This window comes from Nycticebus coucang, chromosome 2, assembly GCF_027406575.1.
Source record: "Nycticebus coucang isolate mNycCou1 chromosome 2, mNycCou1.pri, whole genome shotgun sequence".
NCBI classification, from domain to species: domain Eukaryota; kingdom Metazoa; phylum Chordata; class Mammalia; order Primates; family Lorisidae; genus Nycticebus; species Nycticebus coucang.
The window spans coordinates 170,237,751-170,298,698 of record NC_069781.1 but is presented as its reverse complement, the minus strand read 5'-3'; the positions used below and the strand labels follow the sequence as shown (position 1 = coordinate 170,298,698).

At 42.3% G+C, this 60,948-nt stretch overlaps 1 protein-coding gene across 1 annotated transcript; it reads right to left on the bottom strand.

Moving 5' to 3' along the window:
• Positions 1-2,897: 2,897 nt before the first annotated feature.
• PMFBP1 (polyamine modulated factor 1 binding protein 1) lies at positions 2,898-57,837 on the bottom strand. The gene is made up of 22 exons (XM_053554177.1): positions 57,822-57,837; positions 50,172-50,194; positions 49,137-49,208; positions 43,676-43,831; positions 34,503-34,751; positions 31,674-31,895; positions 23,908-24,078; positions 22,830-22,940; positions 20,460-20,586; positions 20,214-20,371; positions 18,568-18,811; positions 16,365-16,554; positions 16,067-16,220; positions 15,364-15,525; positions 14,980-15,117; positions 10,269-10,433; positions 9,518-9,685; positions 7,536-7,703; positions 6,635-6,738; positions 6,030-6,104; positions 3,606-3,844; positions 2,898-3,120 (listed from the first exon to the last, which is right to left on the bottom strand). Exons 1-22 carry the CDS (start codon positions 57,835-57,837, stop codon positions 3,104-3,106), a joined length of 3,129 nt encoding a protein of 1,042 aa, XP_053410152.1. The 3' UTR covers positions 2,898-3,103.
• Between the last annotated feature and the right edge of the window lie 3,111 nt (positions 57,838-60,948).

The window sequence follows — 60,948 nt, the reverse complement described above, 5'->3', positions numbered from 1 at the left end:
GCTAGGACTTCCAACACTATGTTAAATAGCAGTGGAGACAGTGGGCATCCTTGCCTGGTTCCAGATTTGAGTGGAAATGCTTTCAGTTTTATTCCATTCAATATGATATTGGCTATAGGTTTGCTGTAGATAGCCTTTATGAGCTTCAAGAATGTTCTTTCTAAGCCTATTTTCTTGAGTGTTTTCATCATGAACAGATGCTGGATATTGTCAAAACCCTTTTCTGGATCATTGAAAGAATCACATGGTCTTTGTTTTTGATTCTATTTATGTGGTGTATTATATTTATAGATTTGCATATGTTGAACCAACACTATGTCTCTGGGATGATACCCATTTGAGCATGGTGTATAACCTTTTTAATGTGTTGTTGTATTCTGTTTGCTAATATCTTGTTGAATATTTTTGCATCGATATTCATGAATGATATTGGTCTATAGTTTTCTTTTTTTTGTTGGGTCCTTTCCTGGTTTGGGGATCAGAAGGATATTTGCTTCATAGAATGTGTTGGGGAGGATTCCTTCTTTTTCTATGTTTTGGAAAAGTTTATGCATGATAGGAACAAGTTCCTCTTTCAAGGTTTGCTAGAATTCTGATGTGAAAGCATCTGGTCCAGGGCTTTTCTTTTTTGGGAGATTTTGTATAATTGATGCTATTTCAGTACTTGATAGTCTATTCAAGATTTCTAAATCTTTCTGGCTGAGTTTTGGAAGGTATTGTGCTTCCAGCAATTGGTCCATTTCCTCTACATTTTCATATTTCTGGGAATAGTTTTTTGTAGTAATTGTTGAGAATCTTTTGTACTTCTGTGGCATCTGTTGTTATTTCCCTTTAATCATTTCTGATTGTAGTTATTAGAGATCTTATTTTTCTGTTTCTGGTTAGTCTAGCCAAGGGTTTATCAACTTTATTAATCTTTTCAAAGAACAACCTTTTGTTTCACTGATCTTCTGGATGATTCTGGATGTATTTCTATTACTTTATGTCTTTAATTTCTTCCAGCAATGTTTTGTAGTTTTCATTGTACAAGTCTGTCACTTCCTTGGCTAATTCCTTAGTATTTAATTCTTGTTGATGCTATTGCAAATGAAGTTGTTTTTATAATTTCCTTTTCAGATTGTTTATTATCAGTATACAGAAAGACAGCTAATTTTTGTGTGTGGACTTTGTATCCTGTTACTTTGCTGAATTCATAGCTTTGTGCACGTGTGTGTGTGTGTGTGTGTGTGTAGTCTTTAAGGTTTTCCACATAGAAGACCTATGACAGAGGTAATTTTACTTCTTCCTTTCAAATTTGAATACCTGTATTTCTTTTTCTATCTAATTGCTCTCGCTAGAACTTCCAGTGCTATGTTGGATACAAGTAGCAAGCAGGCATTCTTGCTTTGTTCCTGATCTTAGAGGAAAACTTTCAGTCTTTCATATATGACTATTAGGATGATGGAGTTTTCTTCTATTCCCAATTTGTTGGTTTATTTTTTATTTTTTTTTTAGTGATGAGATTGTTGTAGCCATTTCTTTTTAATATCAGCTGTTCAAATTACCTTTTAGGAACTAACTTCTTTGGTTATTTCTTAATGAACTGTAGGCAGGCAACACTCAGCTCCCTGCTCTTTCTTCTACCTTTAGTGAAACTACATTTCCCTAAGTCCATCCTCTCTACTCAGACAGGTCTTCTGCCTGCCTGGGCTCTCAAAGCCAGATGGCTTGGTGACATGTCCATGTTTTTCTGTCTCTGCTACCCCTTTGAAGGCTCTAAGTCATTCCTGGCTTTGCTGTGTAATGACCCCACAGAAAGCCAATGACAACTTTGAAAAAATGTACAACAACATCTAAGGAATCCAGGGATTCTCATTTTGGCCTACATAGATAAACCTGGTGGTCAGTTACAGAGATAAAATGCCTTTTTAGTAGATAGGATTGGGGAATTTAATGACATTGAACTTTCATTTGAATAAATGGGGCCATGGACTAAATTGGTATGAGATTTTTTTTCAGTCTTCCCTTTAGAAAATAAACCCTCTTCTAAACTAAATGGGGGAACATAATCAAAAGAACATAAACAGATAACAACCATCACAAAAGAATCTACCCAGAGATGCCCATCTTGTCTACCTCATACTGCACTTTGGAACTTGCCCCTTCTAAGTCCTGTCAGGAACATTCTATGTACCATGTCCCTGTTAGCAGTGAGTTTTCCTGGCCTTTATTTGTTCAGGGAAGGAGAGAAGAATATTTAAGAATCATTCCCAACCAGTGGATTTTTTTCTTTCACTTTTCCTTCTCCCTTAGAAATGCAAGCTTTGTCTTCTGTCTCTCTCCCTCCCTCCCTCTCTCTCACCTTAATAGCTTTTTCTTTCCATTTCCTATAGACTAGAAATATAAATTCTAGACATGTACTCAGTTTAACAAAATCCTATCATAATAAAATAGTGTAGCTGTCCTTGGAGTTTGTTATAATGAAGTTTCACTTGTATTGAGGTGGCTGGTGAGAAAAATAAAATTGTTAAAAGGAGGAATGTAATATGGTGGCCAGGGAGAAAGCAGATGGCCATCCCTCCCTCTCCATTTGGGAATGCATTTCTTATTTCTCATCCTTTCTTTTGGGTTTCAGGTTTACTTTCCTTTTTGAGTTTTTTTAGAATTTTTTCTTCTTTTAAAATTTCAGATGGAGATGGAAAGGAAAAACAGGAGCTAATTATCTCTTATGGGTTTAAAAACGAATCCAGATAATCTGGAAGCTTACTTTGGGAATGATACAGCCCCCCTGTGTAAATGAATGCAACTGTTATATGCAGAGAAAAGAGGTGTGAACATGCTGCTGGGGGCTTGCAGGGCAATGTCCGGGACACACTGAGAGCTCACCAGGCTGCTATGCTCATGCCTTTATTTTAGAGTTTGGGCCTGGAGATGGTAGTATGGTTCCAAAGCTCACTTCATTGCAGGAAGTGGACAAAACTCAGCAAAATGTCAACATCTTGAAAAACAAGTTGGGACCTTGATATTTTCCTGTAGGGGCAGATCCAGGTCAAGAGAGAGGTACGGGAACTAGCTGTACTCAGAAAAGCAAGTGAGGAAATGAAGCGCAGGGTAAGATGCCAGTCTAAGAAAATGAGGTACCTGAGGGAACAGGGAAGAAAAGAGAGTTTTGACTTGGGGAGAAATTAAGGAGGTGATTCCTCAAGGACTGACCTCCTGGTGGGCATCTCTGCTGTAAAATGAGTTCCTCCCTCTGGGGCAACATGGAGTTCATAGGTGGCAGGGAAGGCAGCCATGAACCCAGGCTGAGTGGGTGTCTGGGGTGGTCTTGTGGGGTTTCCCTAACAGGAGAAATATACCTATTCTGCCCACTCTCCTTTTGTCTCCAAAGGGACTGGGTCAGGGAGGGACTGTGTCAGAGATACGAGGTAGGTGGTATCACCAAGTTTCTTAGATCAGAATGGGTCTTGGCTCTTCCATCTATGTCTTCTGGTCAGAGCAGCTAAGAAATGACTTTCTGAAGTCATGACACACCTGTTTCCTTCTACCTATTTGAATTCCCAATCCAGTGATTAAAAAAACAACAACACTTTTTTTTGGATATATGGGACAAATGGCAGACATACCTGTGCAGTGGGGTCCCCCAGTGTACTTGCTGATGTCCATTCTTTGGCCTGTGTCCTGGGATGCCGCCTTCCACCCTGATGTACTGCATGCTTTGCTCTTGGGCGTGGACTCTGGTCTGATCGCGCACAGAGCCTTGGTGCAGAGCCGTGTGCCCCCAGATTTCGTTTTCTTCTCTTCTATCTCATTCTTCAGCTTTTTGTTTTCCTGTTGCAGATGGACCATTACGTTGTGGAGGTGGCTGTGGGAAGAAAAGGAAGGACAGGTAGGTGTTTGGTCTTTTGATGTTCTTGGTTCCCTGTTGGGAAGGACAGATCAAGGTGTCAAGGGAAAGAGGGTTTGGACACCCAGTTCAGAGCTGTGGAAATGGAAACCTATTTGTTTTCTGCAGAAGCAACTCAGGCCTGGGCTTTGGGGGGGATGCAGGGCTAGTTCTCTTGACTGCCTCGGTCAGCCCTGGGCCTGTTTTCTTATCTGTTATATGGGAACAATCAAGCCTGCCTTGCCTGTTGGGCTTTATAGAAGGATCTGGTTTGACAGATGCTAGAATTTGATTTGAAGAGCCAGCTGTTATAGAAAAATGATCATGTGTCCCTGGGTTCTCATAGATATGGCCTGCAAAGAATCCCACCCAGTGCTGATGCCAAAGCCCAAGTTCTTTCTGTCTCCCTTTTCTGAGGAGTTGGGAGCAGAGGGCACCCTGACTCTGTTGAGAACTTGAGCAAATTACTCATGAACATTTTACAGATGAGGAAATGAAGGCTGTGATATAGGTGAGGGGAGAGATAAGGATAATTTAGCATGTTTCTGGGGCTCAAAGAGCAGCAGCTATTATTATCAAAGTTCTATTTCTCCAAACTAGTGGCCTCTGAAACCAGACTTCTCACGTTGGAATTCCGGCTTAGTCATTTACTAGTCGTGAGACCATGGGCAAGTTATTTAGCCTCTCAGTCCTTTTCCTCGTCCATGAGTGAGGATTATGACTGCACTGAACTCACGAGGTCTTAGGAAGATGAAATAAATTAATCTATGTAAAGCCTTAGAACAGCATCCCATACTTGGTAAACAATACTTTTAGTTGAGTTATTATTATGATTAAATGATGATTTTCTTTCAAATAGGCTCAAGCAAACTCAAGAATGAGTTCTTCGTGAAATAGAAACTCCTGGAATTTGGTACAAGAAAAAGCCTGAAGCTATCCAATTCTTCAGATTCTGACAACTTTTCTTTTAGATAAACACCTTTAGGAAATGTTTTTGTCCCAATGAAAAGTTTCATGGTCTTTTCTAGGGGAATTCAAGCAAGTAATTTCTCCTCAACCTCTTCTGTGAGCATATGCTTTACCCTGAAGCTCTCTAAAAACCTGGTGGACCTTGAAGATGTCTCTTGCCTATAGCCCCTCATCCCCTGTGCCACTGGGCCTGGAAGGGGGTCCTGGCAGGGGGTCCTGGCAGTGCTCTCATGCCCTGACTCCTGGATGCTCTCCCTGGACCCCTCCTGTCAGCATCCCTGAAGCCTTCCACATCCCTCTGGCCTCTTAGGTCCTTGATCTTCTTATTCCAATGGTCTTGTCCTTCCCTCTACTCAGCCAGCTGCCTCAGGTCAAAGCCTGGAAAAGAGCTTTCCAACTGGAGTGTCACGAATGGGTTCCAGTCACACTGTCACCTGCAGCCCTGGGAGCGGGGTTTGAGGCGGCTCTCCTTGGTTAGTTACCTATCAACATTTCACAGATGAGGATGTGGAGGCTGCCCATAAATGTGGTCATTTTCTAAGTGCTCCCTGAGCGACGGCCAGGAAGCACGATCCTAAGGTTTGTCAGGACCTGTTACTTTACTACCTCCCAACTCTCAGATTTGGGCATTCACCCTTTACCCTCTGTTCTCAATCTGAGAACACACTTCTCACCCCTCACTCTCAGCCCATCCAGTTCTGACTGTGTAGCAGAAGTGAAACCACGGGGGAAGGTGGAGTGGCAGGCAGAAGAGGCCCGGGTCCCAGCCAGCCAGGTGGAGCAGAGGGACCCACTCACCTGAGCTGCTCACTCAGACCCTTCCACGAGGAGCATTCCTTCTGTGTCCCTTCACAGGGGGTCTCTCTGTTATAGCTTAGCCCCCAGCCCAGTCTGTCTTTCAGTGCCTGCTTCCTCCCAGCACAGTGACCTCTGAGAATTGCAGCAGTTGAGAGCAGGAAGGAACCCAGAGACTACTAATCCCCTCTGTGTACTGCTGGTGAGGGAACCAAGGCCCAGAGGTTACGTGATGTGCCAAGGCCATGGTGAGGCAGATTCGGGACTTAGGGGAACTTTCCAAAGTACCAGGCCTTTTCGGGACCTGATCCACCTATGGAATGATAAAGCCATTCCTGGCTCCTTGCTGATCTTTCTCACTAGGTTCTGAGAAGCAGTGGGCTGGCGTGGGGTGACTTACTCCTTCTCACCAGTCAGCTTGGCGATGTATTTGACCTGCTCACGGAGCTTGTTTCCTAGTTTCTCATTAGCGATCCTGTAATAAAATGAAAGAAAAGAATGGCTATTTCCCTGCCTCCCATGAGCAAGGGCACAAGTTGGCCAAACGGGACACAGGGTGTTCACAGCAAGGCTGCTACTAAATCCTAGACCCTTCAGCATTGCCCTGTCCTTGAGACTGGGGCTGTCCTAGCACCTGGAAATTAAGTACTCTCTACTCAATTTCTATGCAAAAATCTCTGTGATCCTTGGGTGAGTCCAAGGCAACGAGTTTAAGGGGTCCACACAGTGAAGCTGGATCCTGGGACAGGGAGAGGAATGTCTGAGCCTCAGTAAAGCATTTCCTCCATCTTGGAGCTGCTCTGTTTCTAAGTCAGCAGAGCTTCCCCTACCTGCCTGAAGGGTTGGGGCTCCTCTGTCTTACTTCTACCCTCTTGGGAGTGGGCTGAGCTTCAACCAGTCTCCCAGGAGGGCAGGATGTGGTGTGTGTGTGTGTTTGTGTGACTGATCTTCGGTCCAAGCGTGGCTCCTCTCCTCAGCCGGGGCCTAGAGAACCCCTTTACTCACTTCTGCTCTTTTGCCCACTGCTCCATATTGCACATGATCTGATCATTATCGCGGTAGAGTCTGCACACGTCTTTGGTCCCACAGCGCTGGGGCAGGTAGCAGGGCTTTGGTATGAGAAGAAAGCGAGGCAGTGAGGGGTGGGAGCCCAGGCCTGTCACCCGCTCCTCCCCAGTCAAGCCTCTTCTTTCTCCCTGGGGGAAGAACTCTCCACTCTGCTGTCCAGCCTGAGGCTGGGGTTGGAGCTCCCACACCAGGAAACCCACCTCCAGGTGTGCAGCTTCCAGCCCATACAAAGGAGGCGTCTCTGAGGAGGCACCATGTATAGCATAGACACAGGGGATTTGTACTTATAGTAATGATTTTCAGGCTGAAGGCATTAAAGTGATTAGTTCTAAAAAGGCAGTGTGCTAAGCCAAATTTCCAGTAGACAGAAGAAAAATATCTGGAGGAAGAGATGGATTCTTTCTAATTCTAGCAAAGGCCCTCTGGCTACCCCAACATGTTCTGCTGCTGCCTGCCATGGATACTGCTGCTCAAGGAGACACACCTGGGCATGTCCTGAAGGTCACTAGCCAATCCTGCTGCAGGTCCGAGGTGGCTGAGAGTTTCAGGGTGTATTCTGGAATGGGACTGCTCAGTGGCTGGTCTATGTCAGGGGTGGCTGATGTACCTGGCCATCTCTTTTCCAGGATGGGGCCTTTATTCTCAATATCTATCAGCACAGGTGGGTCGAGACAGCAGCTGTGGCCCTAGAGTACTCAGACCCTGCTTTGTGCTGAGTGGAGGGGGTGTCCGTTCCTTGCTTCCAGGCCCCTCCGCCCCTACCATGTGGCATCTGTGTAGCCATAGGATGTGCTGGGAGGCCCTGAGAGGGAGCGACCAGAAGCCAAGGCATGCCCACCTCCTTGTCCTCTGCCAGGAGGCTCCGTTTCAGGGCGGCCATTTCCTCCTGGAACTCCCTGAGCTGCTCCTCTTTAGCGGCTAGCATCTTGAGGTCGTTCTGGTGCTGCTTCTGCCACTGAAGCACCTGGTTGGTCATCTCCTCTAGTTTCTTGTCGAAGGCGCACACCTGCACAGGAGGTCATAGTTGGGCAGGCCAGCTGGCCACCTCCCTCACTGCCACAGATGACTCATGACAAGGGCACAGGGCCCTCCTGCCTTGGGAGACCTGCTGGGGGTATTTTATTCCCAGTGGCCAGCAGAGGGCACCCCTGCTCTGAGCTTTGCTGTCTCTGCTTATCCGGGAGCTCTGAAAATGAAAGGAACCTATTAGCCCAAGGCAGGGGTGGGGGAACCTGGAGCCTTAAAGCCACCGTGGCCTTCCTCAGTGCAGCCTTTTGACTGAATCCACATTTTTATTTTTAATAAATACATTTTGTTCATCTTTTATATTTTTAATTTATTTTAAAAACACCAAAGAATACATTTGAATGGGATAATCCTCCCAGATTGAATCCCACAATTAGAACATTAGTAAGCCACAAAGGCTAAATTAATAGCTGCTACGCTCATGGTTTAGTTCTAACTTCCCCCACCTGACTGGTGCCACTACCGCATGAGGCTGACTGGTGAGAGTTTATAGGGAGTACGCCAGTCTGTTGTTAGCTTTTGACAACGGAGCACTGTGTTTCTATTTGAACAGCTTGACAGTATTTTTTAATTGTCTGCTTAACAGCGCATGATGTCAAAGAGGACCAAGAGAAGGCTGAAGGAATAAAACAGATTTTTTTATTTTTTTTTTTGAGACAGAGTCTTGCTCTGTCACCTTGGTTGGAGTCTAGTGGCATAATCCCTAGCTCACAGGACCCCAAACTACTGGGCTCAAGCAATCCCCCTGCTTTAGCCTCTTGAGTAAACTATAGGTGTGAGCTACCATGCCAGCCAAATTGTTTTTCTAATTTGGTAAAATTTATAAGGAGCAGAATCAGCAATGTGAATTATTGAAAGAAGATTTCCATATGAATGCAACATTTCTGTGTGACATCATGTCAAACCAAAATGACTTGAATATTTCTTTGCAAGGTAAAACTAGGTCTATACACGATATGTGGCAAAAGATCCAAGCATTTTGAAAACTGCTATTTTTTTCAAGAATACTTCTTCAAAAGGAAATTTTGGATGAACATTTTCCCTAGTTAGCAAAGGTCCCTGATGAGCAGGAAGATACATGTTAATCAGCTGAAGGACATGCAGCTGTTACAGACCCAGTAATTGGAGAATACAAGGAAAGGGTCATTGACTTTGAGACTCATGACATCACACTCAAATTAGCATTTCAGCCTCACCTAATCGATATCACCAAGGCACCTAAAGATAGACGGAATTTAGCTCTCAGGAGATGTCATTTTAAAGGTCTGATTGACATAGGGAAGAATGCAGTAGAATAATACTTATGCCCTTGGCAACATGCCCCCCAAATGCTTTCTTGCTTTTCAACCACTTATTGCTGCGAATCTACATTGTCCTACCTAACCCAAATCAAGAAGCCCTTAAGGTCACAAATGACTGACGCCCATCTAGAGGATCAACCGAAACTTCAGACCTCCATGTTGCAAATATTGAAATGCTTTCCAACAAAATGCAGACACAACAAAGTCATTAAAAGGTTAACTTAACAATTAACAAATAGTTTTCATTTTTTGAAATTATTAAGTATATAGAAGTTAGATTTTTACAAAATAATGTACATTTTGAAGTGTACCTCATTTAAGTATCTTGGATGCAGCCTTATTAGATTATAGCTAAATTATTGAGGGCTTTCCAACATGACAAGGTTCCCCACTTCCAGCCCAAGGGAATGGCAGAGCCCTAAATAATTCTGGATACAAGAGGTGACCTTGGGGACTCACAGGAAGGCAGCCCCAGCCCCCGGCTGTTCCTCACCTCTAGCTCACTCTCCTGGTGGAAGGCCTGTAGTTTTTTCAATTCTATATTGAGCCTTTTCATCCTCTCCTCATAAGCAATGATTTCGTCTTCCAACTGAGCTTTCTTCTCTTGGGTCTGTGCCAAGACTCGTTGCAGGGTCTTTGTCTCCGAGGTGGCATGATTGAGCTTCCAGTAAAGAGAAAAGGATGTGAGTGCCCCAGAGCACTTTGACCCTCACTGCTGAGTCCTGAATGGAGAAGGGTTCCAGTCCCTCCCTTCCCTCTGCTCACGGTGGCACAGACAGTAACCTTGCCTTAGTGTCCCAGAGAGAGGTGGCAAATGACAGTGGTTGGTTTTCTGTACCTCCCCTGTGTTCCCTGTCCCTCCCCTCTTCCTTCTCTCTCCAGTCACATGAGTTGATCAGACAGGTGTGATTAGCTCAGAATGGGGCATGAACATCCCTGACAATCCAGGCTTTGGGAAAACCTCTTCTGGGGACTTCTGAAACAATGTGGAGTCAGCTGGGTCTGCACAGTAAACTGAGGGGGGGTCATCAGAGAAAGCTACTCATGGGCAGAGACTTGTTAGATTTGGCCTTCATCTATGCACCCCATACAAGCTTCACTAAGAGGAAGCAGGCCCCCTCTGGACAGACATCCCAGACCATGCAAGAGTTCTAGGCAGCCCTGGGATAGCTCCTGCACCTCTCACACCACCCTGATATTTCTTTGACCTAAAAGAGTCCTGGAGTGACAGGGTGTGGCCTTACCTTCTCGAGGGCTTGTGCTAGGTCATCTTGGCAGGCAGCTGACTTCCGGGATAAGGCATCAAAGACGTCTTTACTGACCATGTTCTGGAGACATTCCTTCTCCTTCTGCAGAGCCTTGTCCAGCTGGATCTGCAGAGTCATCAAGGTCTCCTTCTGTAGGGCTATCTGAAGGGACAGAAAACATCACTATCAGGTTCCTGCTCATGGCTGTATAGGCATCCTCTGTGACAACAAGAAAGGGACAAGAAGGCAGGTGTGGTGCCTCACGCCAGTAAATCCTAGCCCTTTGGGAGACCGAGGCGGATGGATTGCTTGAGGTCAGGAGTTCAAGACCAGCCTGGCAAGAGAAAGACCCGGTCTCTACTAAAAATAGAAAAATTAGCTGAGTGTTGTGCGCGCCTGTAGTCCTAGCTACTTGCAAGGCTGAGGCAAGAGGATGGCTTGAGGCCAGGAGTTTGGGTTGCTGTGAGCTACATGCCTCCCTTTTGTTCTTTGGTATGCTGGTACCAAAGAACAGGCTAGCATGGTGTCCATACATAAAGGAATGCATTCTTTTGGGTTTTCTTGCTTTATTTCCAGTAAGTACTCAGTGCTTGAAATTTATCACTTTTTTTCAGAGGGAATTCTGTGTATTGCTGGCTCTGGACATTAGTGAGATGAAAAGTGTTGGGCTGGATTTCTGATCCTAACTTTTACATTCCCTGGCAATGAAACTTTCCTAAAGATAAAGTAATTTGGTCTTCTGGAAACAGAAGCAAATCTCTTCTGGGGACTTCTGAAACAATGTGGAGTCAGCTGGGTCTGCACAGTAAACTGAGGGGGGGTCATCAGAGAAACTGCAATTTGCTGTGAGTGGTTGATAAGTGGTGGCTAAACCTAGAAATGTCACCATCGAAGTGAGATACTAAAATAAGGATGTTGAAAAAAACACCAGCTTCCAGAAAAAACAAACAACAACAAAACCCCAGAAGCTTTATTTTACATTTCTCTAACTTAAGTGGTTTAATTTGGAGAAAGATATTGAAAATTTAGATATGTGAGGGCTGTCCAAAAAGGATCAGCCATGCACTAGGAAAATAGCATTTATGATGGGTTGGATACTTTCTGAATAGCTTAAATGTATGTAAATTACAGAATCAAGGTATTCTATTAGAAAGCTCTACCTCTCCCCTGCCAAAAGTGTTAGATTCAGACAGTTTTATAGGTGGATCCTATAAAGTCATTCTTGATTTCTTATTGTCTCTCACATTCATTCCATCAGCTTGACTGGTCAGTTCTACCAAAACAACAGTGAATTTGCACCTTGGCTCTTCGCTGATACTATGCTAGCCTGGACAGCAACAGCTTCCTAACTAGTCTCCTCACTTTCACACCTACCCTTCCCCCAATCTATTTCTACACATTAGTCAAAGTTATATTTTGAAAACTGAAATCAGATCAAGTCACCTCCTCTCTTCCTTTAAGGAATTACCATTAATGGCTTTCCATTGGACTTTGAATAAAGCCCCAAATTTCTTTTTTCTTTTCTTTCCTTCTCCTTCCTTCTCCTTCCTTCTCTTCTTCCTTCTCCTTCCTTCTCCTTCCTTCCCCTTTCTTCTCCCTTCCTTTTCCCTCCCTCCCTCCTTTCCTTCTTTCCTGCCTTCCTTCTTTTCTTCCTTCCTTCCTTCCAGAGTCTCATTATGTCACATTTGGTAGAGTCCTGTGGTGTCACAGCTCACAGCAACCTCCAACTTTTGGGCATAAGTGATTCTCTTGCCTCAGCCTCCCAAGAAGCTGGGACTACTACAGGCACCTACCACAACACCTGGCTATTTTTCAGTTGCAGTTGTCATTGTTGTTTAGCAGGCTCAGGTGGGGCTCGAACCCATCCACTTCGGTGTATGTGGCTGATGCCCTACTTACTGAGCTATGGGCGCTGAGCCAAGCTCCAAATTTCTTAATAGAGGCCATAATGTCTGTCTCTGCTTACCTTTCTAATCTCAATTTATTTCAGGATCTCCCTTGATCAATACACCAGTGCTTTTCAACCTTTTTATCTCACAACACACTTGAACCTATATAGTTAAACTTCCATGGCACACTTAAATTATGTTGATTAAAAAAATATACTTACTGTGCTTTGATCTTCTTTCAAAAATAATTTAATTAATGAGCTTTAAAAATGTTTATGGATGGGCGGTGCCTGTGGCTCAGTGAGTAGAGCGCTGGCCCCATATGCCAAGGGTGGCGGGTTCAAACCCAGCCCTGGCCAAACTGCAACCAAAAAATAGCCGGGCGTTGTGGCGGGCGCCTGTAGTCCCCGCTGCTGGGGAGGCTGAGGCAAGAGAATCGCGTAAACCCAAGAGTTAAGAGGTTGCTGTGAGCCGTGTGACGCCATAGCACTCTACCTGAGGGCGGTACAGTGAGACTCTGTCTCTACAAAAAAAAATGTTTATGGTACACCTGTTGAAAATCCCTGCTATAGTTATACTGGCCTTATTTCACCTCTTAGAATGTGCCAAGTGTTGTATTAAAGAAATGAAACATGATGCAGAATCAGGACTCATGCTAAGAATACAAAGATTAATCAATTAATTACATTTTAAAAATTATTATTTTACAGTTTCTGCCCTTGTGAATGATTAATTTTATTCACCACATTATTGGTTTAAGGAGAAACATGATATAACATCTCAGTGGTTTCCTTTAAAAAATACAATATCCATGCTGATAAAACTTAGTAACTGAGGAATTGAAGAAACTTGATAAAGGGTAGCAAGAAACCTATTGGGGAACATCATATTGGAATAGATATATTACACTAAAATTAAGTGTGAGAAAAAGATGCCTTCTAACACTTCTGTTGTTGAACATTATTTTAAAGTTACATTCCAATGCAATAAGGCAAGAAAAATAAAATAAACAAATATAAATATTGCAAAGAAATATTTAGGAAACTGTTGTTGCTTGCAAATGATATAATCTTCTACTTTAAAAATCCATGAGAAGCAGTTAAGAAATTATTACAACTTATAAATGAGTTCAATAAAATGCCCAAATACAGAATTAATATTAAAAAACATAAAAATAAATGATCTGGGTATGGTAGTATGCATGTCTAGTCCCAGCTACTTGCAAGGATGAGGCAAGAGCAATACTTGAGCCCAGGAGTTTGAGACTGCCAGGGCAACTCAACTCAGAGTCCTCAGGGAGGACTCTGTCCTCCCACCAACAAAAAGCACTTTCTTATTATTGTCAGTAATTAATTATAAAATATAAGGTGAAAATATTCTAGAATCGAAGAGATGGAAAAGCTTTCAAGATATATTGCCTTGACTTTAGATGGGAAATTAAAAATTAAAATATGGAATATTAAATAAAGAATGTATATTTTAGAAAGCAAAACTAAGCTTCTTTCTAATGGCTGTTTCAATTAATTCAATAAGTTTATCACATGTAGGATATGCTTTTAAAAATTTGAACATACTTACACATACCAAAAAAATCCCTCTAGCTTCTTGATTCCCATAAAAGGAATTCAGAAATTAGTGTTTTTACTTTCTCATTTACATGGCATTCATCTTTTGGAAAACATGACAATAAGCCCATATTAAACACTTAGGCAGAATCCCTTATATTCAGAAGATGCCTTAGGGACCTACAGGACTTAGAACTCAGATCTGGATCACATTAAAGGTGAGATTTGAATCACTGGAAGACAAAACTCCAGAAACATCAGTGCTGTATAATAAGGTAGCCATTAGCTGCATGAGGCTATTTGCATTTAAAATTATAAATTCAGTTCCCCAGTTATACTGAGCCATTTTCCAAGCACTTGATGGCTACATGTGGTCAGTGGCTGGAATACTAGTAGCTCAGATTTACCACCTCTCCATCATCACAAAAAGTTCTGTTGGGCAGTGCTATTCTTACATTTAGAATGGTTATACCATTTTAAGATTTTTAAAAAATATTATGATGGAATAATTGCTGCTCGGTCTTTCACTTATAATCCAAGAGACCACCCACCAAGGTGCTATAGTTTTTCTTGTCTAGAAAGATGGAATGTATTCAGTTGGGTAAAGTGTCACTGTTTACGATGAAGGAGAAAGGGAATAGGAGCTGGAGTTGGATGGCTCAGGTTCAAACACTGCTTCATCTCATCACTTATTGCTCAATGACTTTGGCGCTTAGCTTTTTTTTTTTTTCACCTGTGATGCATGTCTTGTTGGGAGTAAAGCAGATGGAAGGCATATAAATAGCTTAAGTGGACAACAAATGAATGATGATTAAATTCAAACATGGTGCCTGGCCTATGTGAGATGCCATCTACTCTTTTCTGTCTTTTCACTGTGTAATGAAACATGACTGTCTCTCCACCCATCCCTGTGAGTGCTTTGGGACAAGTTTAATGCAGCCTAGCAAATTGCCCCTCAAATTCAATTCACTCAACTCTGGTCTGTGACATTGTAAGACTTGATGCCAAAGCCCAAATAGTTTGGAGGCTGTACCAGGTATGAAATAAAATCTTCCACATATGGAAGAAACATTTCTTTGGCTTAGCAGCCAAGTGCTAAAGGGCTACCTTCCCGTAAAGGAAAGAAGTGGGGCTGCAGATGCCACAGGATGCGAAGCTGGCCAAGCAGCTCGCTGCACCTCTGTGGCAGAGGCGGCATAGGTGCAGATTTCAGACCAAGGGCCACAAGGTTCGAGTTCCTCCCTATCTACTTACCTCTTTATTCAGCTCTTGGACAACTTGCTGGGTGGTATTGTATTTGTTGAGAGTGGATTCCAATTGTGCAGAATAATGTATTAAGTCTGCTCGGAGATTCTCATTTTCTTCCTCCAACTTTCTTGTATTCTCCTTTGACTGTTTCCCATCAAAGAACAAAGGGCAGAAAAGAAGCATTAACCTCAGAAGACTGTAACAGCTCCTCCTCCCGCACTCCACTAGAAGCAGCTCCCTCTCCACCTGTCTTGGGCCTTCTGCCTTTCTCCCTCACCGGCCCTTCCTCTCTTTCCTCTCTTCCCTCCCTTCTCTCCCGAGGTTTGCCCAGCCAGGTTCACATCTGCCCTGGATTCATAGCGCTGACTCTGCCCAGATTTTCCTTCTCACCAACTTCTCTTTCTTTTTTGCTTCCTGATGCACGGCTTCAAGTTCTTGCTCCAGCAACTTCTCCTGTTCTTTGCTCTTTTTCCAGTGTTCTCGTTTCTCCTCCAGTAACAGTTTGACCTCCTGAAGCTCATCTTCCAACTTGTTTTTGAGACTGGTTTGCTCCTTGAGCTGAGAAAATAAAGACTGAGCTGAAAGACAGTCTTAGATTATACTATTTTTTTGGGGGAAAAAAATTTAGACAATTACACACAGGGAATAGCTGAAATAAACATGACGACAATTCTTTAATTATATAGCATATGTAATGAAAAGTTTTCCTCTGATGTTTGTAACATTTTTCATTGTGTAATTAGATATACCAATTTATTTTTAGATCTAATTCCCACAGCATTGGCCTTATCTCCTAAATTCTTGTCACATCTTTTTACACAAAAACTTCCTTGAATAAAGTTTTATAAAAATCTCAGAAAAGCACAAAAGAGAGTAATTCAGAGATCCCAGACTTTAAATTGACTGATAAGAATAGCTTTTGAGTACTTGACCCTAAAAATGTTTATATTATTGGTCATGGGAACTGGTGCTGACAAATTAGTGGACAGCTAATTTGGATGGAGTGGTGGCCACATTGTCTACCAATGTATTTAACATACTCAATCTTAAGCAGAGCAAATACTTGAGCTATCTGCCTACTTGCCCTTCCTACCTGGTGCTGGATGAGTCTGACATGATCTAGCAGTTCATTTATTTTCGCATCCTGCTCAGCCATTGTCTTCTGAAGCTGCTTCTTTTCCTTTTCTGAAATTTCAAACTTCCTCAGGGCCTCCGAGAAGTCTAATGACAGCTCCTCTATCCGTTTCCTAAAGCAAAATGATAGCAATAGGAAGATGACTTCAGTGCCTGTGTTGGTGGAGCTGGCCCCAGGGGAGTCCTTGCTGTCCCACTCCTGGTCCTGGCTGGCTCACAAGGGGCAGGACCTCTCTCTCCAGGTGAGCTTGGGGTACCTGTTGGATGCCTTTTCCTCCTCAGCCGCCACGGCCTCTTTCTGCAGCTTCTGGACTTCTCTATGTAGTTCCTGGATGGCCTCTGTCTTCTGCTTGTCCTGGAAAGTGCAGGCCTGAAGCTTCCTCTGGGATTCCTCCAGGTTGCTCGCTGCCAGCACGGCCTCTTCCTTACACTGGGCTAGCTGTTGAGCTGCAGAAGCCAGAAGATGGGGCATGTCCATGTGAGGACGGAGGGTATGTGAAGACCAGACTCTCAAATCAGACTGGTTGAAGAGTCTCTTCCTCCATCTGTGACCTACTTCCATCCCAACCTGTCCTCATTTCTCTCTATTCCATTATCCAGCCTAAGGAGCTCTATGAAATGGTCTGTCTTCATCTACCCCTCAGCTGCGGACTCTTTCTGGATTCAGATTAAACAAATTGGCAGAAATGGCTCAGTATCCCCTATGGGACTCTTCTTGTCATTAAGGACAAATCCTGACCCTCAGGAAATTTAGAATCTGACAAGGGAGCTCTAACTGGCCCACTTGTCATTGAGGACACCTCTGTGTTATATTCACACTGACTGTGAGCTCAGGAAGAGAGATCAGTGTGGGGCAGAACGTGTGGAGATGGACGTGGGGAGGAACAGGTGAGCTGGGCCTTAGAGGAAGTAGGAGGAAGGTGATTCCAGGTTGGGGGGATTGTTAGAGCAAATGCATGGGGAAGGGAACAGGGGAGGCACGTGGTGGAGGGTAGGAAGAGACCAATCCTCTGCGCATGTGACTGGAAAAGGAGATGGGGAATGGTGCATGACGGAGTTGAGCATGTGGTTAAATTAGAGGGGACTTCAGAGCACTTGGAAAGCCTGAGAGAGGTATTTAGAATTGGTATAGTATGTTCTTGAGCAAGGACCAGACAAAAAGAGAGGTGTTTTAGGAAAATTGGAAAGCATTAGAATGGAGAAAGATTTCCAGCAATATCCTTTCGCCCATGCCCTTGCTTCCACTGGGTACGAGGGGAAAAAGTGCCCCAAATAAGTTGTTCACTGGTGTTCCTTTACACCAAATATGCTCTTATATCCTCTAGTTTCTACTCTAGTTTCTATTGATACTTTAAACATCACCCTCTCATTCCCTTCAAGTTTTCTAGCCTGGGATACTAGAAGAAGGATGGTGTCACAAAGAAAATAACAACATACCTTGGAAGAAGGACGATGATTTTTTTTTTTTTAATCAGGGAAGAGAATAGGTTCAGTTTTAGAAATGTTGAATTAGAGGGTGGGTTGCCCATGGGGAGTTAGTCTCTGAAGACAAGATGGACCACAGCTGCATGGTCAGCTCTGGGGCACTAAGTTTTGGAGTCACCTGTAGGAGGAGGAGAGCTCACCAAAGAATGAGGATAGAGGGAGAGGAAAAAGGGTGGAGGCTCTTAGGGACGGATGGCTGTAGTCATAGCAGGAAGAAGAAAAGAAAACAACAGTGAAAGTTGTGTCTCCAAAGCCGAGAAAGGTTTGAGGTATGGGTAGGTAACTAGCATCATCAGGGAGCACAGCATTCAAAGAAGGAAGGAAAATAAGCTTTGGATTTTATCTTTTTAAATGATAAACAATTCATAGGAGATAAATTTTACCCTTTTAAAAGTATACAATTCAGTGGTTTTTAGTATGCTTATAAAGTTGTACCACCATCACCAACATTTTCATCACCCCCAAAGAACCCTTGTACCCAAGGCAAGATGTCACTGGAGACCTTTGAGGAAGCAGTCTCCACAGAGGGGCAAGGATACAGTCCACAGTGCAAGCTGTGCAGCAGAGAATGCATTTGGAGGCAAAAAGGAGAAAGAGAATTAAAAACCAGGGAAGGGGGCGCAGACTATGTGACAAAGGGCCTGGAGTAGATGGACAGGAATGTGGTGCAAAGAAGAAAGAACAGAGGCCTGCCTCCCTGGGGCCAGGAAGGGACAGGGGCTCCCTGCGAGCCCGAGAAAATGGCTTAGGGGTTCACTTTCTCAGACCTAGCACCTGTTCTGTGTGGAAGCTCCAGAGAGGAAGTAAGCTTGGGGAAGAGTGGAGGAATTCAAGAGGGTGACAGTTGCTGCTGTGAGGTGCAGAAGTGAGACACTGGATGGGGTGAGGGAAGTGGTCATGTGGACAGCGAGGTCAGCCACTCTAGCTCTGGGTGTTGGGGGAGTGTGGTGGGGACTGCGCCTGCTGGGGCCTCACCAGCCAGCCTCTGCTGCTTTTTGGCCTCTTCAAGACATTCCTTCAGCTTCTGGAGCTCAGTCTGCACGGTCCCGCAGCACTCCACCTTGGGCTTGCACTGCTTGGCCTCCTTGGCGTTCATCTCGAGTTCCAGCAGCATGCACTGCTGCTTCTCCATCTCCTTCTCCTTCCTCATGAGGGTGTTCTGAACCTGGGTCAGTTTCCTCTCTAGCTCGTGCAGCATCTCGTCTTTCTCTTGGAGCAGCTGAGGAGAGCAAAGTGAATGCCGAGAAAGAGGCCTTGTCTAAGCCACCGGTGTCCCCTGGCTGGGCTTTGCAATAGCCTCCCACCTGCTCCCCTGGGCTGACCTATGCAGTCAAGAGAGGGAGGCTTTCAAAGCTCAAGTCAGTCTTCTTATGTCTCTGCTAAGTTTTACTCTACTGGCTTCCAAATCTTTTAGAAAAAGGCCACAGTCCTTAGAACCACCTCCTGGGATGCTCATGGTCTGGGCTCAGGTGACCTGTCTAACTTCACCTCCAGCCATCCCACCTGTCCCTGTCTCAGCCGATCTCCTGGAACACTCCCGGCAGACTCCTGCCTTAGGACTTTTGCACAGCTATTCCCTCTTTCTGGAGTATTCTTTGAGACCTTTGTCAGGGTGGCTTCCTCACTTCATCCAAATCTCTGCCCAAATGTCATGTCTCATGAGGTTCTCCCTGACCACTCTTTGTAAAATAGCCACCAAACTGTTCATGGGATGTATTGGTTCAAGGTGATGTGAAGATATCAGTGTTATGTGTTAATTCTGCTATTTTTTTTACTGTCTCTCCACACTAGCACATGAACTCCAGGAGAGTAGGGATGTGGCGTGTTCTGTTATATTCTCAGTGTCTAAAACAGTGTTTAGCATATTGTTAAGGATAAGGGTAACAAATATTTTCTGAAAGAATACAGGAATGCCTCGAAGCCGTTTATCCAGACTTCTCCTCATCTCTCCAAACGCCCTTGTTTGGACTGGTGGATCTGCCTGGTCCACATCTTGAAACAGAAGTTGTAACAACCATCCAGCCCATCCCCTGGATTATCTTTAATAGCTCTAATAAAAGTCCAGAGTTGGAACAGTGCTTACTACACAAGCTTGGATTGCTTTCACAACCCTTCTGTCCTTGGTTCTGTTTCTAGGCTTTTCCAGGACCTTGATTTATGTTGTCAACTACAGATCTTCCAGGGCATAGCTCGGTTAATATTTTTAAACTGCCTGATTTACATATTCATAAGATATTAGTAATTAACAAAAGTGAAATTCACTTCAAAGTCTTAGTAAGGCTACATATTATTTTATAGCATTTCCTTCCATGATCAAGCATAAAACAAGTGGAAGGGAGCAATGTGAGTAAGCGTGCTTCAAACTCCCCTGCTACTTTGCAGGGCCAGGGAAGAGTTAGCACCGCTAGGATGGCCCCTGTACAATCAGAGTCATCGATTATGTGCTATGAGAGACATAGAGAAGCCTCAGGACTATGTCTGGGCCTGATGAGCCGGCACTCCCATTGTGCGGGCTCCCAAAACAATCATGGTGGGTGGAGAAGGGCAGAACGGGCTTGTGCCAAGGCAGGGCCCCTCACTTGCCCTGATGGCAGCTCCAGACCAGGGCTTCCTCACCTTACCTTGTCTTTCTTCATGGCGAGGTTCTGGTTCTCGGAGAACTGCAGCTGCTGCTCCTGCAGCTGGCATTGCAGTATGGCGGCCTCCTTATCCTTCCTCTCCAAGTGGGCAGATGTCTCCTCCCGCAGCCCGTGCAGGTCCAGCTCCAGCTTCATCATGTCTGCAGTGGGACCAGACAGCACTGGTCGCTCAGAGGAGCGCTCGGCTGCCTCCTGGCTCCCCGGCCACAGCCCACAGCCCCAGGGTACCCTTCATGATGTTCTTCTTCTGTTGCGACACAGCCTCCAGCTCCATGCGCAGGTCCTTCACCAGGTTCTGGTACTCTTCCACATGCAGGCACTGGCTGTCCTTCTGCTCCTGCAGGTGCTTCAGTATCTGGCAAGTGGAAGAAGAGCAGGGTGGGACGGGGACGTGGCGGAGGGGGAGAGCTTTCTAAGGGCCTGTGTCTAGAGCAGAAAGCAGGGAGAACAACGGGTGCCGGAGGTTGGGGGAGAGCTGGGGGGCCTGATTGCTCAGGGGTAGCGGGCTGCTTCCAGGAGATGAAAATGCTCTGGAATTAGACAGTGGTGACAATTGCCCAATCTTGAGAATATAGTAAAAACCAATGGTGAATTTTATGGTTTGTCAATTATATCTTGATTTGAAATAGTTTTTTAAAAAATAAGAGAATAAAGAAAAGGATATGGGAGACTTCTCATGCTCACAGGGAATGTTCATAAAAGAAGCCATTCCTTCCTGTCTGTGGTAGATGGTCATTTATGGAGCATTTGCTGTGTGTCCAGCACTGTCCCACGTGCTGGGGACAGTGCAGCAGAGAACATAGGCACCAATTCCTGCCCTGTGGAGCTGACGAGACCAAGAGCATAGAAAGTAGTGACTTAGAGAAAATGCTAAGAGGTGATATGTGCTATGGGGGGAACTGAAGAGCAACAGGGGAATGGGGGTGCAAAGGGCAGGGGTGGTGCAACTTTAAGTAGGAAGAGGGTTTGGCCTCCCTGAGAAGGTGGCCTCTGTACAGGGACTTGGTGAAGGTGAGGAAGCGAGCCATGGTGTAGGTACCTAAAGGAAGAGCTTTGCAGGCAGAGGGGCTTGTCAGGGACAAGGCTTTGCTGGGGGACACAGAGAAGGCCAGTGTGGTTAGAACAGAGCGTGTGATGGGGGCAGCAGGAGATAGGTGAGGGAGTTAATGGATGGGTGGTCACATCAGGTGGGGCTTATAGTCCCTCTGTGAGAATTTTGGCTTCTGCCCTGAAGGAGAGGGGATGACTTCCTAATCTAGAGAAGGCAAGGACACGTGGCTGAGGAGGAACAGTTAGTCGCCTGACCATCAAGGATGAGTGGAAGAGTCATTTGTGTGATTTCAGAGTTGCCAGGAGGGAGGGCTACAGCATGGAGCCAGCAGCTGGCAGCAGCTGGAGACACAGCGGGCAGCCACCATAGCACCCAGATGGGCACTGCGGGGACTCAAAGGCCCACCTTGTGCCATGCCAGCTGAGGGAGGAGGACTGCGGGGAGGAACTGACATCCATGCTATCATTCCTAGTAGAACTTCTGGGGAGCACCAAGGCTTTGGATAGGAAATAAAAATGGCAGAGGGAAGGTGTATTCTGTTTCCTGGGGAAAGTCTATATCATTCAAAAAAAAAAAAAAACAACTGGAGCATTATGAGATTTTGCTGTCGGTCAGGATATGAACAACATGGAACTGACCTTTCAAATAAATATTGACAGATGTCTGAGAAGGAACTACAAAGTTCAATAGCGATCCCTCATTCATCCAACTTTCCAGCATTGGAAAGTCCTAGAAAGAAGACAGTCGCCTTCTCCCTCACTAGAGGACCCCTTGAAGAGCTCACCCATGTTGCTTAGTCTCTCTGTTACACACCCCCATTTCAGCATCCCACCTTGGGGTGTGCAGGCATGCTGCCACCTACCCACAGCATGCTCTCATGTGGCTGGCCTTGCCATGTGCCTCAAGTTCAGGCATGAGCGATTTAAAACAGAACCTCACCTAGGACGACACTTGGCTGAGTTTTAACTATTGGTTCCTCAAATCTTGCTATTAGTTTACGTGGTTTAACTGCTTTCCATCATTTGAATCCATTTTTGATACTGCTTTGAATTTTACAAACAAAATTCTCAAAAAAAAAAAAGAAATGAATTTGGGTTAACAATTTTTCCTAAATTTTCTGCTTTTCCAAAAGATGCTAGAAGGCCGGATGCTCCTCTCTAATCTAGCAAGCCACAGGAGTTCTGACTTGTCTGGGCGTGCTGTTTCAAGTGGGTTAAAAGATAGGCGTGATCCCACAGTCTCAGCTGGGGCTTGGCATACCTTGTACACTGTATCCGGGTGGCAGGGCAAACCAAGATCACACAAATATAAAATAAACTATAAACTGTAACGTAAAAACAAAAAAATAAAGAGGAAAACTCAGAATCATACCCAGCTCAGCCTGATTCCCACCAAGCAAAAATAAGCAAAATTGAGGCAAGAGAATCGCTTAAGCCCAGGAGTTGGAGGTTGCTGTGAGCTGTGTGACGCCATAGCACTCTATTGAGGGCCATAAAGTAAGACTCTGTCTCTACCAAAAAAAAAAAAAATAAGCAAAATTTCCCCACCTTTTTGATTTCGTCACACTCTTCGGAGGAGCTAGGAGAATGTCTGTGGAGAGCTTTATAGGAAGCAAAATCAGCTCGTAATTTTATCAAAGTCTCTTCACGCTCCAGAACCTGCAAATGAGTGCAGGTCAGTTTGCTGAATGACCAACGTAACTTGCTTATTGCTATCAATATTATTATTATTGCAGAGCGCTCCTTTCTGCAGGGTAAGTTTGTTGCCCAATTGCGTAATTCATCATGCACTTCCTGTGGGGTTGGTGGGGAGAGGGAATTATGCTCTCCATCTTATATCAAGGTTCTTTAAGGCATAGAGAATGATTTGTCTCAAGTTTATCAATGGGCATATTTTGGACTCTCCCCTGAGCCTCGGTGTGGTATACTTCAGGAGGCAAAAGAAGTTTCTTCAGAGGTTTTGATGGAGGAATATACCTAATCTATCAGAGGATAGGATTCAAAGTTTGAGGATTAAAGAAGGAAGTTTCTTATGGAGTGGGTGAGTTTGTGTGTACTTCTTTCTGGAAAATTAGAAAACATGAAATTTTTGTTTCAATTTTATGCTTTTTTGAATTTGTTGAAAATAATTAAAACAAAACCCAAGCTCTAGGTGGGAGGACACTATTGAAAATTTACAGGCTATATTTACATATTATTGTCAGAGAGTCTAAAAAACAAAAGTGGGACCAAATTACACATAGGATTCTGCAACTTCCTCTCAATATGTCACAATCCTCCTTCCCTTTGGCTCTTAGACATCTACTTACTCTTGTTTACTAAATGCATATTATTTCAGGATATGGAAATCACTTCAATCATTTCTCTTAATCTCTTCAACCATTTCCCTACTAGTGGGCACTCAGGTGGCTGTGTGAGAGACTTTCAGCTTCTGTAGAATCTTGAACTTAACATGGCTGAGGAGATGCGCACCATGGAGAATATGAACAAGGTGGGGTGAGTACGTATCAGAGTACTGAAGAGTCTTGGTGAAAGAGATTCATTTAGGTGACTATTTTCCCTCCTTTATTTCCTCATGGCTTTATTGCAGATGTCTTAGAAAAACATTCTAGAGGAAGACACTTACCAAAGCGTTACTGCAGGCAAGCTTATTTCGAAGTTCCTGGATTAGATCGTCCTGTTCAGACACCTTTTGCCAGACTTCAGACAGTCGCTTCAGGGTCTCCTGATGCTCCTGGCTGAGGCAGGCAGAAGAGCATATTCGCACCTTTGAATGGTCACCCTTGTCCTCAGGCTCCTGGGATATTTAAAAAAAAAAAAAAGGGTTGCTTGTGGTTATAATTTGTGAGTTAACTTCAGAACTCCATGAGCATGGGAAATCTCTAGATCTATATTCTAAAAGTATATGTTCATATATGGAATTATAGTTTTCCTTAGCAAGAGAAAAAATATTAACTAGGGCATACCCATGGTAAAATAATCCAAACAGTTCATAAGAGAATATGCTGTCAAGTAAAGTTTTCTCCATCCTAATTCTTTATAACTCAGATCCCCTCCTCCTTGACAGCTCCTGTTACCGATTATTTGGGTATCTTTCCAGGGATATTTTATACATCTTTGTGTATATGCACCCCTACTTTTCCCCTTACACAAATGAGAGGCTTCTACACACTATTCTAAACAATTCCATTTTCTTTTTTTTTTTTTTTTTTTTTTGTAGAGACAGAGTCTCACTTTATGGCCCTCGGTAGAGTGCTGTGGCCTCACACAGCTCACAGCAACCTCCAACTCCTGGGCTTAAGCGATTCTCTTGCCTCAGCCTCCCAAGTAGCTGGGACTACAGGCGCCTGCCACAACACCCAGCTATTTTTTTTTTTTTTGGTTGCAGTTTGGCTGGGGCCGGGTTTGAACCCGCCACCGTCGGTATATGGGGCTGGCGCCTTATCGACTGAGCCACAGGCGCCGCCCAACAATTGCATTTTCACTTGACAATTTATTTAAGATATTTTCCGGTTGGGTGTGGTGGTTCACACCTATAATCCTAGCACTTTGGGAGATTGAGGCAGGTGGATTGCTTGAATTCAAGACTGGCCTGAGCAAGAGCATGACCCATCTATACTAAAAATAGAAAAAAAGTTCTGAATATTGTCTGAATCACATGCGCAGATGCAGGAGTTGCAAAAAAACACAAAAAAATAAAAAATAATAAAAAGCAAAACAAAATTTTAAAAAATAGGAAAAAAATAAAAAAAAGAAAACCAGCTGGGCATCATGGTGGGTGCCTGTAGTCTCAGGTGCTCAGGAGGCTGAGACCAGAGGATTGCTTGAGCCCATGAGTTTGAGGTTATTGTGAGCTGTGATACCATGCCACTCAACCCAGGGCAACAGAATGAGACTTGGTTTAAAAAAAAAAAAAAAAAATATATATATATATATATACACATATATATTTAAAATATATATATAGTTTCATATTGTTATGTGTTGATCTACCTTGCTATCTTTAGAAATTAACTTCAAATTACACAAGTAATAATGTCTATGTTATCTTTTTAAAACATTGCAACATTACAGGCAAATCTAAATTTTTCTTTGATTTTCACCTCTAATCTTACACTCTCTCTTCACTTCAGAAATGACAATCTGTGCCTATCCTTCTTGAACTTTATATTTACATGATATAAATGAACCTGCACAATACAAATGATGTTGGCTTTCTAAAACCTAAAAATAGATTTTTTTTAACTCAACAAGATGTCTTAAAGCTTTATCTATGTTAGTGTATGTGCCTCCATATTCCTCTTCTAAATTGCTTTTAAATGTGTTTATCTAGTTTTCTACTGATGAGAATATATAATAGGTGGTTTCCAGGTTTTCTCCTGTCCTGAAGCTGAAATGAATTACACATAAACCTTTGAGTACCTATTCTAGTAGGCGTGTAGATTAAATTCATAAAGTAAGATGCTGGCTCATGTTTAAAACTTGGATAGATATTTTATAATTGTCCTTTAAGAAAATTGTACTATTTGATACTCTCATCAGCACGAAGTATGACTGTTTTCCTGGGACTATGGTTTTTGTTTTTACTTTGTTTTTTTGTTTTTTTTTGTGGTTTTTGGCCGGGGCTGGGTTTGAACCCGCCACCTACGGCATATGGGACCGGCGCCCTACTCCTTGAGCCACAGGCGCGGCCCGGTTTTTGTTTTTAAATATCTGTCCCTATATCATCTGAAATTAGTGTAAAAATTACTGCCCTCTCATTGGCCTGCCCTAATAATGGGGAGAACTGATGTACATAGTGAAAAAAAGAGCAAAAAGTTCTAAACTGTCTCCCCAGCTGGGCTTTTGGGGCAAAGTTAGAGATTATACCTTGTATCTTTCTGGACCATCAAGGAATAAAAGTAGAATTCAACTCCAACAAACATCTTCATCCCCACACAAAGTCATGGAAACTAAACAACCTTATATTGAATGACAGCTGGGTCAAGGAGGAGATAAAGAAGGAAATCATTATATTTCTTGAACAAAATGACAATGAAGCCACAAGCTATCAAAACCTGTGGGATACTACAAAGGCAGTCTTCTGAAGGAAATTTATTGCATTAAATGCCCATATCCAAAAAACAGAAAAAGCACGAGTTAACAACTTAATGGACCATCTCGAGGAACTGGAAAAAGAAGAGCAATTTAATCCCAAACCTAACAGAAGAAAATAAATAACCAAATTAGATCAGAATTGATCAGTAAAACAAAAAGTTGGTTCTTTGGCTTGGCACCCATAGCACAGTAGTTGCAGCACTAGCCACATGCACCGAGGCTGGTGGGTTCAGGCCTGGATCAGGCCAGCTAAACAACAATGACAACTGCATCGAGAAAATAGCTGGGCGGGCGGCGCCTGTGGCTCAGCGAGTAGGGCACCGGCCCCATATACCAAGGGTGGCCAGTTCAAACCTAGCCCCGGCCAAACTGCAATAAAAAAATAGCTGGGCGTTGTGGCGGGTGTCTGTAGCCCCAGCTTCTCGGGAGGCTGAGGCAAGAGAATCACGTAAGCCCAAGAGCTGGAGGTTGCTGTGAGCCGTGTGACGCCATGACACTCTACCGAGGGCAGTAAAGTGAGACCCTGTCTCTACAAAAAAAAAAAAGGAAAATAGCTTGGCGTTGTGGTGGGCTCCTGTAGTCCTAGCTACTTGGGAGGCTGAGGCAAGAGAATCGCTGAAGCCCAAGAGTTGGAGGTTGCTGTGAGCTGTGATGCCATGACACTCTACCGAGGGTGACATAGTGAGACTCTGTCTTAAAAAAATAAAAAAAGTTGGTTCTTTGAAAAGATTAATAAAATCGATAAACCCTTGGCCAGATTAACTAGAAACAGAAAAGTAAGATCTCTAATAACCTCAATGAAAAATTAAAAAGGGGAAATAACAAGAGATACCACAAAGATATAAAATATCATCACTGATTATTACAAAAGCTCTATGCCCCAACAAAAAAGGAAAACTACAGACCAATATCATTAATGAACATCGATGCAAAAATGTTCAGTATAATCCTAGCAAACAGAATACAGCTACGCATTTAAAAAATAGCATATCACAATCAGGTGGGTTTTGTCCTAAGGATGCAAGGCTGGTTCAACATCCATAAATCCATAAATATAATTCACCACATAAATGGAAGCAAAAACAAAGACCATATGATTCTCTCCATAGATGCAGAAAAAGCATTTCACAAAATTCAGCATTCTTTTCTGATAAGTACACTTAAAATAGGCATAGATGGGACATTTTCTAAACTGATAGAAGCCATCTACAACAAACCCACAGCCAATATGATACTGAATGGAGTAAAACTGAAACATTTCCATTAAGAACTGAGACCAGACAAGGATGTCCACTATCATCATTACTATTCAACATAGTGTGCTGGAAGTCCTAACCATGCAATTTGGCAAGAGAAGGATTTCAAAGGTATTCAAATGGGAGCAGAGGAGGTAAAATTCTTGCTCTTTGCTGATGATATGATCTTATACTTAGAAAACTCCATGGACTCAACCACAAGGCTCCTGGAAATAATCAAGAAATATAATAATGTATCGGGATATAAAATGAATGTACACAAATCAGTAGGCTTCACATACACCAAAAACAGTCAACCTGAGAGTCACATCAAAGAAACAATACCCTTCACAGTAGCTTCAAAGAAAATAAAATACCTGGGAATATATCTAACAAAGGACATGAAGGACCTCTACAGAGAGAATAGAGGATGTTAACAAATGGAAGAACATACCAGGTTCATAGCTAGGAAGACTCAACTTTGTAAAAATATCCATACTAACCAAAGTGATCTACAGGTCTAATGCAATCACCATTAAAGCACCAATCATACTTTGAAAAACTTGAAAAAATAGTACTTCATTTCATAGGGGACCAGAAGAAACCCTGAATAGCCAACACAGTTCTAAGAAATAAAAACAAAATCTGAAGGCATCACATCACCAGACTTCAGGTTATACTACAAGGATATAGTGATCAAAATAGCATAGTACTGGCACAAAAGTAGAGACATAGATCTATGGAATAGACTAAGGAACCCAGAGATGAAACCAGCTGCATAGCGCCATCTGCTCTTCAATGAACCAAATAAAAGCATACACTGGGGAAAAGATTACCTTTTTAATAAATGGTGCTGGAAGAACTTGTTAGCCACACACAGAAGACTGAAACTGGACCTCCTACCTGATGGGCACAATGTAAGGGTATATGGCACACCTGGGCGAAGGGCTCAACTACAACTTGGACTTCATATAGTAAATGCAAACAGTGTAACCTAATCATTTGTACCTCATGTTAATCTGAAATAAGAAAATAAAAAAGGATTATTCTGTATATGAAAATATTGATGCAATTCACTTCATTAAAGGATGGATGTTAATAAAAACATCTGTTAAGGCTCGGCGCCCGTAGCACAGTGGTTTCGGCACCAGTCACATACACCAAGGGTGGTGGGTTAGAACCCAGACCAGGCCAGCTAAACAACAATGACAACTGCAACAAAAAATAGCCAGGCGTTGTGGCGGGCACTTGTAGTCCCAGCTACTTGGGAGGCTGAGGCAAGAGAATTGCTAAAGCTCAAGAGTTGGAGGTTGCTGTGAGCTGTGATGCCACGGCACTCTACCAAGGGTGACATAGTGAGACTCTGTCTCAAAAAAAAAAAAATCTGTTTAAATTCAACATTCATTCCTGATAAAAATTCTTGATAAACTAGTTATAGACAGTCATATCTCCCACTTGAAAAAGGATATTAAAAAGAAGCCACCAAGGGGCATTATTTACTGGTGAAATACTAGAAAAGTTTCCTTTAAGGTGAGGACTAAGGCAAAGATGATACAATTCTACATGATTCTGGAGGTTCTGGTTAATGTGAGAAGATGGGAAATAAGTTATATACATTTTGAAAGAGAAATCAATTTAGAACAATCCAATCAAGATGTTGAACTGAAAGTCTGATAAGATAGCTCAGTGAGGTAGCAGGATATGAGATGAGTTTTCCTATATATCAGTAATTAATAAAATTAAATATATAAATGATTCTATTAAAAAATAATAACAACCAGAAATATATCTAGGAATAAACTCAGCAAGTAATATGGGAGATGTATAAAGAAAAGTGCAAAATCTCACTGATGGACACAGAAGAACACATGAGTACAAGTATGTCTGTCATGTTCCTGGGGAATAAATGCTAATTTCCTCCAAATTACTAAGTCATTTGAATGGCTGTCAACATAAATCTAAATTTCATCAAGGAGAGAGATGCAAAAATGGCCAAGAAAAAATTGAAAGTATGGAACAGGAAAGGAGGGTTGCCCTAACATGAGCTATCAAAATATGCTCTCAGGTATAGTCAATGAAAAATTCTGATACTGGTGCAGGAGCTGGCAAAAGATCAAAAGAATAGAGTCCACAAAAAGCCACGTGCACAGAAGAATCAGCATATGAGTTGGTACTTGAATCAGTGCAGAAAGGTTGGGATGTTCAATAAATGATCTTGGGACCACTGGAGATCCATTTAGATAAAGTTAAAATTAGAGCCTTATCTCCTTTATATTTATATACATTTTTTCTGAATGGACTAAAGATAAAAGCATAAAAATGCAAATTTACAAAAGTAGTAAAAGAAAATATATGATAAACTTTTATAATATTGAAGGGAGAGAAGGCCTTTCTGAGCAAGACATAAAATCTAGAATTTATATAGAAGGACTGGAAAATTCAACTTCATAAAAATTAAACACTTCTGGATAGTGAAAAATGTGATTAATAAAGTAAAACAAAAAGTTATAGGCTGGGAGAAAATATTTGCAACATTCATAATGAATCATTTTACTTGGAATATATTAAGAAGTTCCTATAAATCAATACAAAAAAGACTAACAATCCTGTAAAAGATGAGTTAACAAGCAACTCACAGAACAGAAATCCATATGACTGACATACTTATGAACAGCACTCCATATTTCACCAGTGTGATGTGCCGTCCAGGTCCCCTTTAGCAGAAAAGGACTTACTGCCTCAGCTGCTGGGGTGCTGGTCTGAGATGGTTCTCAGCTGTCAGCCCTTTTGAGGGATTGCCAAATCTAAAGACAACTATTTGCCGAAGTCCATACCTCTCCCTACGAGCAGCTCACATCTCATAACTGATCAACATGGAGGTTTAGAGGTCAGCTCCCTTCCTCTCAGTTTAGGACCCTGAAGGTTCAATCCAGCTCCACAGCTCCCCATGGGGTTGGCTGAGGCTCAACTTCTCCCTCTGTCCAACCCCACTTCCTTTCTCTTTCTCTTACAGGTATTAATACCAAGAGGTCTCCCTGCACGCCAATCTGTCTTAGAGTCTGCCTCCTGGGGAACCCAACCCATAACTAAAGATAATGAAATTGTGATGCGAAACCTTTTCCCCTCCTTCACTTATCAGTTAAGCATAACTTTAAAAGAACTGAAAACATACAATGTGTGTGGGTGTGGGGAAATAAACTCTCTTAATTATTGCTGGTAAATGTGTAAACTGGTAGAACCTTTCTAGTATCCAATTGGGAGGTATCTTTAAACATTAAAAATAAGGCTATCCTTTGACCTAGCAACCCCACTTTAGGAATTACTTCATGGTAATAAGAATGTTCACTACAGCTTGTTTGTAACAGAGAGAAAACAAGAGGTCAATGGATGGATAGCCATATACTATAGAATACAAGGTAATAACCAAAAGAAATTGCTAAGATATGCATTTTAAAAGCAAGTTGTAAAACCACCTTTGTTATACGATCCATTTATGTAAGAAGACAAACCCTAACCATTTCTGTATGTAACTGTGTAGCTCTGGGAGGATTCTCAGCACATCATTCAAGTGAATGACTAAGGAGAGGAAAGTGAAAGGAAGAGGCTGAAGGTGGACTTTCCCATTTGTTCTCCATGCTTCTGTGTAGAGAGCCTGTATCATTATATTATTCATGTACTTAAAAAGTCAGTTGAAAAAAAGAAACAAATCCGTGTTTTGGGGTTCTTTTTTTCCGTGCTTCATGGCTTCCTCCTCATGTTTGATCCCAAAGACATGGTTTGCATGAGTCCTGGGGCCTACAAGAGCCCCCTCCTGATGCCCAAGGGAACATGGAGAGCTTATTGGTTATTCTCTTTCTGCCTTTTTTGAAGTGGTGCCTCTTTACATTAATTAAAGAGCTCAAAAAAATTGCTAAGGAGCAATGATGTAAGAGATGCAAAAGGTGAAAATCTCAGGGCTACAAAATCCAGGGCAGGAAATGATGTCTGGTTTAAGGTCTGGATTTCCGGTGGGGGAGGCTGGGAGTGTCAGAAGGGCCACCTGGGCTAGTTTAAGTCCTACCTGACCGATGATCCCACTGAGCTCGCCCTCCAACATCTTCACCTGGCACTCCAGTAACTCAATGTTGCTAAGGGAAGTCTGGTATTTATCCCTGTAGAGGTTTAAGCTTCTTTCCAGGGAGACGATCTTGTCCCCAGCCAAGGCGAGTTGCTCCTGGGCCAAATGAAGCTTCTCCCCTGTGTTCCCGTTATGATTTCCTATTTCCTCCTCGTACAGAATCACCTGTTCGGGTATTAATGAAACCATACTGAGCCCACAGAAGCATCTAATGAGGAAAGGCTATGGTTATAAGACGCCCTGCAGAGTAGTGTTAGATCTAAATCAGAAACCCAGAAGAACAGAACAGGGGCAGCACAGATATCTAAAAGCTAAAGGTAATAATGATTAGAAATTAAAACAAAAAAAAAGATTGTCCTGTTTAGAGGTAAGCTCCTTAAAGGCAGGGACCATAGACTGTATATTTCCCATGCTGTCTGGTATGTGGTAGGAACTCAGTAAATACTTGTTAATTGATTAATAGGAATGGGTTTGCATAGGTCTATTTTTTTAAGGGCTTGAAATGCTAGTTTTCATTCATTCCTGGGCATTCTCTAGAGCTCTAATTTAGAAAACATAGAGCCCCTTGTGCACATAGGCCCACGTCAGCAAAGTTCCCAAGAGATAGTGGGGGAATATGACCTGGAGTTCCTCTGGGACCTGTACAATTCTTATTTAAATTTCTTTTCTTCCTAATCAATTAATTAGTCAACCAACTGACAGACACTTGTTGAATGCTCATGGACATTCCTTGGGTGATATATCTGATAAGGCATGGGCCCATCCCTCAAAGAATTTAGAATTTTTACAATCTTGAGGAGGAAAGATTTAGAATTTACGAACAACTGTATGTAGTTGAACATATGGCTTGAATTATATACATTGAAGGAATTAAAAGCAAGAGAGTCATCAATAAAGGCTTTGTATTACTGGTTTAAATAGAACTGCGTAGAATCCTGATCCATTAGTTTGGGTGGGGAAGCTGTGGCTTCAAGGCCACATGTGGCCTTCCAGATCCCCAAGTGTGGCCCTTCCACTGAATTCAAATTTCACTGAAAAAAATCACTTTATTAAAAGAGATATTGTAAAGGGCCTTAGCCTAAGATAACTGTACTTGCTACCTGTCATCTGAGATTCTTCTTAGGAAAGGCTTGTTTAATTTAAGGTGCTTAAGTAAGAGGAAGAGAAGAGTATTTTACATTCAAATGTTTGTAACAGAAACCGTCAGTGGCCTCCTCCATGTCCTGAGCCCTTGCTATTTCTTTCCAAGCTAAACCCATTCCAACTGCCATCATCTCTACTCTGCCTGAGGGCTTTTCTGGCTCTAGGATCCATTCAGCCACTAAGTCCCACATCTCTTCCCCTCTTCTTCAGTAACAGAACTTTGACTCTATTGGTGGCAATAATACACCTCCTAAAACCCCACATTTCCTAGGCTTCCTAGGAACTAGCTGTAGCCATGTGACTAATTCTGGCCGATGATATATAAGTGAAGGTGAGTAGGTGGGGCTTCTATAAATGTTCTTAAAAGAAAGAAGTGGGCCTTTCACCCTCTTGCCCCCACCCCTTACCCCTTCATCTGGGTTATTTGAAATAAGGACTTGATTTGTGGAAGCAAACAATAGAACCATAGGTACCTGATCACATATGTAGTTACCTTAACAGTAATGGGCCATCTGTCTCCAACCTTTTAAAATATGATATAGAAATAAACTATCTTATTTATTTTCTGTTATATGAAGTTAAATAAAATTCCAACTAATTCAGGGTCACTTTATCCAGGCTGGACTCTTGTTTATGTTATAATGAATCCACCAGCTCAGCACTAGCTTTATTAAACTATGGCTTATGCTCCTGGGCTTAGTTCTAGGTTATATTTCATAGCAAAACCCTTCTCTGTTCCTTCCTCTCACAATTATTTTTGGAAAATTTTCAGTAGGTCGTAATATTCCCCTTTAAAAAAGTCTATGTTCTTTAAGACCCTTCATAAAGTCCTTGGAGGTAATCCTTAAGCACAGCACCATCCAGAACACTCCTTGGAGTTTTACCTTTCAACTTAAAGGAAGAAAATGCCAGGGGAAAGCCCAGGATGTTAGAGTCTGCCTGTCTCACTGCTTAGAGCCTATGGTTTTATTGCAGCTAGTGTTACCACCACTCAGGTGGTTTTAGTTCTGCATCTTTGAGTCTTTGGAAGTTATTTGGGATTCTATAGGGATGCTACTCTTTGGTTTAGAAAATATTGCCTTAGAACAAGAATAGATATGAATGTTCAAATATACCTAAGCAAAGTCTATATGATCTAAAACTCCAGTCTGAAAAATCATCTGTTACTTTCAACTATTGACTCACACTCAAAGTCTGTTATCTTATCAGCTGTGCAGGTGCCAGGAATTTATATATTACCAAAACCCGATCTTTCTAAAAATGGTTGATTTAATGGACCTTACACTTCTTTTTATAACCCGCAGAGACCTACAGTCTTTTGCATTTAAATTGCAATGGTAAGAGAATGGAGATGGACTTATGCCCCCTCGACATGTGTGCGCACACAGACTCCAGGCATCCCGCATGTATTAATACTGGAGCTCTCACCCAATTGTGCTGTTATGTTTAGTTTCCTTCTGCTCAGCTTCAAAAAGATCAAGAATTAAAGAGGGAAAGTTTATAAACCCTGCTCAAGATGTTGCAAAGCTCTGAGCTCTATCAATGCCTGCTTTTCTAATAGGCTTGGTCCGCCTGGCTCTTCTGAGTACATGGGCATACGGGACATTTCTGTAGGTTATCTGTCTATACCTCATCTTCTTTGAGCTTGCAGTGATGGTGAAGGAGAACCAGGTCAGAAGTCTGCTTCTCTAGGATGGACTGGTACTGCAGGAGAGAACAGTAAGAGGTTTGCAACTCCTCCGTGCGATACTCCAGTTCTTGTTGAAGGGCCAGCAATTTTTTCTTCAGTTGTTGGAGTTGTCTCAGATGACACTGTTTACTGGACCCAAACTCCATCTGTGACTCCTCGAATGTTAACACCTGCACTTGATTCTTGCTCTACAACATAGAGTATACAGAAAAGGTTTAGATCGTGCATCCATTCTTGGATTTTTTTTTCATTTGTTCGACCGTTCACACATCTACCCATCCATACTTTTATCTTTTCATCTATAGAAACTTATTGAACAATTCTCTCTACTAACAAGGAAATGTTAAAAATCACTTAGTATTTCCACTCTGTAAGAAGGATTCAATAGAAGAAAAAAAAAATATAGTTCTTATACACCAAAAGCTTGTTGTTCAGGTTAGAAGAAAAAAAAAAAAAACATACACATAAAGGGCCTACCTAGGGAGATGCATGTACTAATATGCTTAGGTCTTGCCTTTTTATATAAAGATAACGAATTGACCTGGAAGGAAATGGATTTCCATTCATGGTTTTTAAACTAAACTTGGCATTAAAAACACTTAGGTAAAGCAGTATTGAAAGGCAGTCAAGGGTAAATTCTTGGGGATTCTGGAATGCAGAAAAACAGGAGGCAGAGATGTGTGGTTTGAACTCTTCCTACCAATCCACAGTCTGTCTGAAAGTCTGCTAGTCCCATGCTACATTCTCATTCATTCATTCAATAGATATATGCCAAGCACCTACTTTGTATCAGGTATTCTTTGGAAGACACATCCCTGAGTTGTTGAGGTGACTGTTTTCTTACCCAGTATCCCTTATGACAGTGACACGTGACCAAGAGGTGAATAAGGAGGGTAGCTTGTGGCAGTTCTTAGCTCCCCTCTTTGCTAGTAAGATAATAATAATCTTCCTACTTATTCTCTAAGACCCTGTTCAAATCCTGCTTCTTTCCTGTTTATCTCTGCACAGCCATCTTTGCACCAGGACCATGGACTTTATTGGTACGTCTTTAATGTGGTATTTCAAATTCGGCTTGTAATTATTTCCATGTATTTTGTCTTATTTTTTTCTTTTCTTTTTTTTAATATTTATTTATTTTTAATTTTTAATTTTTAATTTTTATTTTTTTGTAGAGACAGAGTCTCACTGTACCGCCCTCTGGTAGAGTGCCGTGGCGTCACACGGCTCACAGCAACTCTAACTCTTGGGCTTACGCGATTCTCCTGCCTCAGCCTCCCGAGCAGCTGGGACCACAGGCGCCCGCCACAACGCCCGGCTATTTTTTGGTTGCAGTTTGGCCGGGGCTGGGTTTGAACCCGCCACCCTCGGCATATGGGGCCGGCGCCCTACTCACTGAGCCACAGGCGCCGCCCATATTTATTTATTTTTATTAAACCATAGCTGTGTACATTAGTATGATCGTGGGGCACCATACACTTGGTTCATAGATCGTTTGACACATTTTCATCACATTAGTTAACATAGCTTTTGTAGCATTTTCTTAGTTATTTTGCAAGACCTTTACATTCCACATTTACTAGGATTCACATATACCCTTGTAAGATGCACCGCAGGTGTAATCCCATTAATCCCCCTGCTTCCCCCTATTTTATCTTATAATTAGACTATAAACTCCTGGAGGGACTGGCCATGTCTGCTCCTATAGTGTCTAGATTAGAGATTTGTACATAGGTATGTGTTGAATAAAAAAATGCAAACAGAGTGTAACATTGGCTCCCAAGAATTTGAGATTGTGGCCTTGGCCTCATTGACAGAGTGCTTTTAAGCTAGTGTTTTTAAATTCTTTAAAAAATTATGTTTTTTACAGTTTTATTAAGATATACTTTATATATCATTAAATTCAATGATTGCTAAATATTTAGTTCAATGATTTGTAATTTTTTTTTTTCCTAAGACAGAGTCTCACTATGCTGCCCTCAGTAGAGTGCTATGGCTTCACAGCTCACAACAACTTCAAACTCTTGGGCTTAAGTGATTCTTTTGCCTCACCCTCTCAAGTATGGGACTATAGGTGCCCGCCACAATGTCTGGCTATTTTTTGGTTGTAGTTGTCATTGTCGTTTTGCAGGCCCGGGCTGGATTCAAACCCGCCAGCTCAGGTGTATGTGGCTGGCGCCCTAGCCACTGAGCTACAGGCGCCAAGCGAATGATTTGTAATTTATAGAATTGTGCAACTGTCATTACAATCCAGTTTAGAACGTTTGTGTCACTGCCCCTCCTCTTAAATTTCCTCATGGCTATTTGAAGTCATTTTTTTTCCTAGTCCCAACTCTAGGCAACCACTGATCTGTTTCTAACCTCTCTGAATTTGTCTCTTCTAGACTTCCACACAAAGAATCAGATAACATGTCATCTTTTGTGTTTGGCTTCTTTCACTTAGCATAATGTTTTTGAGGTTCATCCAGGTTGCAGCAAGAATCAGTATTTTGTTCCTTCTGTCTCTGAATAATAAGTATTCCATTGCATAAATCTGCTATGTTAGGTTTATCCATTCACGAGTTGATTTATATGTGGATTATTTCCATTTTGGGCTATTACGTTTAATGTTGATGAACATGAACATACTAGGCTTTGTGTAGATATGATATTTTCACTAAAATTAATTTGTTCAGCAGATATTATAGCACACCTATATCCCAAGGGCTGCACTGCTATACAGGGATGCATAACACAGACAAAATTCCTGCCTCAATGGAGTTTGCATCTAATAGCGAGAGACAGCAAACTAAGTGAGGATATTCCGTGGTATAGTGGAAGGAAAGTGCCTCAGAGGAGAGGAAGAGGAGGAGTGCCAGGATGGAGGAGGTTATAATTTCGAATTAAATAGTTTCATGGAGGAACAAATTGAAACAGTGATGTATGAGTCAAAACTTGAAGGAGGTGAGGGAATGAGCCTAGAGGACCCCTGGAAGCAATAGCCTGGAGGTGGGAGCAGGCCTGGCAGTCTGTGAAGAGACCCAGGGGCTGCAGCTGTTTTGTTCAGGCTGGAGCAGAGAAAGTCAGGGGGAAGGTGATGACCCAGAAGGTGAGAAAGGAGAAGGGGAAGAGGCCTTTAGGGTCATGTAGGCCATTCTCAAGGCTTAACTTCCTTTAGGGATATGGAAAGCCCTCAGAGGGTTCTGAGCACAGGAGTGACATGATCTCTCTTAGATGTTACAAAGCTCACCCTGGCTGTTCCATTGAAATCAACTGTGGGCAGCAAAGATGGAAGCAGAAAGAACAGCTAGGAGGCTGCCATAAGAAAGGATTGTGTCAGGGACCCAGGTGGTCGAATGGAGGTTGGGAGAAGTGGTTGGATTCTAGATACATTTGGGCAGTGGAGTCTTCAGGATTTGCTGCTGCGTTAGATGCCAGATGGTGGGAGATGATGGTCACCCAAGACAGAATGACTCCAAGGTTTTGGTCTGAGTGACTGGAGAGATGAAGTTTGAATGAGATTAGTTTAGTTTAAGACCTGGGACCTGAAAGAGGGAAGATCCTCTCTACTGAGAGTGAAGTGGGAGCACAGACAAGGTGAAGGAGGCTGAGTCCCACTCAGAGTCAGAACAGTAGCTGATTGTGTCAGTTCAATCTGGACCACCCTTTTCTGGCTCTGCCTCACCTTACATGCCTCAGAATTAAGAAGATAGAAAGAGAAAATGGACTACTACAATTACCAGCTCCCTCCCCCAAATCCTAGGTAAAGACTGGCTTGGCCCAAATACCTGGTTTATGTGGCTGGAGGGAAGTTGTTGAGTCTTCTCTCCTAAGCTGAACAAAGCTAAATTTTGTATTTACTTTGCATAGCTGTGTTTGCTAGCGCTTATATTACATGTAGCTAAATGCTTTTATTCTTTTCAAGATAAGAACACTGATACTGTTGCAACTCATCTGATGAGGTTTGGAGAGAAGGGAGCTGGTGTACGTGCACACACACACACACACACGTGTGTAGAGGGGTGTATTCAAGAGCCTAAGTCATCCTATTCACACAGGTAAATAGGGTGTCTGTGTGGGAAGCCACTTGGAGAAAAACATGATCACAAATGAATACTAAAGCAACTAAAGCAAAAAAGTGGACATCCTGGGGTAAGGTTAACTCAGAAGGGTTTATTTTAGTGACACAAATATCCAATAAACTTCTTATCAGAATTTGCCAAAATCCCCTGGTTTTGGCTTTGTTGAAGGTGACCTGAGCTCTGAGAAGGAAGAAAGCAGATTCCTGCTGCTTCCATTGCTGTGTGCAACGTTTGGTTTGGAACCAACTCTCGCCTGCAGGTTGTGTAGCCCAGCTGAAAACCAACCATGGTCTCCTGTCATGTATTCTTTCCGGTCCCTCTTCTTTCCATGTCCCTATTTTCTCTTCATTGCCCAAAAGAATGAGAGAAATACTCTTCTTTTAAAAGAAATCAGGTTTTTTAGGGCTTTTCCTCCTAGTCTATCATCTGGATGGAGGTTTGTACAGAATTGCTCTTTGTCAAGCTTCCTGTGGGTAAAGAATGTCTTCACTCTTGGCTGTGGCTCATGCGGCTAAGGCGCCAGCCACATACACCTGAGCTGGCGGGTTCAAATCCAGCCTGGGCCCACCAAACAACAAGGATGGCTGCAACCAAAAAATAGCCAGGCGTTTTTGGGGGCGCCTGTAGTCCCAGCTACTGGGAAGGCAGAGGCAGGAGAATAGCTTGAGCCCAGGAGTTGGAGGTTGCTGTGAGTTGTGATGCCATGGCACTCTACCCAAGGCGACAGCTTGAGGCTCTGTCTCAAAAAAAAAATAATGTCTTCCCCTAAATGGTGTGTATAAAGCTTAGCATGTTAGCAGTGATACTAGTGGTGTTCATAATTTCTCTTCTCCAGAGGTCATGTTGAATCATCTGGGTTTAAGGCAACATGAAAAACCTGCCAGATGATGAGAGTTCATGCAACTCTTCTAGGACAGGACAAATACAGTACCTGTCCTAAATTGCCTGGGTACAGAGATTAAGGACTACTAGTATCTTCAGAGAAACTAGAGTTTTCTGGGATGGGAATTTTAAATATTTGCACACTATACATACCTATAGGTTTAATGCAATCAAGTCTCAAAGACTTGGAGAATGCCTCCATTTGAGGCATCTTACAGTTATTTCTACTTACTTATCCTTTTGTATTCAAAAGTTTATTTTTTAAATCTAGATGAATCAAAAATTACATGCTATGAATTAAACATACATTCTTCACTCATCTGTGTGGCAAAAAGCAGTATCATAAAGGTGTTAATGCATTTCCTATTGTTTCTTTGTTGCCTTTTTTTTTTTAAAGTTTTCTTTCTAGTGAAGACATAGGCATTTTATTAGCATCTTCTTTGACTTTTAAACTGAGATCTGAAAAAAAAATAGCAAACTGGAAATTATTTTATGGAAGCGAGATCAGTTGTTACAATTACTGTCCAAAGTTAGACATGATTTTGGGGGCCATCTGGTCCACTGGGTTTTCAGCTCGATTTCTTTCCAGGCCTCAGCTGCTTGAAAGGATAGGGAGTGCTGACCATCCATAGGACTTGGTTCCCATATTTAGTCAACCTGTCAGCTCTACTTGTGGTCAAAGAGATTACAGCTATTGCTCCTTCCTTTCCTATGTGGCCATTTGATCACAGAAGGAAATTAATTGGCCTAGCATGATTTGCCTTTTGAAAAGTCACGTTGGTTTCTACCCAATACTTTGTGCTTTTCAAGTTGATGCTAATTGACTGATGTTAAGTTCTGTATTTTCCCTGATATTGAAGTTAAGCTGACAGGCTTATAATTACCAGGAGTGTCCTTTTTCCCTTTTTAAAAAGATGAGCACTTCATTTACCCTTTTTCCGTCTACAGGGACTTTCTTTATCCTCTTGAGTTCTCAAAAATAATCACTAGCAGCTATGTAATAACACCTGCCAATTCCTTAAGTACTCTTTGAAGTATGTCATCAGGCCCTGCTGATTTGCCTAAAGCTGGCTTTTCAAAATACTTTTTAATCGTTTTATTTCCTATTCTTGTTTGCCTTGACTGGGTTGGCATTGTTCTGATAACTGAATCTCTGATGATTTATTATTGTGGTTGTTTAAGACTAAAAAGTGTCACTATCCTAATCTAGTCATCATCATGAACTTCTTCACCTCTCTTTGACGTGTTACAGGAGATATTTCCTTGGAACTCTAGTCTCCCATCACTAGATAGTTTTGTCTGTTACTTTTTATGTCTCCTACAAATTGCATTTCTTATTCTTCACTGTTTTGATGGAGCATGCTGTATGTTTCAGCGACACACATTTCTTTTGGACATATCTTTGGGTTTAGATGTTCTTACAAATGTCCACTGCTTGCCTAAGGTTCACTTTTTATTTTTTGAAAAAAAAAATAAACTACTTTGGAATAATGTTTGATTTGCAGAAAAATTGCAAAAGTGGTACAGCCTTCCCTAAGGCTAACTTCTTACATAACCTAGTACGTTGGTCTGAACTCAGGAATTAACATTGGTAGACTGCTAACATTGTAGTAGTCTACCTACTAACTAGATTCCCCTACAAACTAGATTACACCAACTTTTCTACTGATGTGTTCTTATTTTTCTGTCCCAGGATCCAATCCAGGATCTCACATTGTATTTAGGAGATTCATTAATTTTTTTTTTCATTTCCAGTGATTCAAAATGATACTGTGTGATTATGTCCATCAAGATTCTACTAATCTTCCATACTCAACTCATTTTTATCTCTAGGAATCAAACTAGGCTTGTATAGTTTTATGCTAAAAAGTGTCCTCCATATTCTTAAAAGATGAATTTGCCAATGTGAGCTCTACCCAATATCAGGGAATGCTCCTTGTGCCAGCACCAGGGAATAGAGCCTGGGAAAATTGCTCAAGAAAGCCCTTTCCTTTTCTATTTTGATCATTTTATTTTGATATTTCTGTAGTTCATTTCTCCTTTCACTGTAATTGAGACACTCTTTTGTTTCCTGGGCAAGGCCAGGAGTACAGTAGGTTGAGGTGCAACTTTTAGGGGAAGTGTTCAGTTTCAGGGCCAAGCAGGTGCAGGCTGGCACCTGAAGACTGAGTGCCCACAGATTCTGTACCCAACTTACCTCATTTGTTGTACCCTAGTCCCTCCTCTGTTCTTGAGTTTTGAAGTGTAATGTACTCCTGATTTGCAAGGCCATATCATTACTCACTTCTTGATTTTCACGCCTTCCATTACACATAGCATCTGATGTAGTATTTTAATTTTCTGATATGCCTGAAGTCTTGAACCATGACCTTCTGTGTATTTTCCCAACTCCTTGTTAGATATTAGTCAAAATTTCAGAAAGTCTTGTGTTTCCCCTTTGTTTCCACATTACATTTCTTGATGGAAGGGTTTTCTTAAGAGATACATTTCTTAAGGGGTTTTCTGAGTGGATGAGTATAAGCCTACATCTAATTGTGTATGTGTAGTCTGCAATTTAAATTCTGCACTAAGTGCTAGAAAAAAAAGAGCCTGTTTTAAAGCTCGTTTCAAGTTGTTAGACTTTCTTCTGGGCAATTAGAATACTAAAATGTGATTTTATACTTTTCTCCTTCCAAGGTACCAGGTACATTTATAAGCCACATGGTTTTTCCTGACTGGGGGTGGGGTAAGTAAACTCATGACAGCAATGATGAAAATATCATGAAATGTTAATATTTAGAAAGAAGTGAATTATGATAATCTTCCTGAGATCCATTTAGGAAAACCAGTGGATTTTCCTGTATCTGTTACTTCCTGAGGAAAGGACAGCAATGCTGGGTAGAAACGCTTTGTTGGGAGCAATTTTGGGGCATTGCAGAGAAACAATCTGTGGTTTCTATAGAAAGGTAGTAAGACCTGCGAGAACTATAACAGACGCAATGAAAAGAGGCCAGATCTTTGACCGCACATGTTGAAAAACACAGTGGTTTCTTTGACAGCCTCTTAGAGGCTAACTTGGGGGTCCGGCAACAGGTTTTGTGCAGCCAGTACCAGCTTTAGGTTTACTGTGAATTTGAGTCACTAAATGGAAATGAAGACCATGAGTAAGGAATTCTTGGAAACCCAAAGTGTTTAGAGAGCTGTGGGAAAATATCTTCTGGCTGGCTCCCCAGCATGTGTGGATAAACTTAGAGACTGGTTTAGAGATCTTAGGTTTAGAGTTTCCAAAGAAAGAAACCTCAGGCTGAAATGAAGTTGCCTCAGCTGAGAAACTGCCTAGACTGCAGAGAAATAATTGTTCAAAATCACAATCTCAAGAAAGACGATCATGCCAGGAGGGATTAATGTTCACACATGTGTAGGGTCAGTGTTACTGAGTGTCTTGGCTTGGACACTCCTGAAATTAGGCTCTTGACAAGGAACTGAGTGTCAGGGAGTAGTTTTACATGGGAGGTGATCTTAGGAAACTCTGAGACAAGGAAGGGGTAGAAGGTGATAAAGGGCGTGTCATCAAGCCAGTTACCAGTGTGGGCAACTGGTCTCAATCTCCCACTGAGGAAGAGCAAAGAGCAATGCATCGGGTTATCTCTGAGTGGGAAGAAAGGAAGCAAGGTTATTGAATCAACCATTTCCCCATCTGTTATGGATTGAAGGCTGCTTCTAGGGACATTCACTCTTCAGCACTTCAGGCTGTCCTATGATTGGGTTCTGGCATCACAGGCAATGAGATGCAGGTGTGGCAAGAGCCCCCCAGAGCACTGATGAACAGTGATACCTGGGAGCAGGTGCGATGGTTTTTATAATATTTTCACAGTTGACTTAGAAGCTTGTCTGAGCTCCATTAGCAGACACTACTCTTCTTCTACCACTATGATCTGGTATTTTCAGGGCAATGGGCTATAAATGCGGGTGTGAAAGGCCAGATAAGGAATAGATGGTGCCTCAGATGGAGGTGACCTTGGAGATAACTAGATTGAGAAGTCCTGAGGGCAGGAATGGCATTTTCCCTGTGTGTGTGTATAATTCTCTCTCACTGCTTGCTCCCAATATGTACTCCTAAGTACCCAGGGGAAGAACTTTCTGGTGTTCCCGCCTGAGGGAGCAGAGTTAGGCAGCAGCAGCACATCGCTTACGTGGCTGCTGTTCAACATGGCTTCCTCCACACAGAGCTGGTTCTCCTGCAAGGTCTTCCCCTGTCTCTTGCAGACATCATGCAAATTCTTGATGTCAAGTTGCAGGCTCAACAGCTTGCTGTTCAGGCTGTTCACTTCTCTGTCTCTCTCCACCGCCTAGGCAGCCAGAAAAAAACAAAAGCATCAGTTATAAGCTATCAAGAAAAGGCTTACTTTGATTCACTTAACAGGTTGATGGAGACTTTAAATTTGCTGGAAATTTGTCCATCAACTCTTAGCTGTTATTACTCATCCTGTGTAACATTTACACAGTTTCCATTTGCCAGGTGTCTGAGTGCTCTGCATTATTCAGACAATTACTTATTTATATTAATTAATCTTCATCACACTGCTGTGGGTGCATCACAGAAAATTCCCTTGTTTTTCAAGAGGAAGTCAGTGCCTAGAATAATTCTAGGCACTCAGTGGACTGTCTATAAATATTAATGGTTCTGCCACTGATAAAATGAACATATTGAGATGTCAAGTGGACTTGTCAAGACAAGTATAGTGAATCAGTGATGGAGTTGATGTGGGATTCTGAAGTCTCTTGCCTTTCTCTTCTCCCACTAAACCAAAAGATCATTCACCTATAAACCTAGTGCTTTTCTCTGGAGGTGTTCACCAATGGGGACAAAAGTGAAAGCCTTGGGCTGATAGTATAAGATCCTGTCTTTGATTATGAGCGAACTGGATTAGCTAATTGTTGATAGGTGAGAATGGAAGACAGTGATCCAGATCAAGATAGGGAGAGTGGAGTGCAGCTGCTTGGGTGGGGCTGAGGGTGCAGAGCTGTGCTGGGAGGGTAGGGCTCCATCTCACCAGGATGCCACCTCCCATCCTCTGAGTTGTGGATGGCAATGGTGTGAAAAGGTATTAGGAAGAAGTCCTCTGTGAGCCTGTGCAGGGCTTCAGTCCTGTTACTGTGCTGGCTTTTTACAACACTCATGAGCACAGGCATTACCACCTCTGAGTTTTAGATCTAGGAACTGAGGCTACTGTGCCTATGGTAGGTCTCTGACTCTTAGGCTAGCCTACCTAGTTATTGAATGATGATTTGTGGCATCTATTAAAGAAATGCTCTCAAGAGAAACTAGCAAGGAAGAGGGGGAATGAGACCAGAGAAGGGGAAGAAACCAAACAAGGGGGCGATTTCAGAACATGTCCTCTGGACAGGAGCTTTAGCCTGACCCCTGAGGGAACTCCGGAGTATATGGTACACCGCAGAGCCTGTCCTGACTGGCAGCAATGAAAGCTGGACTGTCACACTTGGCACCAGCCAGTCAATGACCTGCAGCCACCCCTGGTATGTAAACTCCTTAGGACCAGCTCTCTACTTCTCTAGGCAAAGTGACCTCAATAGTCTCAGGACCTTTCTAAGACAGTTGCAGCTGCAAAAACACACAGGGGATGAGTGCACAGAAATGGTGAAGGGATCTAGGCCTCAGTGCCCAATGCTGTGTATCTGGTTAGCAGTAGGGCAGGAGAGCATGTTGTCCCTGACCCTGGAGCCAGTACTCTGCCTCCACATCTATCTAGCTGGTCTGGCTTCCGAAATATATGAGCTACATAACACGCATTCACAGGGGGCCTGGAGACCTGCTGTGGACATTGTAAATCAAGCCTGACTGAACGGGCGGTTTAAGAGACCTCTGCACAAGGCTGAGGGGGGCCAGAGGACAACGGCAAGAACCGGACACTGCAATGTCAGAGTATTCGGAATCCAGAAGGTTTCCCAGAAGTGCTGCTGTCTCAGCTGATTTATTTCTTCATTTCCATTTAGTACCTGGATTTTTTTTTTTTTACCACTTTACAGTTTAATTAGGTTAACGGTATGGCTCTGTCATTAAACAGATTTCATTATCTCAAAACTCTCCCTCCTCCTCTCTTGCTCCCGTCCCTCGTTCCTCACTTCCAGAAAAATAACAGTGCATGTCAACTGCCCCAAGCATGTAATTACCATTAAGGCAATTACCAGGGACTCTCTTAAGAGAATATGTGTAGAGTGGCTAAAAAAAAAAAAAAAAGAATTGGTGTACACTGTTTTCCAACTTGAAAACAAAATCCTTGACTTGATAAAGAGCAGCAGTTTGTTTTGGGTCCCTTTTGTCATGGTTGTCACACTGGGAGTAGGGCATGGTGCCTGGTTCAGAAGTAGGACCCTAGTGGTCGCCTTCCATCTTGCCACAGGACCATCTTTCTTTGGCATCCATAAGTAGGTTGGGTGACAACAAAATGCCTGTCCTACATGAGAGCCAAATGCCTTATACTTTGACATTGACACTGAATGTATGTGTCTTATGGCTAGACTGTCCCCCATGGAGCCCAGCACACACACGGCTTGTTAACAAAATACCAATGATATACAACTTGAGTCTCTCTAAGTTAAAAGTTAAATGTTCTTTCTCAAGACCAATAAGAATATCCCATTCCCCTCCAGTTTTGGATGTACTCTGAGTAGAAGGCCTGCTACTCCAATTCTTTTGCACCACTAAAAGTTGAGAGTTGGATCTTTAATGTAGATGATCTCACCTAATTTGGACATTTTGCTTGGGCTTAGGGTCTCTGAGAAAATGTCTTCATTAATAAAACAAGAGGTTTGGAATAAATTATCTTTCTTTGAGGATTCCCTGAACCACGTGAATAATAAATGTATTTTGATGGATGTCAACTAAAATTTACCTTTAAAATCAAAACTTGGCTCGGTGCTTGTAGCTCAAGTGGCTAAGGCACCAGCCACATACGTGGGAGCTGGCTGGCGGGTTTGAATCCAGCCTGGGCCCACCAAACAACAATGACAACTACAATAAAAAAATAGCTGGGTGTTGTGGGGGGCACTATAATCCCAGCTACTTGGGGCAAGAGAATCCCAGGCTGGGGCAAGAGAATCACTTAAGTCTAAGAGTTGGAGGTTGCTGTGAGCTGTGACGTCGAGCAACAGCTTGAGATTGTCTCAAAAAAAAAAAAATTAAAATAAAAACTTAACCATTCTCTCCTAAACACCATTTTAAAGAGGTTTCAATGCATTGGAACAGGAGAGACAATGCTGTGGGGAGTGATAAGATGATTCCATGTTCCTTTTTGAACTACAGGAAGTTAACATGTATTAAAAGATGCTGTGTTTACCCCAGAACTCCAGAAAGACAAGAGTTTCTGGGGTCCCAGAAAACCTAATTCTTGCTAATATCTTGCACAGATATTAGCTGTAAACTGTTTATAATCCTATCTACTTTATGAAGGCCAAGTCCCAGGCAGATGCCTTTTGAGTATCAACATGCAGTAGGAACAGATTTAATCTGACATTTCATCAATCACAGTTCTGTAACCAGTCTGGGGCCTGATATGAATGGAGAGTTATAATGCTGAACCTCAGGCACCATCTGATCCTGTCCTGGATTTGAAGTCATTAATGATGGCTCAAATCGCAAGCCCCTAATGCTAGGTGAGTTTTCATTTGCATCCACCATGCCCTTAGATACCCAGTTTTGCTTAGGTGAGGCTGGAACCTGGTGCCTCTGTTTTAAAACATATGACAAGAGCAGCAGCTATCAACTGTCAGGCAATGTGGTGGGTGCTAATCTTGCAGTCATCACCACACTCATGATAATTATTGGAAAATAGGTTATTTACTGAAGCAAATTTTCTCTATTGATTAAGTGGGTCTTTTGTCAAAGAGCATGTCTTCTGAAACATGTATTTCAAAAGAAGGGCAGGAATTTTGCTCTAGGCTTCCAAGTATTGACAGATAGCCTCATGCTTCTTTTTAAGGGAAGCTGATATGAAATTGTGATTCAGGAGCACTTTGAAAGCTCAGAGTGTTGCAAAGATTAAAAATGGCAGCATTCCCAGGGATCTGGCACCTGAACAAGAAGCTTGGGTAGCAGTTCCCAGAATAATTTTGGAGCCAACTAATAACAGCCTAAAGGTCATCTTCTTTAGAAAATTATCTTATTTGTCAGAAGATGAGGACAAATCTTCCACTTTCAGTGGAAAATGATTTTTAACCACCACGAATACCACAACCTTTCAACAGACATCAATGTATGGTGAGAGTCAGGCTTTAGAAAGCATGAAACCATAAAAACAAATATTGCTTCAGGAATTTTTACATTTCATTTGTGTAATAATAGTTTGCAGTTATCTACAGTAATTTCAAGCACTATTATTGTTACTAACTCAATTCCTCAGTTTACTTTTCCATTTATAGAAGCATGGCAGCTTTTCTGCATTGCTTATGATGAGAATTAATGGGGCTTATATAAAGTTATGCTTGTGAACAAAAATTTCAGAACCAATTATGTTTACGTAGCAAAGAATGAGTATATATAGTGTTCTAAATTCCTTAAAAATTGGCACACCTTACTGGGCACAGTGGTTCATGCCTATAATCCTAACACTTTGGGAGGCCAACACAGAAGCAGTGCTTGAAAAGTGAGATCCCACCTCTACAAAAAATAGAAAAATTAGATGGGTGTGGTGGCACGTGCCTATAGTTCCAGCTACTCGGAAGGCTGAGGCAGGAGGCTCTCTTGTGCCCAGGAGTATGAGTTGCTGTGATCTATGATGACACCACTGCACTTCAACCCCAGATGACAAAGTGGGACCCTGTCTCAAAAAAAAAAAAAAATTAGCACACTGTACAGTCTGAGATACACATGGCATATGGCAAAAATCAGCCATCTACGGATTTTTGTTGGCACTTGGGCAGTTACCATAGACTTTCCACCATCATATCCTTGAAGAAATTATTCCACTAGAAGGTAAACGCCATGAGAGTAGAAATCTTTGTCTATTTTGTTCACTGCTTTATCCCTGGCACATGGAGGGTGCTGCAAAGATATCAGTTAAATGAAGAAACGGCCTACTAGAAAATCCATACCAGATCTTTGTTCCCTGCAGAACTGTACAGCAGGAAAGGAGTGAAACACCTGTTGGTTGATTAAAAAGCATATGTCTTGTGGGACAAAATGATGCTAACCAAAACAGCCCCTTAAATCCTTTCTGAAAGAAGTCAAGGAATACATAAACTTGTTTTGTTTGATCAAGATATTAGATTAATCAGAACATTCCATTTTTATATCATTCTCGATAAGAGAGAAAGTTGGCAACAATAGTTAATATTTGTTAAGTGCTTTTTACAGGCATTATCTTATTTAATCCTTATACCAAGCATCATTCATGTTTTCAAGGCAAAGCAAAGGAGCCAAGGAGTATTTGAGTAAGCAATATGCTCAGTCTTACACTGCTAGCCCCATCTTGCTTGAGCCTGGGCTCTCAAACAGTGTGCTTTGCTGCCCATCTCTGCCCATGATACTCTGTGATGCTTATAACTTTAGGAATCTTGAATCATCAAACTTGAAAAGAAGTCCCTTGTAACCAGTTTCAACTCCATGTATGCAGAGGTAGGGTTGGAGAGACTTACCTCATCTTTGATTTCCTTGGCAGCTCTCAATTCTCCCTTCAGCTTTAGCATTTCCTGAGCTTTGTTATAAACCTGAAAAAGTCCAAGTGTTTAAGATGGAAAAAGTATAAACGGGGGTGGCCCTTTAAAGATTTTCCCAGCTGGATCTCTGCCCTCAGAAGAGGGTTTGGAAAAATTTCCTGAACTGTTAGCAATACCCATCGGTTTGTATTTTCGAAAGTGTGTTAAAACCTTCAGATGGCAGGATCATGGCTTTATATCTTTTCCAGAAAGCCACTACTTAGTGGACCTTGGAAAGTAAAAGGTCTGAATTGAGTTTACTTTCTATATTTCTAAGTATTCTATGGTTAACATTATGCACTTATTATGAACCAGACATAATGTTCATGACACAACCTCCTTCTCCCAATAACCTTGGGAGGCGAATACTGTTACTATTCTCATTTTCCTGGGAAGGAAACTGAGGCCCAGAGAGGCTAAGTGACTTACCCAAGGTCACATAGGTTCTTTTATTACTTCATGAGGTGCTTCCATTATTTTTTTAATTATTAATTTGAAATATCAGATGATGTGATGTTTTTGAAGCATCAACTTGTCATAATGTTGGTGCTTATAGAGTTAGGAAACTTGTTAAGTATTGAGAATTATTTAGATAGAACGCCTCCAAGGAAACAAAAGGTTTTTGCACATGTATGTGTGTGTTAAGTATAGGATAATACGTTTGAGGTCATAATACACTGAACTTATTAAAATAATCTAATTCATTATGTTTTTAACTCTTAGATTAGAGGAAATTTCTACCAGGCACTTACCTGCAGGATAGTTCAAAGAATGAGAAGCTATCAAAATACTCATTCTTTATTATGAACCACATCCCCTACCCCTAATATAAGCCAAGAGGAAGAAAGAACGCTGATGATACATGGAATTTGGAATGTTTTATGGAGTAGTATTCTGATTTTCTGCATGGTATACCCTTGTAAGTCTTCATGCACACAGATGCATCATGGGAACGATGATGTAGCTCAGGCTTACCTGGTAGGGATAGGCTAGGGATGCTGCAGTAATAAAAACCCCAAAATTTCAATGGCTTAAAGCTATGAAGGTTTAATTTTCACTCACACTACGGGTCCTTTATGAGTCAGCTGGCTCTGCTCTACATTGTCCTCTGCTGGTGGAACTTCTATTATCTAGTATGTTGCCTGTTGCCATGGCAGTGGAAAGGGAATTTAGTGAATCATATGCTGGTTCTTAAAGCGGAAGTTACACACACTTCTGCTCACATTTCAATGGCCCAAACAAACAAGTCTTTTCTTTGTCCCCCAAAGAAATATAGGAATACCTTGGAGTTATTGTAGGTTTGGTTTCAGACCACCAAAAGAAAGCAAATATGGCAATAAAGTGAGTCACACGAATTTCTTGGTTGCCCAGTGCATGTAAAAGTTACCTTTATACTGTAGGGTAGTCTAATAAGTGTGGAGTAGTGTTATGTCTAAAATAATGTGCATAATTGAATTAAAAAAATACTTTACTGCTAAAAAATGTTGACACAGAAAAAGGAAGTGAGCATATTGCACCAATAGATTTGCTTGACCCAAGAGTTGCCACAATTTGCAGAAAATGCAGTATCTGTGAAACTCAATAAAGCAACACACAATAAAATGAGGCATGCCTGAGTTGGTGAACATCACAAGGCCTTCCACACTAGACACTGCAAGAAGATTAAAAGTAGTGTGGCATAAAACAACATAAAACAAGGCTCCAAGCCACCAAGCTTCTAAACCCGGTTTAGCACCTCCTTTGAGCAGTGGCCTTTGGAAAGGCCCTCATCTCTCTGAACCTTCATTTCTACTACAAGATCTTAAGGTCTTCCCTAGGTCTAAGGCTACTGATTCAGTGTTCTACCATGATGGTCATCTTTGTTTAGTAGGAACTAAAGAATCACACAAAGTTGTAATGGAACAAATGTATCCCGGAGAGTAACATTTCTCTCCAGGAAGATCCATTGGATGATCAGGAGATGTTTCCTAAATCACATGAAATCTTACGTAAAAGACATAAAAATTATTTTCTAGATTATGATGGTTTCATCCACTAAGGAGTTACACACAGTTAGAATTGCAAGGGACGAGAACATTTGGAAGGAAAAGTGGAAGGCATAGATTCTAATATTTGCATGATAAGTGGACCTTGCTAAGTAAAATAAGTCAGAGCGAAAATAGAGAGCTGAGTTTTGTTTCATGAAAGAGATGTAGGAATTATGTGAGTCATTAACAACAGCAGCAGGCAATTTGAAAGTGCTCATGATGAAAAAACTGGAAGGGTTATTTGATAAATTTTGGGTGCATTAGACAGTAAGGTTTGTCAGATGGGTAAGAAGGATTGCTTTGAGGATGTCTCAAATGCTTTATGGAATGATCTCATGGACCCGCACAATGGTCTTTGAGGAGTGTGGCTGGACAAATATTTTGTAGAGGACGAGGCTTATCCCAGTAGGAGATGCTCCTTACCAGATCCCTGGTTATTGGTTCTCTGGACACAGGACTTTGTCAATGTCTTCTCTCTTCTCTCACCCTGTCATTCCATCTTCTCTTCTGTCTCCTGCATCTCTGCTGACACCTTCACCTCATCATGCCTCGTCTGCTGCACCTGCCCAGGGAACTACTTTCCTGTATTCAAAACTCCTGCTATTTGCTTTCCAAAGTAGGCCTTCTCTTGGTAACGGCTGTGCCTGGAAAAAAATTATTGTAGAGAAAACCAAAACTTGGTTAGAGTTTCTAGTGATGTTCTGTGTTTCTCCTCAGCTTATTCTCAGATTGCCAGGAAACACCTAACACTACACCTCAAATGGGTGAATATGACTCAGATTCCTTGTTGAGCCCCATTTTTACCAAATGACAAAACCATATTAGTTATTTCTGAGAAAGTGCCATCACTTTCAGGTTAAAAATTCAACAGTTCATGATTCCCTCAACTTCTTTAAGGCTTCTCCAGAGTGTGGCTAAGTTCTGGGCTTCTGGACTGACTCCTGGCAGCAGGGGCAGCTTCTGGTCCACACTCAGGGGCATCTGTCTCAACTACAGCATGCTGAGCTGTCTTTGCCCTGGTCATACTGCATCATGTTCCTCATGCTGTGGGCTTTGGGTTGGCTGGCACTTTGTCATCCTCTGAAGATGTTCCTCCATGCTCCTAACACAGACACACATGTGTACCCCCAAGTGATCTCAGGCCTTCTCTGACCTGTCCTATCTACCTATGTTTGGCCTTGAAAGGTGCTGAGAGAAAGAGCATAGGATGCCAGGATCTTGTTCATTTTCCTGGTTTTGATCAAAAGTCTCCCTGCCCTTGGATCACTAAATCTATCTGGGGATTTATTGTTTTCCCTCCCTTCTGCCCCATCTCACAGGTCTTACCAGTTTCTAATTCTCTTGCTTATATTCAATTTCTGATCCCTTCCCTTTCCTAACTCAGAAGGGCTTTGTTTAGTTTTGGGATGAGGAAAGAGAAAGGATACAAGTTCAATAAAATACAGGTTGAGCAGGGCAGTATGTGAAACACATCAATTAGTACTTCATAACACCATCTTTCCACAGTGGGTTACACAGATTGCTAAAGGTGGCTCTCTTCCCAAATACAGGAACTGCCTGGGGATATGGTAGACTTATGGCTTTAGAGCAACAGAAGGAAAGGGAAGCACCCTTTTCCTTAAGAGCTGGATGGAGGAATTTCAAAGATCTATTTTTCCTCATATGAAACATGAGGTTTAGGTTTTCAGGGAAAGAGAAGCCATTCAGTTTAAAGTTAAAGCTATTGTTTGGGTGAGGGCAGTCAGTAGAAACCAACTTAGGTTTATCGAGACTCAGCCACGTCTTTCTGTTACTTATGCTGGGTTTTAGCTTTTTCTACAAAGTTCTACCTCCTACCAAGGAAAAAAGTGTGATGAATCCTAGAGCTCTTAATTGGTGAAATGATAAGAAGGTGTTCAGGATTTTCTCTATTTTTTAAAAGTGTGAGCCCCATGAATGGACAGGGAGGCTCCTTGTACACTGACTCATTTTTTACCCAGAGTGTGTGGTTAGAGGCATAGTGTGCAGAGAGCCCTGGAATAAAGAGTCCACCTTCTTGGATCCAAACACAGTTCTAAATGAGAAAATCCTGGTCATGTAGGGTGTATCTAATGGGGGAAGGGATAGGAGGAGATGATGCTGGAGATGGTTTTGCCAGGGTTTAGGGCTCTGCACAGTAAATAGGGCATAGGAACCTGATACCAAGGTCACTGGCTGAGTCATAGTCCAACCCCAGAATTGAGGCTCTTATGGAGAGAAATTAGGGCTAGTTCAGTCTCCTCAGAAAGAGACTTTGGAATGACTGAAGAAATGAAGGTTCATGGGGAGCAGAAGGAGTCCCAGGATTTATCAGACTCTCAGACCTTGTTGAAAACTCCTCCCCATGGCTGTCTCCTTGGGCACCCTTCACAGAGACTGTTGCCAACCCCCAGCTCTCGATCTTCTTTAGTAACAGAACCTTAATTTTATTGGGTGTCCATGTACTCATCTAAAAGACTATCTCCCAGCCTCTCTTGCACCTTGCTAAGCTTTAGTCGATGAGCTGTAAGAAGAAGTATGGGAACTTGTAGGAAATCTTAATGGGAAAATTGTACCTATAGCTCTCTGTTCTTTTCCTCCTTCTTAATTGCTTGCAATGCTGATTTAATGCCTGGTGCTCCAGCAGCCATTTGGAATATGAGGAGATGCTCATACATAGAAATAGAAGAAGCTTAGATCCCAGTGATGTGGACTCACCATGCTGGTCATGGAAAGAGAAAACATTCTCTGTTTTGTTTAAGGAGCTGTATTTTGGATTTTTCTGTTTCACATGGCTGAATATAATGACAATGGACAAAGCACCCTTACTTATGTCCCTCCCAGTGTGATGACTCCCCAGTTCACTACCTACTCCCAGCACCTCCACTACCTGCTGTTTCTGTACATTTTGGAACCCCCGTGTCATTGTAGATCAACTCTTCGACAATTCCACAGATTTATTTCTCAAACCCCCTTCCATTCCTAGACTTGCCTTGGTTTTCTTCACTACTTTCTTTCTTTGCTCAGATGCTTTCTCCCTCTCCACTTCCTGTATGGAGTTGGAGCCAGGGAGGAAAGAAGAGTAACATACTCAACTCAACCCTCCTACTGCTACCACCATTGCCCCCATGTCACTCAATAAAATGTCCTTTTTTGAAGTACACGCTCTATCTAATCTTTGTTGCCATTGTCATTGACTGACATGGAGAAAGTTCTCCCACCTGATTGCCCTATGTCCATCTGTCTGTCTTCATGAAATACGGTCTTTCTGCCTGTCAAGTCACACAACTTCAAGACCCAACTCAATTTCCATTTCTGTTGTCTTCCCTACAAGGACGATGTGTATGGCACCTATGTGCCAGGCACTGTTCTGAATGTGAACTAACATACTTAATTCACATAGCAATCTTGCCAAGTAGGTCCCCTTGTCCCTTACAGTCCTTCATCTTCGTCTCTTTGAACACAGTGATCTGCTTTTACTATAGTTATTTGAGATTTGCTTTGCATCTCTACAAAGGTAGCAGTGGTATACTCTGGTGAAAGAATAGGAGCATATAAACCTTTTTGAAATAATTCTAGATTTCCAGAAAAGTTACAAAAATAGTACAGAGAGTACTTCCCCAATGTTAGCATCTTACATAATTCTGATACAATGATCAGCACTACGAAGCTTGGCTTAGCACCCGTAGCTCAGAAGTTACAGTGCCAGCCACATACACGGGGGCTGTTGGGTTTGAGCCCAGCCCAGGCCTGCTAAACAACAATGACAACTACAACAAAAAATAGCCAGGTGTTGTGGTGGGTGCCTGTAGTCCCAGCTACTTGGGAGGCTGAGGCAAGAGAATTGCTTAAGCCCAAGAGTTAGATGTTGCTGTGACCTGTGACGTCCCAGCACTCTACTGAGGGTGACATAGTGAGACTCTGTCTCAAAACAAAACAAACAAACAACAACAAAACCACTACAAAGCTATTAATAGAACCGTTAATAAAAATACACATAATTGGAATGTCATCAGTTTTTCTACTAATGTTAGAATGTCATCGGTTTTCCCATTAATATCCTTGTTCTAGGATCTGAGCTGAGATCCCATGTTGCACAGGTGTCCTATCTCTTTAGTCTCCTCCAATTTGTGGTAGTTTCTCAGTCTTTCCTTGTCTTTCACAACTGGGACACTTCTGAGGAGTGCTGGCCAGTTGTATTACAGAACAGCTCCCCCAGTTTGGATTTTACTGATGTTTCCTTTCACTTAGTTTGAGGCCATGTTTTTTGGCCAAGAATATCATCCACCCTCTCAGTGTGTCATGTCAGGGGATACATGATATCACCACATCTTATCACCGAGGATGTTAACCTTGGTCATTTGGTTATGTTGGTATCTACTATAAAGTTATTATAATTAAGAAATATCTTGTTAGCCGGGCGTTGTGGCGGGCACCTGTAGTCCCAGCTACTCGGGAGGCTGAGGCAAGAGAATCGCTGAAGCCCAGGAGTTGGAGGTTGCTGTGAGCTGTGTGATGCCACGGCACTCTACCGAGGGCTATAAAGTGAGACTCTGTCTGTACAAAAAAAAAAAAAAAAGAAATATCTTGTATACAAAGGCCCTGTGTTTTTCTCAAACTCTCACCTGCTATCTTTAGCAAGGTGGCTATGGATTGCAATAATCATCGCAGTGGTGTTCCCTAATGAGGATTTTCTATTTCCTTTATTCTTTTTACATTTATTCATTGGAACTCTTCTAGAAGGAAGAGCTGCTCCTTCTTGTATGAATTCACGAATATCTGTTTTATTTTATGGGTTATAATCTTAGTATTTGCTTTGTTGCTCAAATATTCCTGCTTTGGCCATTGGGAGCTCTTTCAGATTGGCTCCCATGCCTTTTCAACAAGCCCCCACCCTTGAGCCCTTCCTACCTCTCCAGCACCTCAAGATGCTCCAGATTCATCCTGTTTTTTTCCTGCCCCAGCCACTTCTTCATGGAATCAGGTCTCAATGTTTTGACTCATGTCATGTAATGTTGGGCATGATAACTTCTCTAAGTCTCAGTTTCTTCACTTGGAAACAATTGGAATAATTACACCTCCCTTCCAGGGTTATTACGGGGATTAAATAAATAACACATGTGGATCAAGGGTAATATTTTAAAATTTTAATGGGCTTCTTTCTTTGCTCTGCCAATCTGCTTCTTGAGTCGCTTTGGGCTGCCTTCTGGTATTATACAACAAGACTCTAGTCTTAAAGAAAGGATTTTCCAAATTATTTCACCTTCTCTCCCCAGCTCAGGCCTCCTCTATCTTCTCCCAGGTTTCAAAGGGCTCAACAAAGAAAGTCAAGGCCTTTAGATGTGATATTATCAACTAGTGTTCTCTTGCATGCCTGCTCTCCAGCAGGAGAAGGGTTAAATACTTTGTGATAACTCCAGCACTGAATTGCCAAGTCTCTTAGCTTCAGCTCAGCAATCAAATGGCATAACCTAATAGAGCCCCTGGTGCTACGGGAAACACAAGACACTGATTTATATTTTAATATCAGTAATTTCCACAAGAGCAACATTTCTGAGTGTCATTTTACAATTTCTGTCAAACGCCAGCTCAGTTTTTCTTAATTCTGTTTATTGTGTCTGAATTTGCAACCTCATCCGCAATGCAGATTCTTGGCTCCCAGGAGAGAAGAACACTTCCATCTTTCTCTGGAATGGGAAGATGGGGATGAGGGGCAGACATGGGCTTATACAATAATTGGAAATGTAAATGAAGTACTGTTTTGTAAGAAATGATTATGAAGTACTTTTAGTTTAAAGAAAGAAAAAGAGGTGGTCCCAAACAAACTTTGCAAGAAAGGACACACAAAAGGAATATTTGGGATCCAAACTGGAATCTTTCCTTCCAGAAGAAAGAGCTGTGTATACACTGCAAAATTGAGAAGAGGGACCCAGTATGGGGGATATCTGGGCACGTTTAGCGTAAGACCATTGCTATGGCCATTAGCATTACTGCAGGTTGTAAAGTGCTCTGGGATCTGTAAGGATCAAAGGTGCAGAGCTACATAAATGCCAGATGTTGCCATTAGGAGGAAGGAACCTGGTTCTCTCCTGTATTATTTGAACATCTAATAAAAGAACAAAGCTGGTGCTGCTGGCACCTAACCACCTTTCCCACTCTGTGTGCTTAAGGGGTGGGGGTGCATCCTGAGGCCCCTGGGCCCTCTCATGCCCAGTGTGGTTAACTCCACTTTCTGCATTGGCCACTTCCTGGAAAGTTCACGAACAACCTCCTGGAAGAACTCAGCATAATGCTCTTCATTGAGGCCTGGAACTTAGCTTTGACCAAAGAGTATCTCTCCTTTGGTTGTTACAGAAAGCAGACAGTCAGAAGCTGGGCAAGGCCAGTGAAGCTTCTTGTGTGAATGTCACGTGAGGCCTTTCTCACACAGGAGTGTTGTCAGTCTTCTGATCCTTCTCCCCGCCACAGGCCATCGCTCTGGTAGGCCGTAGCATGCCCAAGACATTGTTCTGCCTCCCGTTGGTGTTAAGTCCTCCCACTTTTCACCAGCATCCTTTAGTTTCATGCACTCTAAATCCAACATCATGTCTCATTGCCAAACCTCTGGCAGAAGCCATGTCGAGTTTCTCAGTGGAGCTATCGACCACATTGACTGAAGCCGCAGCACCGTGTTTCTCGCCGTCCAAAAGGGTAAAAATAACAGGAACAAGTTGTCGGAAATGAAATTTCAATTCATCCACGCCCTTTCTACACTTCTGCTGCGACTCCCAAGCAGGGATCGATAGTGTTTAGACAGCCAAGGAGATTTTTTCCCCTCTTAAAGCACCAGATCAATAGTAAAAAAAAAAAAAAAAAAATCCTTCGGCTTCTGTATGTGTTGTAGTAAATGTGAACAAATCAGAGGCCTTTGGCTAAACGGATTGACTGAAGGCGGCCGCAGACTGGCGCTTTGTAACTAAGAGCACGTCAATGGCGCAAGTGGCAATGAGGGAGGAAACCCGGGTGCTCCTACGGTTCCCATAAGGAGGCTTCAAAGGGAATTTCTGTTCCCAAAATGAATGGAAGAAATGAAAAGATTTCTGTGCACCATGGCATGGGGCGTGACTTTAAAAAAAATGAGAAATACTCACTAAGGATTACTGACCATTACAGGAGTGTGTTCTCCTGGAAGACAGGTTGGACTGTGGGCTACTCCACACTTCTCTGCATTTTATCTTTTGCTTCTTTTCTTTTTTTTTAAGCTGTTAGCTTTTTCTCATTGCTTCACAAGTTTTCTCCCCATGATGCTGTCCACCTCTCAAACATCTCCTAGAAAGATTCTGGACCCTGCGCATCGGGATTTCCTGTTAGCCTGACACATTTATTTTTCCAATCCGCCTGGCTCCTTATTTGCCACCCCTCATGTCCCCTGAGGCCTGTTTTATCTCCTCTTGTTAATCCTGCTAGTTATGTGAGAGGGAAATTGGATCGAAGCTCAATTCTGATTTTCTTCAAATGATTTACCCACAAGCAGCCTTCTCCTCCCATTACGAAAATTTTCATATTTTATCATGTCCTTCTTCTCCACCTGAGATAAATAGCACAGCATGCAGATATCACATGGGTCGGAATGACTTCCCACATGTGGTCTTTTTGTTGCAAGAACCAATGGACTCCCTCCCTAATCTTGGGTTGGGAAGTGGAAGATTTCTGAGGTGACTGGTCACAAAACAATTTCCTTAATTTTGCTGAGAAAAGCCAACCCAGGGACCCAAAAGACTATCACAAAGCTGGTCCACCTTTGTGGGATTAGAAAATTATTCAGGTCACAAAACCCAAGAGTGAAATGCTGTGAATATGTGAGTGCTGACCTTCATTTATGAAAGACTTGTTATTCTTACCAATGATTTGTGCTAACTGCTTTAATGAATTGATCATATTTGAAACAGAGTGGTGTCTAAACATACTTTTAAAAAGATAGCAAGTCAACATGTATTAGTTTAGATAATACAGTCTTTTATGGTTGATTTAATTGAATAAAAAAAAATTTTTTTGAGACAGAGTCTCACTTTGTTGCCCAGGCTAGAGTGGTATGGTATCAGCCTAGCTCACAGCAACCTCAAACTTTTGGGTTCAAGTGATCCTCCTGCCTCAGCCTCCTAAGTAGCTGGAACTAGAGGCAACTGCCACCATACCTGGCTAATTTCTCTCTCCTCTTGCTCAGCCTGGTCTTGATCTCCTGAGCTCAAGGGATCCTCCCACTTTGGCCCAAATAAATGTTTAAAATCATGGATAAAAGAACTGATTCTTGCAGATTGTGCTTTAAACAGAAGCTTCTCATGGAGTCACTTCCTGCCTTGTATGAGCCCATACTTTTCACAAGACCTATTTTCCTTTGGGTCATTGGCCTATCTCACAGGTCCCCTAGAAGAAGAGACATTCATGACAGTCACTTCAAAAGTCAAGAGGTTAGGTGATGGCAGGAAACATTGCTCTCAGTGAATATTTCCAAAGATGAAAGGAGTAAATATTTAGAAACTATAAATATTAACTTATTCTGTAATTCAAAAGTGCTGAGAACCTGGTATGTGTTAGGCGAAGCAGAAATATACAATAACAAATATAATTCTGAGTGAGCTGCCTCGTCACTGCAGCCTCTCCTTCTCATGGTTCTTCTTATCAGCATTTTAAAAGTTTAAATGTTTGATATGTAACATAGTCATGTTTGTTCTAACATGTGAGAAGGAGATGGGCTGGTTTCCATCTGTCCCTCACATCTACTCTCGACCCCTCTACCCCTTTCTCTGTGTGCCCCAAGAGGTGGACCCTGAGCTATATCCACCAGCTCTCTTTCACTCTGGCCTCTGATCTTGGTGGGTTTGTCCAGTGGGCAGCATCAGCAGGAGACCAGAGGGAGGGAGGCCTGTGCCCTGTTGCTTGTGCCCTCTGCTCCTGCCCTGGCAGGCTGCCAGAGTAACCAAGACTTTGGGCTCTTGGGGGCCTTCTCCATGCTGCTGCCACTTCTCTGCCCCTCCCCCCGCCCCAACCCCTGGCCCCTGGAGATGATCAAGGCCAACTCTTACCACGTGTGGGCACTGCAGGATGCCTTGTAGTTCCTTACACCATGCTCACACCTTTATGCCTAAGTCCCTTTATAAAATATAAAGTATTTATATTTATACTTTATATTTTGTAAAGTCCCTTTACAAAGTCCCTTTACAAAATATAAAGTATTCCACAAATCATTCAGCCTGGGCATACCATCTACCTCCTATTGGGACCCTGATTAATAAGGTAAGTGGGAGAAAGTATTATTAGCACTTGTCTTAGTTTCCCAGGGCTGCTGAAACAATGCGCCACAACCTCGGTGGCTCAGAACAAGAGCCATTTGTTGTTTCACAGCTCTGGAGGCTTGAAGAGCTCAAGAGTGTTGGTTGGGTTGGTTCTTTCTTTTTTTTTTTTTTTGTAGAGACAGAGTCTCACTTTATGGCCCTCGGTAGAGTGCCGTGGCCTCACACAGCTCACAGCAACCTCCAACTCCTGGGCCCGAGCGATTCTCCTGACTCAGCCTCCCGAGTAGCTGGGACTACAGGCGCCTGCCACAACGCCCGGCTATTTTTTGGTTGCAGTTTGGCTGGGGCCGGGTTTGAACCCGCCACCCTTGGTATATGGGGCCGGCGCCCTACCGACTGAGCCACAGGCGCCGCCGCAGGTTGGTTCTTTTTGAGGGCTATGAAGGAGAATCTGTT

Excerpts from the sequence above, each read along its gene's own strand:
- PMFBP1 (XM_053554177.1), bottom strand. Across the intron at positions 7,704-9,517 it reads ACCAGGAGAGTGAGCTAGAG|GTGTGCGCCTTCGACAAGAA; the intron begins GTGAGGAACAGC and ends CCTCCTGTGCAG. Across the intron at positions 6,739-7,535 it reads TCCTGGCAGAGGACAAGGAG|CCCTGCTACCTGCCCCAGCG; the intron begins GTGGGCATGCCT and ends CTCATACCAAAG.